Source organism: Tamandua tetradactyla, chromosome 5 (assembly GCF_023851605.1).
Source record: "Tamandua tetradactyla isolate mTamTet1 chromosome 5, mTamTet1.pri, whole genome shotgun sequence".
Classification (NCBI taxonomy): domain Eukaryota; kingdom Metazoa; phylum Chordata; class Mammalia; order Pilosa; family Myrmecophagidae; genus Tamandua; species Tamandua tetradactyla.
The window spans coordinates 98,652,141-98,721,419 of NC_135331.1; the positions used below are offsets into that span (position 1 = coordinate 98,652,141).

The 69,279-nt window shown below is 43.5% G+C and overlaps 2 protein-coding genes and 1 pseudogene across 2 annotated transcripts; all 3 read right to left on the reverse strand.

Annotated features, from left to right (window-relative positions):
* Window positions 1-8,858: 8,858 nt before the first annotated feature.
* Window positions 8,859-17,895, reverse strand: LOC143684627 (uncharacterized). The gene is made up of 6 exons (XM_077161756.1): window positions 16,555-17,895; window positions 16,004-16,351; window positions 14,570-14,645; window positions 12,732-12,850; window positions 10,982-11,040; window positions 8,859-10,103 (listed from the first exon to the last, which is right to left on the reverse strand). Exons 1-6 carry the CDS (start codon window positions 16,610-16,612, stop codon window positions 9,879-9,881), a joined length of 885 nt encoding a protein of 294 aa, XP_077017871.1. The 5' UTR covers window positions 16,613-17,895; the 3' UTR covers window positions 8,859-9,878.
* A 787-nt stretch (window positions 17,896-18,682) lies between these two features.
* Window positions 18,683-29,009, reverse strand: TREML2 (triggering receptor expressed on myeloid cells like 2). The gene is made up of 5 exons (XM_077161757.1): window positions 28,837-29,009; window positions 26,344-26,664; window positions 22,658-23,081; window positions 21,382-21,488; window positions 18,683-21,173 (listed from the first exon to the last, which is right to left on the reverse strand). Exons 1-5 carry the CDS (start codon window positions 28,886-28,888, stop codon window positions 21,079-21,081), a joined length of 999 nt encoding a protein of 332 aa, XP_077017872.1. The 5' UTR covers window positions 28,889-29,009; the 3' UTR covers window positions 18,683-21,078.
* A 6,645-nt stretch (window positions 29,010-35,654) lies between these two features.
* On the reverse strand, window positions 35,655-44,406 carry LOC143683254 (trem-like transcript 4 protein; annotated as a pseudogene).
* Between the last annotated feature and the right edge of the window lie 24,873 nt (window positions 44,407-69,279).

Here is a 69,279-nt window from a genome sequence, read left to right on the forward strand (position 1 = left end):
TGAGGAAAAAAAACAAAGCTGGAGGTCTCAGGCTGCCTGACTTTAAGGCATATTATGAAGCCACAGTGGTCAAAACAGCATGGTACTGGCATAAAGATAGATATATTGACCAATGGAATCGAATAGAGTGCCCAGATATACCCTCTCATCTATGGACATTTGATCTTTGATTAGGCAGTCAAGCCAACTCATTTGGGACAGAACAGTCTCTTCAATAAATGGTGCCTAGAGAACTGGATATCTTTATGCAAAAGAATGAAAGAGGACCTGTATCTCACACCCTATACAAAAGTTAACTCAAAATGGATCAAAGATCTAAACATTAGGTCTAAGACCATAAAACAGTTAGAGGAAAATGTAGGGAGATATCTTATGAATCTTATAATTGGAGGCGGGTTTATGGACCTTACACCTAAAGCAAGAGCACTGAAAAAAGAAATAAATAAATGGGAGCTCCTCAAAATTAAACACTTTTGTGCATCAAAGAACTTCATCAAGAAAGTAGAAAGGCAGCCTACACAATGGGAGACAATATTTGGAAACGACATATCAGATAAAGGTCTAGTATCCAGAATTTATAAAGAGATTGTTCGACTCAACAACAAAAAGACAGCCAACCCAATTACAAAATGGGAAAAAGACTTGAACAGACACTTCTCAGAAGAGGAAATACAAATGGCCAAAAGGCACATGAAGAGATGCTCAATGTCCCTGGCCATTAGAGAAATGCAGATCAAAACCACAATGAGATATCATCTCACACCCACCAGAATGGCCAATATCAACAAAACAGAAAATGGCAAGTGCTGGAGAGGATGTGGAGAAAGAGGCACACTTATCCACTGTTGGTGGGAATGTCAAATGGTGCAACCACTGTGGAAGGCAGTTTGGCGGTTCCTCAAAAAGGTGAATATAGAATTACCATATGACCCAGCAATACCATTGCTAGATATCTACTCAGAGGACTTAAGGGCAAAGACACAGACGGACATTTGCACACCAATGTTTATAGCAGCATTATTTACAATTGGAAGGAGATGGAAACAGCCAAAATGTACATCAACAGACGAGTGGCTAAACAAACTGTGGTATATACATATGATGGAATATTATGCAGCTCTAAGACAGAATAAATTTATGAAGCATGTAATAACATGGATGACCTTGAGAACATTATGCTGAGTGAGATTAGCCAAAAACTAAAGGACAAATACTGTATGGTCTCACTGATATGAACTGACATTAGTGAATAAACTTGGAATATGTCGTTGGTAACAGAGACCATCAGGAGATAGAAATAGGGTAAGATAGTGGGTAATTGGAGCTGAAGGGATACAGACTGTGCAACACGACTGGATACAAAAACTCAGAAATGGACAGCACAATACTACCTAACTGTAATGTAATTATGTTAAAACACTGAATGAAGTTGCATGTGAGAATGATAGAGGGAGGAGGGCTGGGGACATTAATGAAATCAGAAAGAAAGATAGATATTAAAGATCGAGATGATATATTCTAGGAATGCCTAGAGTGTATAATAATAGTGAAATGTACAATGTACAAATTTTAAAAATGTTTTGGCATGAGGAAGAACAAAGGAATGTCATTATTGCAGGGTGCTGAAAATAGATGATAATTACTACTTTAAAATGTCACCTTATGTGTGAGACTAAAGCAAAAAATGTTTATTTGTTACAAAATTTAGATTTTGACTAGAGCATTTCTTAATATAACTCATGTAGATAGTTTGATTGAATGTCATAAGTACTTGGAATCTCAGGTAGGACATGAGATTTTGTTGGTTTGTCCAGAGTGACCCCCTGATGAATCCCAGAATGATTTGATCAGTGACTGGAAAAGTATTTGCAAGCCCCCTTCAGGGAATGGTGAGAGTGGGGAGAAATTCAACTTCCCCAAGTTGAATTCTTGATATTCTCACAAGTAGTGTAGACAACCAAAGCTGAGCCCCCAGTCTTGGGGTTTGTTCACATGAAACTTAATCCCACAAAGGATAGGTCAAGTCTACTTAAAATTTAGGCCTAAGAGTCACCCCGAAGAGAGCCTCTTTTGTTGCTCAGATATGGCCCCTCTCTCCAGCCAGCATGACGAGCAGTCTCACCACCCTCCCCCTCTCTGTGTGGGACATGACTCCCAGGGGTGTGGACCTTCCTGGCAATGTGGGACAGAGATCCTGGAATGAGCTGAGACTCAGCATCAAAGGACTGAGAAAAACCCTAGAATGAGCTGAGAATTAACATCAAGGGATTGAGAGAACCTTCTCGACCAAAGGGGGAAGAGTGAAATGAGGCTAAGTGTCAATGGCTGAGAGATTCCAAACAAGTGGAGAGGTTATCCTGGAGGTTATTCTTATGCATTAAGTAGATATCACCTTGTTGTTCAAGATGTAGCGGAGAGGCTGGAGGGAATTGCCTGAAAATGTAGAGCTGTGTTCCAGTAGCCATGTTTCTTGATGATGATTGAACAATGACATAGCTTTCACAATGAGACTCTGTGAATGTGAAAACCTTATGTCTGATGCTCCTTTTAGCTACTATATCAACAGAAGAGTAGAACATATGGAATAAAAATAAATAATAGGGGGAACAAATGTTAAAATAAATTCAGTTTGAAATAGTGGTAAATGAAAGCGAGGGGTAAGGGGTATGGTATGTATAGTCTTTTTTTTCTCTATTATCATTTTATTTCTTTTTCTGTTGTCTTTTTATTTCTTTTTCTAAATCGATGCAAATGTACTAAGAAATGATGAATATGCAACTATGTGATGATATTAAGAATTACTGATTGTATTTATAGAATGGAATGATATTTAAATGTTTTGTTTGTTAATTTTTTTATTAATAAAAAAAGTTTAAAAAAAAAAAGCTAGGCAGAGGTGAAAAGGTAGCTCAGTGGCAGACCACCTGCCTGCCATGCAGGAAACCCAAGCTCAACTCCCAGCCCATGCACCCCCACAAGAAAAACCCAAACACCTCGGCAGTAATATGCCCCAAAACCATAAGGAAACACCCAAGATATATTGGGAATGATCCACAGAAGGGAGAGAATAAATAAATAAATAGAATAGAATAAAAATAAATAAAATATAAATATATAAAATATATGTAATTAAAAATAAAAATGAAACTTTAAATAAAAATGTAGGAAGAGAAAATATATTAGAAAAAGAAGAGGAAAAGGGGGAAAAAAATCCCCAGGCAGATAGGGAATTTGCCAGCCTGCACTTATTGCTTCTCACCAGCAGGTAGTGCCCCTGAGGCTCCTCCCCCTCAGGCCTGCCCCTCCCAGACTACAGAGGCCAGCTAGAAGATGGCATGCATGATAGGGTGACTCTCTCTCCTCCCCAAAAAACCCTAGAGACCTTCTTCAATTACTCATCTCTCAGGACCGCAGCCCTCCCTGGTCATTCTCTCCCCATCCCCTATCTTGTCTCCACCATAGATAATTTCTCCCATCAGCCCCCATCATAATTAAATAAGGCACAGCTTTAAAGGCAGATTATGTCCATTACAAAAATAATTTTATCAAATGTGTTGAGAGTTTTAAAAAATATTCAATTACTTTTTTATGTGAAAAATAAAAATTTGCTCTGGAAAGATAAACATTGCCCATAATTTCACCACTTAAAACACACTAGCATTTATTGAGTGCTTACTGTGTGCTAGGCATTGTTTGAAACACTTTGCATGTATTCAATCATTGCCTATGAGCCGGGTAATATTATTGTTCCAGGTAATTGAAATTCACATAAGTTAAATAACTTGCCCAGGATCACACAGTTAATAAAAGATACAACTAATATTTGGGTCCAGGCAGTCTGACTCTAGAGCTAGGGCTTTTAATTTTACTAAGAGTAGAATTTTCCTCCACTTCTCTAATCCCATTTCCCAAAGCTAGTCACTATTTATATTTTGATGTATGTTTATCTTGTCTTTGTTTTTCCTATGGTTTCACACAAAGACACATACAAATGAGCTCATGCTAGATATATTATTGTGTGGCTTACATTTCCCATATATATATATGGGACCTGTTTCTATATCAACAAATATAGTTCTACTTTATTTTTTATAATGTTGACATAGTTTTATTCCTTGGCATAATTTATTTAACTAGCCTCCTATTAATGGATATTGAGGGCTTCTAATACTTGGTTCTTGCAAACTGTGACAAGCATGCCTTATTCTCCCTTACATTAAATATTTGGAGACAATACATTACTAGGCTGAATTGTTTTCATATGACACTTGTTAATACCTCTCAAACACTAACGTTTTGTGGGACATTAGGAAACAGATCTAAATACTTAAATAAATGCAGTAAATTTCCTTAGCTTTGGCTGGCAATCTACTCTTTTTGTGTTCCAAGGCTACTGCCATCTAGCAGCCACCACCTTTAATCAATCTCCTGCCCTATATCTCCAAACTATCACCACATCCTCAACTATTTCACCTCCTAAAAGATGAGACCTAAGACATCAAAGACCAGAGAGATTGGAGCGTCCACAGTTTTACTTGCCTCTGGCCCTTGCTGATTTCTAAGTTTTGGGCTAAAGAGACATGTCTTCTCCAAGAGAGACACAAGTGACCCATCAGTGGTGGACAAAGGATTAAAGAGGAGGAGAGATTTGACTGAAAATTTGAGGAAGAAAGCAGTACTAGATATTGACATCAAGATAAATATGGACTTTAAAGATGGTACTCTTGTGTGTTTTCGTGAGTAACAAACTAAAGTTTTAAATTATTTTAGAGGCTTTTTTAAATTAAGGTCAGCTTGAGTTTCCTTGAATGAAACCCCATGGAAGACGGGGCCATTAGGAAGTCCAGCTTGTAGATGGGTTACACATATGATAGCTGAGGAGATGGAGGAAGAAACTTGTTTTGAGAAACCTAGTGAGGATTCTGAGAAGAGAGAAACTCAGGTAGAAGAAAGAAAGAAAAGATAGCCCAAATTTCTGAATAATAAGAAAGAAAAGTTTGGGAAGTTACCCCAGCATCTAGATTTTGCATTAAGAACTTTTATTTCACAATGTTTTGGCTGCTGGAGGGAGTAAATAGTCATTCACTAAACCATTTCCTTCTGTACACATAGCTTAGACTAGTTTTCCAGCCTCTCTTGCTGTTAGAAAAAGCCACATGACTGACTGGGTTCTGGAAGAAATAAAGTTTGCCATATCCAGGCCTGGCTTATAAAACCTCCTCCACAATCTTCAGTGTTCTCTCTCCTCGCATTTGCTGGCTAGATGTAGAAGATCCCTTGCACGCAGAGGCTCTAGAGGATAACAGCCACCAGTTGGAGGGAACCTGGGTCCCTGAATGACTTTGTGAAGCAGAACTTCCTCACCATCCTGCATTGTACTATGATGTAAGAAAGAAAGAAACTTCTACTGAGGTGGTTTGTTACAGCAGCTAGTCTACCCTGCATGATGCACTGTGGAATGCTGGCATTTCTTCTACCTCTCTGTTGGCTTCTTCTCTGTCTTTTTCCTTTGAATCCTCAAGCTGGATGAAGAAGCCAGCCCCACACCTTTTTTCTTAGCACCACTCCCTCTTCTTCAGCTGCCAGCACCCTAGCCTTTGTCCACATGAGTGGTTACTTGGGCTTTGCAATTGTTGCAGGTTTTCTCTTTTTTTAAGAATTATTTTAAGCAGATAGAAAAGTAGAGAGACAATATAACTGATATTTCTACCTATTACCTAGCTTTGAACTTTAATATTTTCCTGTATTTGTGAAAAAAAAAAAGAATGGTTCAGATCTAGGAAATGATAAGCTTACTTTCTTATATCATATTAGGTAGAATTTTATAGTAAGCCTACTTTTAACACTAAAATACATATGCCATATTCAAGTCTTCTGTTGTTCTCTCTCTCTGGTGCGCAAACCTTTTTTTATATACATTTTTATGGAGTGAATACCATTTTAAGTCCCTGATTTAATTTAATGAATTATATATTTTTTTTCTATGATTATTATCATGGACTCTCAGATTTGGAAAAAATGTGAGGTCATCTATCTACGAATCTATCTAGACGTATATATGTATATAAATATGCTTATAATAACATTACAAACATACTTGAAGCCCCCCTATCAATTTTATGGGTATAAATGTATCTAGTTGAGATTTGAATTTCTCTGATTTCTAGTGAAGTTGATCATCGTTTATGAACCTTTGATTTTTTAATTTTCTTGCCTGTGATTTCAACCTACGATTTTCCAATGGAAAAAATGGTTTGCTTGTCTTTTTTATTGATTTGGATGACTTTATAAATTCTGCATGCTAATTCTATTAGTTATACGCATTGTAAATGCCTTCTCCCTGTTTGTGGCTTATCCTTCTACTTTATTTCTGGTGTCATCTTTTGTACTGAAGTTTAAAATTTTAATGTAATCAAATCTGTCACATTTTCTCATTATGGTTTGTGCTTTTGATGTCTCACTTAAGAAATCTTTTGTAGCCTCAAGTCATAAAAACACTCATGTTTTTGTCTAAACATTTTATTGCTTTGTTATTCACATTTAGGTTTATAACCCACCTGGAATTTATTTTTGCGTAAGATACAAAGTACAAATCTGATTTTATTTTCCCCCATATGGTTAGACAATTTTGCCGACCCCATTCATTAAATATTCTATCCTCTCCCCCACGTTATAATGTACACTGTCAAATACTGAGTTTCAATGCGCACATGGGTCTGTTTCTTGCCTCTCTATTCTGTTGCATCGTCCAATTTTTTATTCCAGCACCATATATACGATTAGAACTTTATAATAAGTCTTGGTTTTTATGGTAAGGTGAGGCCACTCCCATGATTCTGCTCTTCAAATTTGTCTTGGCTATTTATTCAGATTTTTAATAACTGCATAGCAAACATCACAAAACTAGCAGGTTTGAAACAACAACCAAAAACTTTAAAAAAAGACAAGTCATTGAATAAAATCCTTTCTATCTACCTATCACCTAACTTTGAACCTTAATATTTTCCTGTATTTGCAAATGAGTGGTTCAGATCTAGGAAATGAAAAGCTTACTGTATTTTTTATGTCATATTAGGTAGAAATTTTACAGTAGGCCTACTTTAATGCTAAAATATGTATACCATGTCCAAGTCTTCTGTCATTCTCTCTGACGCACACATCGGGTTGTGTGCCATGAAGTAAGTAAAGAGCCTGGGGAGGCAAAGTGAAACCCATACTGTGTTTGGCAGAACATCAGGAGAAGATGACATGCAAACTGTGGGAAACTCATACACATACAGTGGGCCTGAAAGCTCCCAGTGACCTCCAAATTCAAGCCCACCCTCTTCACGCATGTAGTTCCCACAGGGTCTGCAGTGCTGGGATGTCCTGGTTGCCAGGGATGCCTCAATACTGAGACAAGGGAGATCACAGCTCTGGAAAAAGACCCCCAGGTCTTTGGTAGAGGCAGGAGCCTTTCCCTAGGGCATGGCAGGCAGAAGGAACCCCCACCCTCTTATATGAAGCAACAAGTTAATTGGGAGTCTCTTCCCTTGCACTCCACAGCTGGGTCTGCCAGCTCTCCTGGCTCTCCTCTTGACTCCTGGAAGCTTTTATCAGAAAATTCCATGCTTCCCCAAATTTCTCCTGGCACATGTAGCATTCCTCTAGCTACACCCATGATTGCTTTGTACTGTCATTATTTTTTCATACATCTGCCCACTCATACACATGTACACAAAATGAGATCATGAAAGAAGCAGGGACCAAGAAACACAGTGGTTAAGAATATTAGGTATGGGTGGGCCACGGTGGCTCAGCAGGCAAGAATGCTTGCCTGCCATGCCAGAGGACCCGGGTTCGATTCCCGGTGCCTGCCCATGTAAAAAAATAATAATAATAATATTAGGTATCAGTTCTACTCTAGCTGTGTGACTTTGGGAAATTACTAAACTGTCTGTGTCTCAGTTTCCCCATCTATCAAATGGAGAAAGTACTTGGGAATGTCTGAGCTAACTATTAAAACATGTAGAGGAGCCTGGCACATAATAACCACTCCATAAGCATTGGCTTACTAGAATTCATCTCTCTTTCCCCTGAGCAGAGAGCTTGGCAGTCAGCAGGCATGCATATATACTTGTCTAATGAATAAAGAGCAGTAACAACCGCAGGAGCTCTAGGATGGCTCTTGATGTTGAAGCCAGAGCGATGCAGGCAGGAAACCTAGGAGGTGAAGAGCATGGTGAAGATAGACTTCCCCAGCAGGGATGGAGACTAAAATGTAGACCCAAGTCAGAGGTGCTGTCAGGAAACTTCAAGGTCCAGAGATCAAACGAGGCCACAGACCAACCAATGACCTTCTTCTCAGAGCAGGGCTGGGTCCAAGGGGGAAGTCAGGGTACAGCAATTGCCTACCCTCTAGCAGTCAGATTTGACCTCAGTAGAAGGACTCAGGAGGGAAGGGGTGGGGCAGAGGCCACAGGAACCAGGGTGACACTCAGAGCATCCTGTTCCCCTCCCTGCTCCCCCTCCTTAACCCCTTTAGTCCCTGCCACTGCAAGTCTGCATAGTCCATGTCCCCACGCAGCAACTGGCTGGGGACAGAACCACATCCCTTCCTTTGGGCAACGCTGACATCTCATTGTGACCTGATGGCAAGCAAGGTCCTGTGTGACAGAAACATTAGTAAAAGAGCTTCCTGGGTAGTAAATTTCCTGACCTCAGAGATATTGAAGGGAAATCGCATGACCTTATTGTATTTTGTAGAAGGGCTTCTGGCATCCTATTGGTAGCTGGATTCAGTGACCTTTAACATCAAGTTCATGAAGTGATGGATCTACAATTCCAAGCAATCTTCTCCACATGATATAGCAGGACCCCATCCTTCTGCCCACTTGGCCTGGATTTCCCAGAGTTTAGAGTCAGTCTTGTGGGCATGTAGTATAACAGGGACCTTGGCTTCAGAAAGCCCCTGTGAAAAGGCACGAAGGCTGGAAGCCTCCCCTGACTGAGATGCAGTTAATGGATTGGTTACCGGTGTTAGTGGAAGGCAGAGGAACCAAATCAGTTTTGAGTGGAGTTGTGTGAGTGACGGGAAAGAAGGAAGTGTCCCGCTCCCTCCCTGCCAGGCAAGGACAAGGGCAAGGGCTGGGGAGACTTCCCGGGGGTGGGGGCACGGCTTAGGCCTCCAGCTTAGCCTTTGTACCTTTTCACAGGGGCCTTCTGGAGCCAAAGTCCCTATTCTACTACATGACCCAAAAGGGCGACTCTGAACTCTGGGAAATCCAGGCCAAGGTTTCCTTCTGGCAGAATAGTGGGAACCTCATGAGCCAGGGGAGAGTTAGAATCAGGAGGCTGGGAAGGAGAGGAGGGAGCTGGTCGGGGAGTGGGGTGTCAGAACTTTCTGGACCAGCTCGGAGGCCCTGAGGGGACAATTAAGGAAGGAGGATGTCAAGGACAGAATGTAACTCACCAATAGAGGAACTTGCCCAATCTGTCAGGATTTTATAGCTCTTTATGAGGAAGGAAGTGATGGTCATAGAGGGAGGTAAGAATTGGGTTACTCAGAGGCACTGGGCCTCAGACCGCTATGCAGTTGGACCCTGTCCTACAGCACTCCTCCCAGGCCCTAGGGAGGGGGGCGGGCAGGGGCCCAGAGACCATCTCTATTATCCCCACAGCGTGCCCATCAGCCCTCAGACTTGAAACTTCTGCCCTCTGGGACAATAATGACTTTCCTTCTCTTTGTTCCCCCTTCCTCACCTCCCTTGCTGGGAGGGGTATGACTCCTGGGTAGTTTGTAGCCATCTTTGCCGCACTGAATTCACCCCTTTGCTGGAGGAATAGCTCTGTGCCTTATAGGTATTAGGTATGTTATCTTTGCCCAGTGAATTCCACCTTCAGTTCCTAGGATCGCTGTCTAGAGCAGCCGACTTGGAGGGCTGGGGTCTGCTTCCAGTGATGCAGGCATATTCTACAGTCAGAAAGGGGTCAGGCATGAGCTTTGGGTTGGAGTGGGTGTTGGCATAGATGGGGTCCTCAGGGCTGAAGTTGTTGAGGTGGATGAGTGAGGCATAGAGGATGCTCCCTGTGTCCTCCTCAGAGCCCATCTGCTGATCGAAGTCCTGAGGATCATAGAAGACAGATGTTCATTGTACAGATCATGGCTGGGAGTGGCCAGTGGTCACCTGTGTGCCCAAGGATGGGTGGAGGTTGTAGGGCAGGGTGAGATGTAGATGGGGACAGAGTATTGATCCTGCAGAGCCTCTGGGAATGGCTGGAAAGAATCACTACAGAAGGTAGTGAGACCATCATCACTGAACATGTTTAAGAAGAGACCAGGCAGGGCCACACAAGTGTGGTCCATGAGCCAGCAGCACCAACATTACTTGGCAGCTTGTTAGAAAATTTAACAAGCCCTCCCATGATTTTTATCCATACTCAAGTTTGAGAAGCATTGAATTAGAAGCCCACTTGGTAGGAATGTTATTTGTAGGATCATATGACTATAGATCCTCCCCATCCTGAGATGCCATGATTCTAAGAGTCTCAGTGCCTAGAGAGCTTTACACAAGATAGAGCCACCCAAGAGAAACTACCCGGTGCCCAGCCCCTGTTGAGAGAGGCCCTAAGCAGCCTGTTCCTTGCCATGTGACAAGGAACTTCCCAACAAATGAGCTCCCAGCAGCTCACTGAATCAATGACAGGCAGTCCTTTGACTGGCTCATGACCCATGAGATGGGCCAGTATGAAAAATTGTCTCCCATGGGAGTGAAGGTAAAAGGCTAGGTCAGTCGGTCAACAACTCTCTAAGGAATTCAAATTGGGATATATGGAAGCAGGATGCACACCAAATAAGCCATGAGGCAGCAGGGGCATGAGGAGCCAAGGATGAGTCAAGGTTTGGAGTAAATAGGAACTATGAGTAAGCATACGCTTGGAAATTAAAAATGAAAAGAAAGAAGTGATTCACTGTGCCCCACTGAAGGGTCCTTCTACTCACAGTGGTCTTCTCCTTCTGGGCTGAAAGATCTTCATAGACGTAGTGGGAGTCATTGTCATCTTTGAAGAAAACAGTCAAGGTTAAGGAAGGGACCTTTCCCCACTCACTCCCCATAGAACTAGGGAGTGGGGGCGGTCCTGGTTGGTAGGGGGTCCTGGTTGAGCAGGAAGAACCCTGACAGGGCAGAGGCCCAGGCTGCATCAGAGACACTTCCTGCCTGGAAATATCCCAACACCCAGCATGGATTAATGTCCAGAGATGCTAAGGAGCAGAATGAACTGGGTGCCTACAGCTACTCTGCATAAAATCAGTTAACTTAGTCATCAATTCCAGGACACCAAAAATTCCAAATTCAACCATCAAAATTAAGTAGAATTGGGCAGTGCAATGGTGACTCAGTGGCAAGAATTCTCGCCTGCTGAGCTGGGACCCAGGTTCGATTCCCAGAGCCTAGCCATGCCAAGAAAAAAAAAAAATTAAGTAAAATCAATCTGCTGATGAAGTTATATATAGTAATGTATTTCAAATTTTTTGGACCGGAACAGCAGCGAGAAACGCATTTTACTTCGTTACTACGTATGCAAATTCACACACACTTGAAACAAAAGTTTAATGAAAAAAAAAATATTTACCCTGTCAATGTGGAAAGGACTCAGACACCTTCTATCCTATTCTATTTTTTTACTGCTATAATGATACACTAAATTGACTGCACAGTTTGAAAAATATGTATATAAAATTTTATAATCCATTTCTACTTTAAGATTTTTATAGGTTGATAATTAAATCGATGAGGTCCAATACAAATCTGACCTCCCACATTACAATTTTGTTGTCAAAAGATACATTATTGGATTATATGGTGACTATATATGTATATATATACACATATATATAAAATATATAGTGAACATGCCACACATACATGCTAAATCAGCAAAAACAGCAAGAAAGGAGATAGGAATCATCAAAAAGGTCTACTTTAATAAACCTTGAACAAAATGCTGCAGATTTTATATCTGATTAATGCTAAAAACTTACAAATTTGAGGATTAAAAAGTCTTAAAGTGCTATTAGGAAGACACAACTATAAGAATAGCAACAATTGGGGCGGGCCGCGGTGGCTCAGCGGGCAAAGTGCTTGCCTGCTATGCCGGAGGACCTCGGTTCGATTCCCGGCCCCAGCCCATGTAACAAAAATGGAGAAACAGAATACAATAAAACAAGAAAATGTTTAAAAATGTTTCCCTTTCTTCCTTCCTTCCTTCCTTCTATCCTTCCTTCCTTCTCTCTGTCTTTCCTTTAAAAAAAAAAAAAAAAAAAAAAAAAAAAAAGAATAGCAACAATTAAAAAAACAAACCCACTAGCCATAAATTGCTTATTTAAATTGATAATGACCAGAAATAGTATCCAGTCAGGTAGGTCTGTAGATGAAAAACATCTAACCCAAAATGGATCCTAGAATACACAATTTTGGGCAAATTTGCTCTGAGTCGATCTGGCTTTAGGTGAGCTGACCTTGAGCCTCGGTAGAGAATGGGTCCAACCTCAGGATGGCTGAGGCTGCCACCCTGGCCAAGGGGAGGGGCCAAGCTTGGGCTCCTGGGGAGGCCTGGCTACTTCATACCTTGGGCCTCAGTTTCCTCGTTGGTAAAATGGGTGTGATAGGTCCTGAACCCATAACTCACTGGGTTGCTTTACAAATGTCTAAGCTCTCAGTAGGCACTCAGGGCCAGTGGTGGGGACTTACCTTTCTTGGCTGTCTCTCGAGCTTTCCTGAGGTACAGGATCACACCAGCAATTAATGTCAGCAGCAGCAGGAGGGCCGCCACCGTGGCTGGGATGATGAATTTCCAATTGCCTGGAGTGCTTTGGAATAAAGACGTGTCAGGTGAGGAAATTCAGAGCCCAACCCAACTTCCTGCCTTGAAAACCATCCCCAACATCCACCCACCACCAGGCCTGTTGCCATGACAGATCCTCCCCAGCCTCCAGCCTTTCCTGAGGTCCCCTCCTGCCGAATTGACCAGGGAGGTAGCATGGTCAAGGGCTCTACCCCTATAGGCCATGTAGTCTTGGGAAAGTCATTCCATCTCTCTGGACTGGTCTCCTTCTCCATAAAATGGGAACGTTGGAGTAGATGATGCTTCAAGCCTTGGATTCCTTCCCTTTTCTGAATGTTGCTCCTTAATTCTTCTTCTGGGCTCATTTCAGGTTCTGCGTTCACCTCTCCCAGGTTCCTTCTCTTAACCACTCTTTGTCCCAGACCCATAACCTCATCCCCTTCTCTAGGAGGTGCACTGGGCTCTCAGAGAATATTGGTGTCATTTGGCAAACAAAGCTCTACCAAATAATAGATGCATTTCAATAGCTCCTTCTAAGACACTCCCTTGAATCAAAGGAAGAATATAAAGATAGGCTGTCATATCCCATAGCAGCCTCTTAGGGGCGGTGTCTGGGGTTGTCAAGGTCAAAGAGGGAAAGGAAGCAGCTCTAGGTCACCTTCTGGACTCAGTCAACCAGTGCTACCACATTATTCCCTTGAAACAAGCAACTGTGGTTTGCAAGAGCCCAGGCTCCATTATCAACAGTAATAGTGGGTGGAAAGAGGGTCAGGAGAGGAAAGAGGCAGGAAGAGAAAGATCTATCACACCAGTCATGCCTGAGTGGTCAGCAATGTACTAAAAGCATGTTGGATGGAGGCCAGTGAAGGTAGGGATAAGATCGCTGGAGAAGATGGTTATGGGATCTCCTGGGAGACTCCACAGAGTAGGTGACCCCACTTGGACTTCATCAAAGAGCAGGAATTTATCCAGGGGAGACAAAAAGGATGGTAGGAGAAGGCATTGCAGGTTGAAAATGCATGACCAGGGAGGTGGCATGGTCAAGGGCTCTTCTTTTCCCTCTGGAAACCATCAGACAGGGGTAGAAAATAAATCAGGTCCTGGACTGAAATAACTACCCGATTGTCCTTTCTCAACCCCCCTGGGGCTCTTGGATAGCTCCCCTGCTCTTAGTGAAAGAATGGGAAGGGCTGAAATTAGAAAAAACGACAAAAAAAGAAGTCCTGCCAATGTGCCCAGTCCCTTTGTTAACCTTCACATCCACAATCTCATTAAATCCTCACAACAGCTCTGTAAGACAGTTTGTCCCAACTGGGTGTGGTTGTTTTCCCCAAGGCATATTTGGCAATGTTTGGAGACATTTTTGGTTGTCAAAACTTAGGGCAGGGGTGGGGGGTGGCATTTGTGCTACTGACATCCAGAGGATAGAGGCCAAGGATACTGCTAAACATTCTACAATGCACAGGACAGAACCACACAACAATGACTTAACGAGTCCACAACAGCAATAGTGCTGTGATGAGACTCTACTGCACAGTGGGAATGTTATTGGCTCTATTTTGCAGATGAGGAAACAGGCTCAGAGAGTGGAAGTGATCTAAAATGAGCTGTCTGGCTCTCAACCCATGTCTGGAAGGCCAGGTGTGTATGGGAATGTGGTGGGTAGGGACATTTGACACTGTGAACAGAGGATGGGCAGAAATGGAGGGCTATGAGGACAAGGCAGAGGTGGGGGTGCAAGTACCTGTCCATGTCAGAGTTGATGGAAGAGGCCCATACTGTGGTCCTCACAGTGCTCCTGGTCATGGGCAAGGTTGAAGCTGTAAGACATGATGGTGAGGGGAGCATTCCCACCAGTTGGACACACAGTCCAGGGCTTCCCATTCCAGCCCCCAACCCTGGGTCCAAGGAGCCCCCATGTGGCCCTGGACCAAGTAAGGGCCCTGAGAAGCACCATTAACTCTACAATCAGTGTCATTACACTGAGTTGAACTGAATTTCCTGCACAATGAACCGTCAGAATACAGGCAAGTAACTCTAGATTAGCTATCATACTGTCATTTGAATATTGGATATTTTCTGCAGTCTTTTCTGTTTTCAGTGATTCAGAATATGCATGCATTTTCAACCTGCAATGTCTTCTCCTACCATCCTTTTTGTCTCCCCTGGATAAATTCCTGCTCTTTGATGAAGTCCAAGTGGGGTCACCTACTCTGTGGAGTCTCCCAGGAGATCCCATAACCATCTTCTCCAGCGATCTTATCCCTACCTTCACTGGCCTCCATCCAACATGCTTCTAGTACATTGCTGACCACTCTGCATGAAAACCCCAAATTATGTGTCTGTCTTTCTGGCTGGACTGCGACCTCCTCCAGCACTGGACTGGATTTCAAGATTTTGGGTTCCCCTTCCAGAGCCTAGTCCTATGCCCAAAGCTTGGGGCAGTGAATGGACAAGCAGCTGATTTGGGTCCTATGGGCACCCAGCTGACCAAATGACTGGACAAGGTCTGCAGTATGAAGGAGGTCAGGGAAGGTGACATTCAAGTCTTGATCATCACAGAAATGGCAGAGAGAAAGGGGGAGATTTGCAACTCTGCAGTTTTCAGGAAGAATATCTGGGGGTCCCACACCTTCCATTCTAAGCTCAAGTTCCGTCAGCTGTTAGGAGTAGGTCCATGGTGAGGCCCAGGCCCCTTGAACCCTAGGCTGGTATACCCCCCTGCCTTACTCCCTAAGTCACCTGTGTGTCCCCCTATCTCACTGTCCCCTTGTCTGTCTGCATGTCTTGACCCCTGCCCAGTTCCTTTTGGCCCAGGTTGAGCACAGCCCTTAAAGAGAAAGCTGGGATTAGAGTAAGGAATGGGCCATAAACCAGCTGTACCCAAGCATGGGGAAGCTTTGAGATCACTGCAGTTAATCTGATGAGCCTGTTAATAGCAGCAAAAATAATATTAGGAAAAATGCGTGTGATGTGAAAGGAAGAATCCACTGAAAGCCAACAAGTCATATTCCATTAACCAATGGGTGACCTTGGCAAGGGGCTTTTCTTCTCTGGGCTATGAGAAGTTTCCTGCTATGAGAGGGTTGAATAAAATGATTTCTAGGGTCCTTTTGAGCTCTAGCATCTTCTGATTCAGAAAGTCTGAGACTCACACAGGAGAAGAGAAAGAACTCACCTGGAGATACCACCAGCTGGATGATCTTCGAAATATAAATAGTTGACCTGTGGGAAGTTTCTAAGCTCCCACACCAATAGGATCCTGAGTCCTCCTTCCTGAGCTTAGTCACATTGACAATGAAGTAGCCAGAATGATGATTATCCCAGATTGAGTAGCGCGACTGCTGAGACACAGTCTGCAAACTGGTACTGGTGACTTCCATGGTACACCACCTTTCCGATGCTTGCCTACACCAGACTTTCACCCTGTTTGAATCTCTCCAGGTTGAGTACTCGCAGATCACGGAGATTGCCCCGCCTTCCAGCACATGCAGCAACTCTGGCACTGGTTTCTGTTCCCAGGAGCCTAGGCATAAACCATCAGGTCAGGGAGCCTGGCTTGGCCCGACTGCCAGTGTGGTGTTGTGAGATGGGACCTCCCTCCTCAGGGAGCAACCGTGAGGACCCAGAACGTGCCCCCAAGCCGGTCCCCTTCCCACCCCACCTCAACTACCTATCTCCCCTCCCTTTGCCCTGATCCCTTCCCTCTGCCTCCCTCCTGCCCCTCACCCGAGGCCAAGAGCACCAGCAGGACAGGTGGCAGCAGGTGTGTGGCTTCCCTGGCCATGGGTCCTCTTCTGGAACCGGGACGGGTAGAGGAACACCCTCAAGGATGGAGAAACCAGAAGCTGGGTCGATCCAACCCAGCAACCCCAGCACGTCTGAGACCGAAGGACAAAGGAAGGCAAAGTTCTAGGTTGAGGAAGTGGGAGGCCTGGAGCCAAAGAGTGGAGGCCTTGACCCACAGCAGGCTATTCCTCTGGGTCTGGACAGGGCTCAGCCCTGGGACTCAGTGGAGGCTCCAGGGGACTCGGTAACTGCTGGCCCGCAGCCCTGTACCCTGCCTCTTCCCCTCAGTCAGATCGTCCCCTTCTCCCCTTCTCACTGGGACTGGGAGGTGGGGACAGCTATGCAAGCCCAGGAGGAAGCTATGGTGAAATAAGAGCCTATTTCTCCTCTCTGTCCCCTCCACACTATACTTCCTCCCCAGCTTTAACTTCCCCCTCCCCATCCAAGTAAGGTGCAAGCTGAAGGTGGGTGAGGTGTCATGGAGCCCTGAGGAGGTCAGCCAGAGCCCTGAGCCCATTGGTTCCAGGGGTGGTCAGTGACTTCATGCCCGGGCTGTTGGGGGCTCTGTGAAGTGTTTTCACACTGGACAGTTCTGAAGGGACTGGAATGGAGATTCATTTCCAGGAAAGGAAGTGTGGGGGGACAGGAGAAATCTGGGAGCAGCAAAAAAGCCTAGGGGGATCATCAGGGGAGAAGACAGGAGAGGACAGAAAAGTACAGACGGCAAAGGGGAAGGAGAAGAAGGAAAGGGAGTCTCAACTTCTAGACCGTCTCACTATACCCAGCTCCCAGCTCACCACGATCACTCAATAAGCATTTGTTGAATAACCCTATTCATCAAGCACTTTTTAAAAAGTGTGTCATTAGATGAGTTACAGAAACGCTGTGGTCATAGGCTGTTTGTAGTGAACAGATCAACAACAAAGAAAGGGAGAAAATCCTATAAAACCTTAGTGCTGCCTGCTGGGTTCTGAGATGGAGATTAGCATAGGGACTTACAGTACCCTTGGGACCGACAGCTTGGAGGGACAGGGAAGGAAGCAGGACTGGGCAGGAGAAGTAGGAAGGCAATATAGGGCCAGAGGAGGCTCAGACTACCTTAAGAGGTGCTCTGAAGATGGGGTGACTCTTTGGACCTTCCCCCAGCTGGCAAGGGGGCCCGGGATGTTAAACCTCTGCGCCACTGAGCCAGGAGATGTGCTGCCCTGGGAGGGGCCTCTCTGCAGCTGAGGCAGAGCCCAAGGAGGGCAGGCAGATGAGGAGCTCTGCCCTTCACTCGTCCCAGCAACAGGGCCCAATGTCCATCCATTCCATAGGGGGCTGTGGGCAGCACAGCACAGCATCCACCAGAGGGCAAAAATACACTTTGCAGCCTTTTAGGAAAACTGTAAACCTAACACTTGCTGAGTCCCGCAGAAGGAGTGTGCACATCCCATGGGTATTGGATTTACTTTATTTGTTCTTTTTTAATGTCTCACCAAAACCCTTCACAGACATTTTCCATCTTCACAGCCTATTGCCCAGTGAACTTGTTGTTTCTCCCACTAAATGGAGCAGGACCTCTGGCTTGCTACCCCACATGCACCTGCCCTGCCCTTCCTCTCGTCCTGCTGTGGCTTTACCCCCACCCCGAGCCCTGGGAAGAGGGTGAGAACAGGAAGAAGTGAGAGACCAGGGTTTTGGGAAAAATGTACAGGGGACCTGGAGACCCCAACAGACTGGCTAGCCCATAGCAGGCAAGGAGATGGAAGCTCAGGCTTGTAGGTAGCCCTTTCTTAGGCCCCTGTGTCCTTGCCTTGGAGTTCCCGGGGGAGCACAGCTACCAGGACAAACACCTTGTGTGGATTTGCCAGGGACTTTCCTCTCTTTAGCGCCGTAAGTCCTGCGGTGAGGGAACTCCCTCATCCCAGCCAAGCAGGAGCAGTTGGTCACCTTAACAGCCACCCTGTACTACCTTGGGGCACAGCTAAAGGCCTCTGCCTGGGTCCAGCACCCCCCATCTGGTAGCTGACTGTGTCCCCCTCCCCACCTCCCCAGCCACCTTCCACTCTCTCCTGCCCATCGCGCCATCCACGGGGCCCAACTCCCAGAGCCCACCCTCCCTCGGCCTGTGCAGTCTCTTCATCCACATCCTTGGAATCCCCTGCAGACACTGCTCACTTCCCACTCCCACCTGTGCTTCGGGCCGTGGTTGGAGCCTCACCTCCTCCAGGAAGCCTGCCCAGCTGCCCCGTGCCTGTAGGATCCCTGATGCTTCCCCCTCCGAAGGACTTGGGCTCCCCCCGTGTGCCTGCACTGGGGACCTCAACCCTGCGCCACCTGCCAACTGTGTCACAGGTTCTCTTCCATCCAAGACTGTGAGCAAACTGCAGGGCAGAGATGGGTCCTTTCCTTTCCTGCTTTCCTGCCTCATTGAGCCCTGACTTGGGGGTACATGGAATTGGTCTGCACAGGCTCTGCAGACCAAGGAAGTTACTGTAGAAGGGGCTTCAGAGGCCATCCTATCCTCCTTTCTCGACTGAAAGAGGCACAGTGACCTGCCAAGGCCACTCGAGATGAACGGCTGAGCTGGGGAGGTGAGCTAGGCCCACCCCGTACCTTCCCCCTCACAACTGGCCTTCACCAGAGAGGCAGCAATGGAGGAACCCCCAACCCCCACCCAGTGAGAAGGAAACTCTGGGAAGGCGAGGACAAGGTGGGGAAATGGGATCCCAAGGGCTTCAATGTAGAATGCAGAGACAATATCAGAACTGTTTCTGAATTCACTTTATCCTGAAAGCAATCCTGAGAGGTAGGAATTATTATCCCCATTTGCAAGAGAGAAAAGACAAGAGTGAATAAGGTTGGTGACTCGCTCGGGGACACACAGTGGCGGAGTGGCATTGCCAGGTCCCGCTTCCCAATGCCTCTCTGGTGCTCTCCCCATGGGCACCCGGCCCTCAGGCAGGCAGGCAAGCCTGGCCGCGTTACACACCTGGGGCACACTACACAAGTCACTTGTCTATCAAGAGAGGATCACTGTCTGTGTATCCACTGGTCCCCAGGCCGAACCTTCCCTCCACTGCCCTCCCCTGGACAGAGGGAAGAGGTGCCCCCTCCCTGCTATCTCCAGGGGGAATGCTCGCCCCTTTCTCTCTCTTCTCATCCATCCAGGGGCTGCCCCTGCCAACTGCCCGCCGAGGCGCTGGCTGGGGTATTTTCTAACCATGAGGCTCACTCTCCTGCCTGGGAGGCCCCACCCCGGGGCTGAGAGGGAAGATGGCACATCCATCCCCAGCTGCTTGTTCCTGTCATTCCAGGCTGGGAGCATCGCTCTCTCCGAGGCACAGATCCAGCCCTTATTCTCCTGCCTTCACTGCTGGGCATCATGCCAGTGGGCTGGGCAGTGGAGGCCAAGTCTGAGCCATGGGTTGGTGGGGCAGGGGGCAGAATGATTGGGCCATTGGGCCCCTGGCCAGAGGCTACTTGGACTCCAGGCCCCCTGTCCCCTGCCTGGCCAGTTCTTCAGTACCATGGTCCTCCAGGCTGTGGTCAGCTCCAAGCTGTCTTCACTGTGTCATGAGTGGGTCCTCTCTCCACAGAGGGCAGTGAGAGACTACAGAGTGTCACTGATTCATGGCCAACCCACCAGGACAGAGCAGGGGTCTTGGATACCCAGGGTTTGGCCTCTCAATCCCCTCCACAAACCAGACCTGGAGTCTGGGGATAGGGACTGGGAGAGAGAGCCCTGAGTCCTGCCCCGGGGCTTTTCCAGGAGGGCCCGGCCAGCAGGGGGCAGCGGTGGGAGCGTGGGCTTTGGCAGCTCCCAGTCAGGACAGCTCTGGGACCTCCTGCCACAGCTCCCTCTGGGCCCCCAGTCCTCAGTCTCCGTTCTTCCTCCAGGGCAGAGCCCTTGGGACGTGGACTTCCTAAGGGGATCATGAGCCCCGAGTTTCTTCCCCAAGCTCAGGGAAGGGAAGCTTGAGGGGAGCTGAGGGCGGTGAGGACCCAGCATTCCCAGGTGGGAAGAGGGAAGCCCGGCTGCCCACCCCTCCCCTCTCCTTAGCTTCGTAGTAAGGAATTCTGAGGCAGCCGGGAGCTCAGGCTCTCTGCCTGTAAAACAGAACAATCAGGACTTCTCTGCCACGCCACTAGGGCCCCAGGGTCACTGACTCTGAGCAGAGTCCCCTCCACTGCTTTCCCCTGAGATGTCCTGCCTGGTGCCCACTGCTCTGGGACATCTCCCCAGATTCCTGGCAAAGCAGGAAAATGCTCAGGGCCCAGGGGATTTCACCATGGAGTGGGCTGGGCTGCTGGCCTCCTGGCATGGTGGATTACGCCCTTTGGTCTGGGAAAGGCTTTGCCTGATTCCAGCATGACCCAAGTGCTCACATCCCAACTATGGCAGAAGCCGGACAGGTCCTTGATCATCACTCCTCCTCTGACCACCCGGGCCCTGCTGGGAGATGCTCCCCCACTCCGTAGTTAGGTGGTCTCAGACCAGGCAGGCTTCCACAGGGACTCCAGTCTTCTGGGCATGTCCCTCCAGGGTCTAATAGGGCCACCGGACATTCTGTAGCCTACAAGGAAGAGGGAGAGAGATGGAGAAAGGCTGCGCCCGCTCACCATGCTCCTCTTCCAGCTGCCCTCCGATCCCTGCCTGGGTGTCCTCAGGGACCTGGACACTGGGGACTCAGTGTCAGAGACCTTCATGAGGGAGGCATTTCAGGGAGTGTGCCAAGCCCCAGGAACCCTGCCCTAAAGGCCAGGAGGGTGAGCTCTACTCACTTCCCATGTGTCTACTCTTCCAAAATCCGTACAGCATGACCAGCATCACAGGCACAGGGAACACAACAAGCACCCCCACGAGTAGGGTGGGGTCCCAGTCCTGGTGCCTGTGGAGACAGGAAAGGGTGGGGAGGAGGTGAGCTGCGAGGAGCCCTGCACTGGGGAAGTCCCCAGCTGCAGAAGCCCTGATGGCACACCTCCCCCAGGGGGTGGGGGTCGTCTCTCTCCCTTGGGGTCCCTTCCTTCCTGAGGAAGGTTCTCAGAGTTCAGTGGAGGAAGTCAGCCAGACATCACCCAGGGGTAGTTTCAAAGAGTCCTTGCGGGGAGAGAGTTTGCCCTGATCGTCTCCGAATGGAGGGCAGGACCTCTCTCCAGATCTGCTTATTAGAGAACATGAGTACTCTAAGAGACCCCCACTCGTGACTAAGAAGATCAAGATTCTTGTTCTCCTCACAGTGACCGAGGGTGCCTCTTCCGACTGGGGCAGCAGACGTAGTAGACGCCACACCCATATCCCTCGCCAGACCACCTGATCACTTCACAGGACTCCTGGACCTTTTTCCCCCTTTCTTTTCTTTCCTTCCTTTCTTATTTTTTTCTTTTTCTCTTTTTTTTTTCCCCCTTTCTCTCTTTCATTTTTTTGGCCTGAGGAGTTTCTCTTATCACTGGGGCCCTTCTTCCATCCACCTGGCAGGGAGCCTTCACCCATGCCCGATAGAAGTTGGTGTGTAAATACCCCAACGCCCCTGCCCATGAGGGAGGACGCTTCCGAGGTAATGACTGACCCTACTTTCCAGGTTCCCCAGTGGATTAAGCTCCAGCTGCCTACAGTGGTCGCGACTTGATCAAACGCTCCATGTTGGCTGCCTTGCTTCCTTGACTCACTTCCCCACCCTCTGTCCAGCGTTCTCTTCTTCCAAACAAGCTGTGTGCATAGGAATCCTCATCTTCTAGCTGCTTCTGGGATAAATTAAGATGCCCTCCATTTCCACTTGCCATTCCCTGAGCCTGACCCTTGCCCTCTCCATCCACAGACTTCACGCTGCTCCTGTTCCCTGCCTCTCATCCTCACTGCCATCCTTAATGTCACACTCTCCATTCCAGCTGCCAATTTTCCAGTGCAACCCTCCCTCCCATTCAGCAACAGGCTGAACTGGGGCTCTGAGGGATGAAAGGGGCAGGTCCGATATGAGATTTGCATCTTGAGGTCTGTTCAGGAACTAATTGCTGTTGCTATAGCTGGTAAATGGCATTCAATCCCAGGACCCAAGGGTACCTGATGGGTGGTAGTTTGTTGAGAAGAGATCTGCTGGTGTGACAAAGTCCTGAGGTGGGTGACCAGGTGCTCAGGTGCCTTGACGTGGTGGAAATGGGTGCTGGGCCAGCAGAGGAGGCTGTGGCCTTGCTGGGGAATTCAGTCACTGTCTGGGACCCCACTGTCCTCCCAGGCTCCATGGAGGTGGTGGAGGTGGTGGTGCTGGTGAAGCTATAGCCTGCCATGGAGGTCGGTTTGATGGTCCCTGAGGCAGTGGAGGGCAAGAGTCTGGCTGAGGTGGGGAGTCCAGGTGCTAGCAGGATCATACCAGTGGGGGAAGGTGTGTCACGGCCCGAGGTAGGAGCTTGACCCTTTGAGACCACAATCCCACTCTTGAGGATATGGGCCCAAAGTGTACGAGGGATGTTTCTCTCAGTTGTGGGAGCTGAAGAAAAAAAAGACAGAGCATCAGACTGCTGTGGGGGACTCGGCGCTGAGGGCAGACCCCGGCAGCCCACATGGTGTCTGGATGCTAGAGTAAGGGGCTGTCCTCTTCTCCCGTCCCTGACCGTGGGCCTAGGAGTCTGCTCTGCTCACTGACCAGGTGTGTGGTTGCTCAGGCGCGATGTCTAGAAGCAAGTGGCAGGCACAGTAAATGAGGAAGGGACTTTCATAATTTCTTTAGTCTCTCCCGTCAGTCTATCTGTTCCCAGCAAATGCTCTTTTCCCCATCTCCATCTTTTGCCACTTCTCAGACCCTCCTCATGCCTGGCAGTCAAAGACATTGCTATAATGTTGAACAGGGGTTTTTCCAGTAGTTCCATAACTGGTGACTGGAGACTGGAGATGAGGACAAGAAACCATGAAGGGTCCCAGATTCCAAAGAAAGTTGTAATCAACTGAGGACAGGTACCTTCCTTGGGGCTTACTAGGAAACATCAGAATTGGCCCTGCCACCTTTGGCCAACAACCCAGCCCTTCACCATCCATTTTCTAAAGAAGCCTGGGTTTGGAGTGGTGGAAGAGGAGGGAATTGGAGATGTTGCAATTCATTAATAGGGAAGGGAGAGTTAGGCCTAATTCAGCAGGAGATGAGAAAACTGGAAAGAGATAGCAGGAGGAGAGAGGGGGACTGCTGCAGGCTGCTGCACCCTACTGTTGGACATGGCAAGGATGCTACTTTCCTGAGGGCCAAGGAGACCCAGCATGAGCAGCTGTAGTGTGCACCCCCAGGGGCATGGGGGGAAGGGGTGCTGAGAGGAGACGAGACTAACCTGGAACTAGATCTTCCACATGAGCGTCCACAGCAGTGGGGAGAGCCCCAAACAGTCTTTCAAAGAACTCACAAGTGGGTGACTTAGGAAAGCCAGCATTTGGACACCCTCCAGACAGAGGAACTCGAAGGGTTCGGCCAAAACTGAGTGACATCCAACAGAGAGAGGACTCCAAGAGTGGCCATTTAATTTGGAGACACAACCATTGTCCTCTTCCTTGCCTGCTTCAACACACCAAGGAGCTCAGGAACCAAGAGAGAGAGGATCAGGAGGGGGTAAACTAGGGTGCTCCCAACTTCTCACCTCCTGAGGCAAAGGGGGTGGGCAGCAGGCTACACCCCTTCCCCATGCCCCATTTTAGGTGCCTTGGGCCTGAAAACCTGTCTTCAAAGAGGAGTGTGGAAAAGCATCCTGCCAGAAGATTGTAATCGTTCATTAGGCCAAGGATTTTATGATCATTATTATTTCTATTACTGACAAAGTCTGCAAAGTTAGAATCTCCGCTAAACTGTCATTAAGCAATGCAAAGTGAGATTTGATGTAGCATGGTTGGGGGAAATGATGAGAAAAATAAAGTCATTTTATGTCTGCATTCCTACAAAATAAGACTCTTCAATAAACCAGCTTCACATAGTTCTCTGGGTCCATGTCAGAGCAGGAAAGAGGAGGAATTAGGTTCAGTTCTCCAGCTTAGAGACAGCAGTTGCCCTCGTTCAGCTCCAACTGAAGAAGGGATGTAGTTAGGTTAGGAGAACAGGGAAGGATAGATAATACATTTTATAATCATTGGCTGTTTTTTTCCAGACTCTTTTGCTGGCTCATTTTCCTTTTCCTATTGTATGAGTGTGGGAGAGTAAGTTCGAGCCTTCGTTCTTGGTCCTCTTCTTTTCCTTTTCTACCCTTAATTCAGGGCTTTTATATCTCTTGGTTTTGAATACTATCTTTATAGCGATGCTTTCAAAGGTATACACCAGCTCTGGCCTTTTTCCTGAGCTTCTTGGTGGTACATCAATGGCCTGCGTAATTTAGGGTCCTAGGAGGCACCTCAAACATGGCAAAATAGAGCTCCTGATTTTCCCCCTCCAAATTACCTCCTTTTTTCATCGATTCTTCCTAAAAATAACTGGGACCATCATTTACCTAACTGATCAAACAGAAAACCTCAGAGGCCTCCCTGATTGTTTTCCTTTCCCTCCCCTTCCATATCAGCAAGTCCTGTCCTACCTTCAAAACACGCATGGTGGACAGAAAATCGGAAAAACAGATTTATTATTTCACATGCACTGTAATACAAAGAAACCATTTCTTATGCATAGTCACCTGTATTCCTAGGCTCCAGCACTACCCTCTATAGTGAGCCCAGACACTTCTTGCCACCTCCAATACCCTTATCCTACTTTGTCTCCTCACCCATGCTCTCAGACTTCCACAGTCCATCCTCTACAAGCCTGAGCAAGCCTCTACATTCTCCAGTAGCTCCCTATGATACTTAGAGTAAATCCCAAACTCCAAATTCTGGACTTCAGGTTTGCTGTTTGACTCTCAGATCTTATTTCCTATCACTCTCCCTCTTGCTCAATGTGGACCGCCTGCACAGGCTTTCCTTACCCAAACCAACTGCCCTCTCACCGCAGGGCCTTTGCATATGCAGTCCTCCCCACTTGGAATGCCTTTCGGAAAAAGCAGCCAGATTTGGGCGGGGCTAGAGAACTCTCAACGTTCAGGTCTCTGCTTGATGGAATCTCCTCAGGGAGGACTTTTCTGACTCCCAGTACTTCAGGAGCTCCCCCCACTACTTCAGGAGCTCCCCCCACTACTGAGCTACTTTCAGTGCATCACACTTTTATTTTCTTGAGAACACTTAATGCTGCCGGAATTACATGCTTAATTGTGTGTCATTGCCTGTCATCCCCCACAGGGCAGGCCTGTGTCTGTTTTTCCTCGCCACGGTGTCCTCAGAGCCTGGAAGACTGCCCAGCACATGATGCCAAACATATAGTTGAATAAACAAAGCATGGAGAGCCCTGAATCTGAATCCCATCTCTGCTATCTGCTAGTTCTGTGACACTGGACAAGGACAGAGTGCCACAGGGTTTTGGGGAGGTGGGCTTCTAAACTGGGGGCGAACACTCCAGGATATTAATTAGGCCTGGAGCAGAGGGCACATAGGGCATTTTAACTCTCATTTTCTAAAATGGTGGTAGCAATGCCCATGAAGCGCAAATGAAACGCAAATGAAATGATGACTGTAAAAGAACTTTGAACCTGCCATGGCACAGCCCATCCATTGATGGCTTATTATACTTACGTCTTGCAGCACACCTGGTTTTAGTAGAGTACCTCCAAAGGGGAACTGCCCAGGAGGGCAGAGTGATGCAGGGCAGGAAGGACACACCCTCCCCTCCAATCCCAGCGCCCGCCAGGCCCGCTCACCTGGAGACACTTCCAGCAGGATGCCCATCAAGGGGTAGAGCATCTGGGAGCTGTTCCGCATGCACCAGTACCGGCCCGAGTCCTGGAGCCGGAGGGACTCCATGGTGATGGTGACCACCCTGGCCTGGATGTCGTCCCGCAGTGAGTAGCGGGGCCCCTGCGCCCAGACCCGGGTGAACCCGGGCTCACACCTCTTCCTCCTGACCTTGCACCAAACCTTGCCCTCCACGTGGTTTTTGCGGCTCATGTAGGGACACTGCACAGACATCGTCTCCCCCTCCACGTGCCGCACTCTGGTGTACACACTCTCGGCCGGGGCACCTGGGGAGACACGTCCTGTTGGGTAAGGTCTGGCAAGACAGGAGGGAGGTTGCATTTTGAAACCTGAAACTCATGGTGAAAGGAGAGGATACTGCCCTGCTGTCAGGCAACCCGGGGTCTGAGGTGGAAACACAGCCCTGCTCCCAGGAGGGGTCCAGTCTCATGGGGAGATACGCAGGGCCCGGCTCACGCTTAGCTCCCAGCGTGCGGGGGAGACACAGGCCCCGCCCTCAGGGAGCTCCCCGGCTTTGGAAAAGACACCAGCCCTGCCCTCTGGGAGTTCCTGGAATCACGGGGAAGACCACAGTCCCGGGCCCTTGGGAAGTCCTAGACTACTGAGGGACACCCAGGGCTGAGACCTCAGGGGGTGCCCAGCCCAAGAGAGGACGCTCAGCCCTCCCACTCGGGAAGCTCAACACACACAGCCCCTTTCTTCATAGTCTGATAACAGAGCAGTCAGCCCTGGGGGAAAGACATAGGCCCTGCCCTCGGGGAGCAGGTGCCCGGACACAAACACAAATCAATCACCAAGTCATGAAATTTCAGAGCACAAACAACTGAGGTGGATAAGCAAATCCAATATTTGAAGAAAAAAAAAAACTGAAGAGCAGTTATTTATTTCACGAATAGGTTCACCATAAGTAATCTTTTAAATTGCAAGCTTCGTTCATTCTCGGTGCCGTTTACTTTTCAGGTATCCTGTGTACACAAACCCCCCAGACGAAGCATGTGCTAATGTACATAGAACCTGCCAGTGGGGCACAGACCAAAGAATCCCACACCGTTTGCTGTTCGTCTACAACAAGCCACCAGCGCTGCCCTGTGCAGGGATACTGCAGTGAGGGAGCTGGGGAAACGTGCTTTTCATGGACCACGCTCTGGTGGGAGAGAGCTGCACAGAGGAGGGTGACCGAGAGAACAGTGTGGGGCCTCAGCATTTACTCTACTTATATTTCACCCCTAGAGCCTCGGGCACACAAAAACAAGTTTCTGCCCAGCAGAGTAGAGCAGAGAAAGCATGCACCGTGGAATCAGGACAAACATGGGCTAAAAGCTAGGCTCTGTCACCTCTCAGCTGTGTGAGCAGATTGTTTAACAGCTCTGAGCCTCAGTTTACCTATCGAGTAGGAAGAATACCATCTCCCTCCCGGGTCGGCCCGGAGGGCTATGCACCAGAACAGCGCCTAGAGAGTAGCAGACGCTCAATGCTTGCTGGCTCTTCCCAGGTGCATGCTGCTGCAGCCTTCTCCAGTGGAGTTCAGACGCCTGGAGAAGACTTCTGTGTACACCCTAAAGCAGCCTCCACCCCTGTCGGGCTTGAGGCTTTCTGTAAGGTGAATCCTCTGGAGGCCTCCCACGGAGCCTTGCAAACTATACGGAATATAACCAGTTTATACTTTTTCAAGTGGGTGAGAGGTTGGGAGACTCAGGAAGGGCTGTCAGATTTCTCAGCACAGGGGAGAACACGCTTCTGCCCAGGGCAAGTGGGCGGGGGGGGAGGGGTCTCACTCACTTCCGGGGGAGCACGTGGGTGGGGTGACCTTGGAAAGGGCCTCCAGGGGACTGTGTGGCTTTGTGCCTACACCTTCCACCCTCCACACAACCTGAGGAGTGGGTTTTTCCACCCCCACCACGCCCAGAACTGAACAGGAAGTGGTAACTCGGTTGCCATGGCAGCAGGGGTGGCAGGAACGGGTGAGGCTCCCTGAAGGAGCGTTAGTATCTGTGAGGTGGGAGCAGCCTTCGGAGATTGGTCCCCTCTGGCCCCGGGCAGGGACAGGATGTGGCATCAGCATTCCAAGAAAAGCACCCAGATGATGCTGTCAGAGCCAAGACCTGAGGAAGGCTCCTTTCCTGGGAGGAAATTGAGTGCCTCTGGTTCAGACCCCAGAGGCTGAGCAGACAAGGGGGTCAAGGCTGAGAGGCTCCAGAGCTTTATCTTAGCTGGTGGGTCCGAGGTAGCCCTGCCTTGTGACAGACTTAGGATGCAGCCTCCTCCTGGTCTGTGGTGAAGAGCTAGTAGGTGGGTCCCACCTCCTCCTCCTCTCCTGAGACCACAAAGCAAGATAGCTAGGCAAGGAAAAGCTAGGATGGAGGGTGCAGGAAAAGGCCCTAAGCTCCCTCCCACCCTCCCACCCACAGCCGTCCTCCCACAGCTGCCCCTTGTCTCACCTGAGACACCACCTGGGAGCCACAGCAGCAGCAACAGGAACGCGGGGGGCATGGCTCCATCCAGCTGGGACGCTACAGCCCCAGCAGGGCTCCCCCTGGGGGCCAGGACGCCCTGGAGATCCACAGTCAGGGCTCCAGGCTGGCGTGGGACGACCACCTGGGTCTGGCGGGGAAGGATCTGGGGTTCTGAAAGCGAAGTTGCCCATTTGGGGAAGTGAGGAAGTTGCGGGACCCACTGCCACCGGCAGACCGCAGGGGCCCGCGGAGCCTATTGCGAGGGTGGCACTGTTTCCGCCCCTCCGCCTCACAACTTCAGCAGGTGTGGCTGCCCCACCCAGTCTAGGGGCCCCCCCAGCCCAGGGAGGGCTCGCAGGACAGGACGCCCCCCCCCTCGGAGCCCCTCCCAGTAACTGGTCCCATATGGGTGTCTCCTGTTCTGAGGCAGGGGATCTGTCTACAAGGCTGGAGCGAGGTCCCTGGAACCTCAGGTATGATGCTTCTGGAATGCCCTAGGCTCAGAAACCCGGGGCAGACGCTGTGGGGGTGGGGAAGGCGAGATCACATACTCACACTGTACACTCCTCATCCACCCTTCATTCATCTGTTCAAGCACTCTGGTGCACTGCCCCTCTGAACAGTCACTCATGCTCACTCCTGCAGATAATCTCTCACACCCTCACGTGCAGTATTATTTTTATCTTGGAATAGAGACAGGAGAAAAAAGATGCAAATTATAAGATTTAGAGCATAAAGTTTGGGTTCAGGGAGGGGCTCCCGAGCCCTCACATGTGGTCAGAAACACACACACACACACACACCTGCACATGCACACAGGACGCTGCCTCTCATATTCACTGTTCTTATATCCCCATATATTCATCCCTCTCTCCTAGTGTGGTCTCTACTCACCCACCAGCTCTCTCTAGATTCCTACTCCCTCTGGCAGATTTCCCAAAGCCACCCCAGTGCTTCCCCTCACCCACCTCTTCCAAGAAACCACGCCCCCAGAGCCCCTTCCTCCCTTGCTCTGGCCCCGCCGGCACACAGACCTGCCACCCAGCTTCCTCCCACTCAGCCCTATCTCGCCTCCACAGCCACCCGGCTCCAGTTGAAATGACCCAGCACTCGGCCCAAGGCTCCTCCCTTCACGGATCAGAGGCATGGTCTTCTGACTTCCAGTAGCCATGGCATCTGCTCCTCTGGGGTGAGACCCACATAGACAGCCCACGAATATGTGTGCTCCCCCTACTCACTTGTGCTACCCTTTTTCTCCTCAGTTGGGACTCAGAGTAAGAAGTCCTCAGGCTTGCATGGCCACAGTCTTTGAGTTTGAACCCCTAAATCCCAAACCAAAGGGATTTTATCTTTGCTGACCCCAAACTTTTATAGCCTCTTAACCTACCCATCCATCATTTACTCATCCATTCATCTGTTTGTCCTTATGGCCACACGCAGGTGCTCTGTGTGATGCGAGGCATTGAGGCTACAGACATGAGGCACGGTTGTCATCTTCAGCCTCTCGGCTCACAGGAAACAGATTATGCTCTCCTTCTTCTCCCTTCCTTTTTCAATACTTCTGGTGCAGTCCTCAGATCCCTGAGTCCAGTCTATCTCCTCTCCCCAACACACATGGAGTTTTCCTTCACTCCTTCCCTCTATCAACGGGAGCTGGCTTCAGGAGCCGGGGATCTCATTTATCTCTTGTAAGATCACAGGATCATGCTTCTGTTAAGCCCCTCAGTGTGCCCAGGACTGACGGGGGCATTGAAGGTCGCAAGTACCGTAATGGTCAATAAGGTGTGAGAACGTAGACAGGCTCATGCGCTGGTCGAGGAAGTATCAACTAGATTCAGTATTTCTTGAGGGAAGTTTGGAAGTATTTATCAAAATCTTTAAAAATGTGTGTATACACTCAACTTCTATATACATGATAGTTTAACAACATTGTTTTGCTGTTGTTGTTTCTTAATGTATTTCCTACTAAAATATCAAGAGTTAACATATAGAGCAGAACTCACGCTTTTCAGTGGAAAATTCTGGGAATTTGACAAAATCATAAAGATTTCTAACCACCACCATAATAAAAATGAAGAAAAGTTCCTTCACTCCCTACCAATTTTTCTGTACCCCTTTGTAGTCACTGCCTTGCTCCACCCACAGACCCCGGGAACCCCTGATCATTTTCTTTTCCTATAGTTTTCCCCTTTCCAAAACCTTATAAAAATGGAATCATATGCATTTTGAGCTGGCTTCCTTTGTCTAGTAAAATGCATTTGAGATGTTGCATCTTGGGTGTATCAGTAGTTTGGTTCTTTTAATTGCTAAGGAGTCCATTATATGGATTTTCGACAACTTGCTTTTCCATATGCCAGTCAAGGAGCATTCAGGTTGGTTTCCAGTTCTGTTTTGGTTTCTAGTTCTATTTTGTTTTGTTTTTTACATCACAAAAAAATATGGTTTATTCAAGGAATATAAGGTTGGTTTATCATTTGAGTATCAATCAATGTATTTCATTACATGGGCAGAATTAAAAAGAAAAAAAATCTCTAATACAAAGGAAGTGTTTCATAAAAATTAAACATCCATTCATTGTAAAAGAAAACACCCTTAGCCAATTACTAACAAACGGGATCTTCCTTATTCTGAAAAATAATACCTACAAAAAACTTAGTGCCCACATCATACTTATTGGTAAAATATTGATAACTTTCCCTCTGAGATGGTAAGAAGGAATGTATGGCCGCTGTTAACACTTTTATTTAACATTGTTGTGAAAGCCCAATGCAGTGCAAAATGGCAAGAAAGTGAAACAAATAGCATTAAGCAACAGAGACGAAGAAATAAGATCACCAGTTGTGCATTACATGTTTGTGGAAATAAGAAATCCAAAAGAATCTACAGATAAATTATTAGAATTAATAAATGATTTCAAAATTTTTCTAGATGTAAAATCAATACAGACAGTTGTATTTATGTATAATAACAACAATTAGTAAATAAATTTTAAAATACCATAGACAAAAGAATATAAAGCATCAATCATAAAAATATTAACTCTCCTCAAATGGTTTCCAGTTTTGATTATTCCAAATAAAGCTGCTGCAAATATTTGTGCACAGGTTTTTAGAGGTGTTCCAACCCGGTTCTTGAAGGGCTTGGGTCAGCACAACCCCAAGACCAAAGAACACGCTTGACAGAGAGGTGTGGATTTCACTGGGACTTACCAAAAGGAGAAGGTTTTTCTCAATGGTGGTCATCCGGTAAACGGAAATCAGGGCTCCTCAAAGAGCAGGACGTGCAAGGGCAGCTTATAAGGGTTTAGGGCAAAGACATTCCATAGGGTATGAGAACAGAGTTTCCGCAGGGTCTCATGACACAGGAGTCTGGAAGTTTGTTACCAGCGGTGATCAAGGTAGGGGAGTTTTAATGCTTTGTTTACAAAACCACCTATACATTCTTTCACCCCTCCTGAGGTTTGATGACCTTTAACTCCTGTCTTGGTCATCATAAGGGGCTGTGTGCAGAAACTTATTCTCAAAATGGAGAGGGGACCCTGGCCTGGGTCTCCAAATAGGAACACAGGTTTTCTTTTGCTTGGTTGAATTCAAAGAGTGGGATTGCTAGGTCATGTGGTAAGACTGTGTATAATTTTAAGGAAACTGACAAATTGTTTTCCAAAGTGGCTGTACCATTTTGCAACTCTACCGGCAATGTTTGATTTGATTCATATCCTTGCTAGCATTCTGGACTAGTCAGGTTTCTGTGGTTGTTTTGTTTTGTTTTTAGGCTCGTTCACCTTTTCCCCCTATTCTAATAGAGTGTGGTCTTACTTTGAATTTCCCTAATGGCTAATGATTTGAGGGTCTTTTATTGTGCATCTTTATCATCTGTATATCTTCTTTGGTGAAGTATCTGTTCAAGTCTTTTCCCCATTTTTTATTGGATTATTTTCTTATTACTGAATTTTGAGAGCTCTTTATATGTCTTATACAAAGCCTTTATAAAATATGCTATATAAATATTTTCTCCCAGTCTGTGGCTTGTCATTTTATTTTCCTAACAGTGCATTTCAAAGAGCAGAAGTTTTTAATTTTGATTAAGTTCAATAGAGCAAATTGTTATGGATCATATTTCTTGTGTCATATCTAGGAAATCTTTGCCTAACTCAAGGTCACAAAGATTTTTGAATAACTTTATTTAGATATAACTCACATACTATAGAAGTGACCCATTTAAAGTATACAATTCAGTGTTTTGTTTTTGTTTTTGTTTTTGTTTCTGGTGTGTTCACTAAGTTGGTGTTAAGGGTAGACTCTAATTTTGAAAGAAGTTCTACAGTGGGTAACATGCTATCAAACCACACCACATTTTACAGAGAAATCTTTTGTGAAAGGAAGCGTCAACTGCTGCGGCAAACTTCACTGTTGTTTTGTTTTAAGAAATTGCCTCAGCCACCCCAGCCTTCAGCAGCCACCACCTAATCAGTCAGCAGCCATCAATGCTAAGGCAAGACCCTGCACCAGTAAAAACATTACTACTCACTAAAGGCTCAGATGATGGTTGGAATTTTTTTAGCAATAAAGTATTTTTAAATTAAGGTAGGTACATGGTTTTTTAGGAATAATGCTATTGCACACTTTATAGGCTATAGTATAGTGCAGCCAGAACTTGTGTATGTACTAGGAAACCAAAAATTTCATGTGACTCAGTCTACAGCAATATTTACTTCGCTGTTGTAGTCTAGAACTGAGCTGCAATATCTTAGCTATGCCTATACTTTTCTTCTTTTCTCTTGAATTCTTTAATGGCACTTGACTGTTTAAACAAAAACCATAAAAATGCATTGAAATATATGACAACAACAAACCAATGAATGGGAGAGGGAAATGTGTTGTTGTATGTTTCTTATATTCTCTGTGAAGTAGTATATTTTAGATCAAGGTCGACTGTTATAGTTAAAAAGAAAGCGCATAATACTAAAAATACTCAACTAACCCAAAATAAGAAAACTATAAGGAAGAACAAAGGAACCGAGAACATAAAGGCCAAATAAAAAATAAATAGCGTGATGGCAGCACTAAATCTAAACAAAATTAAAATTACATTAAAAGTAAATTACTAGAGAGACCCTGCTTCTGACCAAGATGAAGTAACAAGGAGAAAAATTTCCATCCTACCTGAAACAGCTGAAAAAAAACAAATTGTGTGAAACAACAATTTTTAAGACATTGGGCGTCAGACAACAAAGGACAGTGATCTCCAGAACTGAAAAACAAGCAAAATGAGTCTTACAATTGCCTCATGTCACTGTCTGGAGAAAGTTTCCGAAAAGGGGAAATGGAGGAAGAGCCCAACGAATTCCCTGAGTTGAGTAAATGAAGGTGAGAGTCCAGGGAGATCCAAGCAGCTACAATTTGTAGGACAGAGCACTGGAAAGAACTGCACAGAGATGAAGAAGAATCAAATGATGGATTGGGCATTTCTACAGATCCTTACAGATATTAAGAGGATAAGAATGGAATATGAATTAACTATTAATTTAATAGCTAGAAGAAATAGACAAATTAATTGAATATACAACTTACCAAAACTAACATAAGAAGTTCAAAAATACGAATAACCTTACATTAATTAAAGAAGTGGAATTTGTCACTCAAAATCTCCCCACAAATTGTGAAAACCTTGTGTCTGATGCTCCTTTTATCTACCTTATTGATGGATGAGTAAAACATATGGATTAAAAATAAATAAATAGTAAGGAGAACAAATAAATTTAGTAGGTTGAAATGCTGGTGATAAATGAAAGGGAGGGAAGGGATATGGTGTGTAGGAATTTTTTTCCTGTTTTCTTTTTATTTCTTTTTCTGAATTGATGCAAATGTTCTAAGAAATGATCATGATAATGAATATAGAACTATGTGATGAAAAAAAAAGAGATCAAATGTAGAGAAGGAAAACTTTCTTAAATTAAGAAAAAATTTCTGACAACATTCCCAGTACTGAAGGGCATGCTTATATAAGTTGAAGGAACTTACTGAGTATCCAGTTCAAACAATGAAAAACAACCCACAGTGAGAAAAGAATGATTTAAAACCTACATGAATGAAGAAGGAGGGAAAGAGGGAAGGGGAGGGTGGGGGAGGGAAGGGGAGGGGGAGAAGGAGAAGAAGGAGGTGGCAAAAAAGGAGGAGGGAGAGGAGAAGGAGAAGAATTGATAGATTACCTGGTACATTTGACCATGTGAGAAATAATGGAGAGTCTGTTATATAATTCAATTGAAAAGTATGGGAAGCATAATTTGAGTATATAGAAACCTGAGCAAATAAACAAAGAAAAAGTAATTATTAACTTCTGGAAAAGCAGAAAGTTATACAAGAAAGGAAATATCATTAGAATATATTACTCGCTTCATCGGTGAACATGTTCTAATTAATCATTTAGAAACTCCATTAATGTAGAGATTTTGTTTTGATTTCCTGAGGATCCCCAACTCCTAAAATGAACCCTGGCACCTCAGATGCTTTCAATAAATATTTGATGAATTAATTAAAAAAAAAAAACCTCCCCACAAAGAACTCCAGACCTAGAAGGCTTTTCTGGAGGCGGATACTGAGGTGGTCTTTGACCCTGTAAAATGAGAAGTGTTGACCAGGCGCAGATAAACTCTCTGCAGGTGGTCAGTTTGGGGGGTGGTCAAGGCTGGGAAAGTGGGTCTCAGCGTGATCAGTTCTGGGATGAGTGGGCACCACAGATGAATTCAGGGGCTGGAGTTGTCTCCAACAGCCTTGGGAACCAGCCTCCTCTCAGCCCTTTGGAGCTCAGTCGTTGGGGTTGAGGTGGGGGTGGGTGCTTCCCAATAGCTGGGCAAGGAAAGGAGAATAAGTCTTCACCCTGTATATGTGGATATAGCTACACGCACCCAAGGGTCCTGGGTCCTGGGTCCTGTGAAGGGCTGGGCAGGCAGAATCAGAAACCTCCCTCTCTGTTGTCCCCACAATGACCCTGAGGAGGGTACATGAGGAGGAGAATGGTGAATTGAAATGAATCCTTTCTCTGACCCTCGTTCCCTCCCCACAAGCCGACCTCTTCCTTTTACCCTGATTCCATAACCTCATCTTTCCCTTCCCCTTTCTTTCTCCCTTTTATCTACTTCCAGCCTTGCCCCCTTCATTTCCCCTGAACCTTCTACCCTGTGAGAAGTAAAATAAAATAGCAGACTGTACTGGGTATTGCCAGAAGCAACCGCTTTCCAAGAAATGACTGGGAATTTACAAAAACAATTGACAGCAGGAGCTTTCCAAGAAAGTGGAGCCCAGCCTACAGAATTGCACTTGGGTAACATCTGGAGATAAGCCATTTTTGGTCGGATGGAGATAGCTTATCAGAATGGACAAGCAGAACATACTGATCAATGAATATCTGCTTTGCACTTTGTAAGACCCTTCTATGTAACTTTAACGTCAGCTAGTCATTGTAACCCTAACTTGAAAATTCCCTAAATACCTTCATAAGCAACTGTGACCAGGAAGCTACTGAGACCCTCACTGAGATCTCCCTGCTCCTGAACAGTTTCTCTCACAATGAGCCTGTCTGATGCTTTAACTTGCACGCGGTAAATAGCTTCTTTTTGATGCCATGTGCTTTTAGCTCTTTCCTCCTGCCCTTCTTTCTCTCAAGTGGGAGGATGAGGCAGTCTTGGGATGGGGGTTCTGAGCTCTGCCTTTTTCTAAGATCTGCTCCTTTTGAATGAGAGAGTTAACATCTGAGCGAAAGGCAAAGATGTGAGAAATAATGAATATTTAAAATAGACTTGGTTATAAATGCTCCTGCCTCTGTGCTCTCTGGCTCGCTCTTCCTGCCCATTTTCCCCGGCACGTCCCCAGTCCCATCCCGCCGCGCCCAGGCCCCACTCAGCAGGAGCCTGCTGCCCAGAAGCATGCCCGGGGCCAACAGCCCCCGCTTTTGACCACCAGGAGTCCACACAGCACAGCAGTCAGGGGACAGGAGGCCACCAAATCAGAGGAGGGTGTGATGGGATTGACTGGCTGGAGGGAGAAGGAGAAGGCTGTGCACCTGGGTGGGATGTGGGGCTGCTCCTGCAGCATCCCAGGGCCAGGCCGCCACCCTGAAGTGGCTAGGAAGGGGCAGTGGGCACAGGGGTGGGGAACAGCGTCCACAGAGGTCTAACTGGGCCTGTGATGAGGCTCAGTAATAGGGAATCCAGCTGCCAAGGACATAGGGAAAGGCTGGCTGGGGAAAAGGTAGGGAGCAGAGTCCAGTGGGGTGGGGAGGGAGACAGTCAGGGCAGCGGCAGTAATCCAACAGGTTAGAAAGGACAGGGCAATCAGGCTGGACCAGCAGGAGGTTACTCAGGCCAGAAAAGAAAAGTTGACTTGCTGGGGGTTGGAGGGTAGAGAAAGAGGAGGCATGGGGGAGAAAAGACCCAGAACCAGAACTAGGCACACTGGGCGCTGGCACCCATGGTGGGCTCTCAGGACCCAGGACGCAGGACACCTGGGTCTTTGCCCTGTGTCTGCTCCTAGGGCTGGGTGGTTTGGGTGGATCCCATGCAATCTCTGGGCCTCATTTCCTCCCTCATCTGTGATACCTGCGCTGATCCCTGAGATGCTATTGGCTCTGACCTCCCAGGAAGCTCCTCCCTCATCTATGGGCAGTCAAAGAAGGAGGGACGACTATGACAGTGCATTCTGGCCACCAGTACATTAAATTTCCTGTGCGCTGTGCCCCTGCTAGCACCGAATGCCTCCCTGGCATCCTCCTTTTGCTAGTTGAAAAGGTGTGAAGTAGCATTTCGTGGTTATTTTAATCGAACTTCTTTAATTACCAATGTGTATGAACATCACCTGTAAGCTTCTTTTTTTTTCACATGGGCAGGCACCAGGAATCGAACCTGGTATCCAGCACGGCAGGCGAGAACTCTGCCACTGCGCCACCATTGCCTGCCCACCTGTAACCTTTCTATATTTCTTCTTCTGTAAATCCTTTCTGCACCCCTGGTGGAAGCCCCTCTCTCTTGGCCTTTGATGTCATTTTTCCCTCAATTCATCCCAACTATGTCACTCTCAGTCCAGCCTGGCAGTTCTTCTATTCATACAAAAGTCTAAAAAAAACTTAACAGTTTTCTGTGTGGTCCAAGGGGTTCCAAACCACAAGACAAAAGGATTTTCTGCAGGTCCTTTCTAGACAGACGCATATCCAATACTGACTTCCTCTGAGATGACTGACTAGAAGCATGCTCAAACACATCTTATTTAGCAAAGAGATGTTTAGCCACACCCTCTGCAGAGCCCCTTTCTCTGTGCACTCACGCTCCAGAACCTCGGGAGGAGTGGGGTGGGGGGGGGGGGCTGGCAGACCTTCCAGTCCTAGTTTTAGAGCACTCTATCTGGATAGGCCACGAATTTTCCAAATGATCAATTGCTGGTTCCTTCGTGTGTGAGAGTTCAGTTCTCAGCTTATCCCTTCCCTCGCACATTTTAAACTGTAAGGAGACACCAGACTGCTCCTTCCACACTTAGCATGTAAACCTCCTGAGCTAATATCCAAGTTCATTGCTTGCCAGTTCTGCATTCAACTTCATGTCAGAACACAACTTCACCAAGCTCTCTGCTCTTTTATAACAAGGATTGCCTTTCCTCCAGTTTCCAGTAATACATTAATCCTTTTCTTCTAAGGCCCCGTTGGAAGTAGCTACAATGTACATATTTCTACCAACAATCTCTTCAAAGGCTTTTTCTGTCAAGTACTTCAACATTCTTCCAACCTCTACCCATTACCTGATTCCAAAGCCAGTTCCACATTTTTAGGTGTTTATAAGAGTAGCACCCCACTTTCTGGTAGCAAAAACTGTTTTAGTTTGCCAGAGCTGCTATCACAAATACCATACAATGGGTTGGCTAAAACCACAGGGATTAATGGCTCACAGTTTTGAGGATAGGAGAAGTCCAAAATCAAGATATCAGCAAGACTGGCTTCCTTTGCGAAGACTGTAGCGTGCTGATGTTGGCTGTCAACCATCCTTGGAGTTCTTTGGCTTTTACCTTTGCCTCCCGTCACATGGTGATGTCTCTCCTTTCTGGGTTCTGTGACCTCTGGGTCCTTTATGTCAGACCCCACTAATCAGAATTAAACAGACCCTCATTCACTTGGGCTATGCCTTAACTAAACATAACATACTCAAAAGGTCCCACCTACAATGGGTTCGCACCCAGAGGAATGCAGAGAAGGTTAAGATTTTTTTCCTGGGGCACATAACTAGATCTACTGCAGCATTATGGAGTGGGTATGTGGTTATTTTCTTTTCCTTCAACTTTATATCTTCTCTCTTATTTCATGATCATTCTTATCAGAGGTATGTCTATCTTTATCTTATTAAACTTTTCAAATAAGTTATTGGTTTTCCTAATCTTCTCCATTGTTTCTCCATTTCAGCCTTTACAAGTATTATTTTCCTTCTTTTTATTTCTTTGGGTGTGCTCTGTTGCTCATATTTCGTCCTCGCAAGTAATTGAGTGCTTAGCTCAATTACTTTTAACCTTTTATGCTTTCTGGCAAATATATTTGAAGCTGCAAGTTTCCTTTCTAAACGTTAACTATGTCCCATAAATTTTATATGTAGTGTTTATATTATCATATTTTATTATGTTGTCCTAATATACTTTATAATTTATAGATAATATATTAGGAACTAATATATTATTTAAATTCAAAAAATTACTATTTTAGCTTCACTTTTCTAACACATTCTTGATTTTACAGTATTATATTTGGAGGTTATATTCTGTAACACATTAATTATTGGGAATTTATTCAAGCTTCTTTTATGCCCTTGTACTTAGTCTATTTTTGTAATTATTTTCCCTGGTTTTGAAATGATTTTATATTATCTGTTTTTATTGATGTATAAAGTTACATATATATGTATATATGCATAGTTTATATATGTATAAACAATATATTTTATTAAATATTTATAATATATTTATATAGTTGAAAACATTTCTAAACATGCAAATACATATTTTATGTATATTTGTAAATATTTATTTTAAAATATGATTTATTATATATCATAATGCATGTGATGCATTTGTACATATTGTATAAATATATATAGTACCATTGTTCCTGGACTCTATTAACTATATGATTTAGAGATTAGATTCCTCTGTTTCTTTTTATCTTATTTATCTATGAATTTAAGAGAGGACTGTGACTGTCAAACTATAATTATTACTTGCTTCTCCCTGAATTTCTGATAGTATTGTTTGATACATTTTATAGCCACATATTTAGGTACAAATGTTTTTGACAGTTGTATTTTTCTTGTTCAATGGTGACTTTTATCAGCATAAGCTATATGTCTTTGCTTCATAATCTTTTTTAATCATAAACTCTATTTTGTAAATATTAAGATTGCTGTTTGAGTTTACTTTGATTCATGTTAACCAGGTATATGTTTTTCCAACTTTTTATTTTTAACCTTTTAAATATTTTAAGTGTATCACTTATAGACATTATATTGTTGAAATTTTTAAAAATTCAAACTTAGAGTCTCTGTCCTCATTTGGTGAGTTTTATCCACTTACATTTATTGGCACTGATTTTATTTAGGACTTATTTCTGCAATCTTATTTCACATTTTCCATTTAGAAAAGCTATTGCTTTTTAATGAATAGAGTTTTCTTTTGCTAGTTTAAAGAGTATGCATTTTACTTAATTAATTAAAGACATATTTATATGGGTTTACTTCAATTGCTTCCTTACACTTATTAATATGTACATATTGCCTCTAATGAGAAAAGCACTTAACCTTCCTTTCATGGCCTCTGATCTTTCCTCCTCACTTTTGTCTAGAAAGTTAATTTTTAAACTGTCATGGATATATTTTCTCTTTTCCTTCTTTTTGTTTCAGCTGCCTGTTTTTTTTCAGACAAAAATAAACTTTGCCAATGTCCTTAATCACACTTACTTCCTCACCTCTGGCAGCACCTCTTAGATTTCATCTTAATTGAGTACTCCAAGAACATTTGCAGTGGGGATCTTTGTACATGGCAAACCTTCTGAAGCCTTACAAATCCAAAAGTGTTATGACTGCTCATTTGGATGACAATGTGGTTGAATATAAAATTTTAGGTTCAAAGTTCTTCTCTTTAATTCTTTAAAAATATTACCAAATTGTCTTCTTGCATCCAATGTCCCTTCTAAGAAGTCTGATGTGAATCAGATTATTGTCCTTTGTAGGTGATCTGAAAGTCTCTAGAATTTCTTCTTTGCCTTTGATGTTCTTACGGTTCACAGAACAGGTCTAAGTGTGTGTGCGGATGTGTGTTTCCTGTTTTCCTCTTTTTGGGGCAATATGAGTCTTTTTGATCTTTCCTTTCTGTAAGTCTGAGAAATTTGTCTTCTTTCTTTCTTCACATATTTCTTCCTTTCCATCGTTTCTCTCCCACAGGGATTCTTAATGCCTTTATGTTAGTACCTCTACTTTTATCTGTCACGTCTCTTAACTTCTTTATGATTTTATCTCCTCATCCTTCCCAAATACTTTCTGTCCAGTAACATCTATGCTTTATTTATTAGATATAATGTGGAATTTATTTCAACTATAATATTTTTCACAGCTGTTCCCATTTAGCATTTCATGGTTCTTGTTCTTGCTTCACATAGTTTATATCTTCCCTTGTCCTTTTAACTTTACTGATCATATTTGTATCCATTCACATAGTTTTTCTTCAGATGGTTTCTATTATTTGTTTTACTGTCATTCGTTTAAGGTAGTGGTTCCCCTAAGATGTCTAGTTATTTTGGCTTATGAATCTAGATTCCCCTGGGATTATCAGATGCCCAGTATGGCAATGACTAATGAGGTAAGGAAGACCTAAAGGGATAACTCTTTTCACCTAGTGAGTTTTCAAATGGGAGAGAGAAGCTCCAGAGCATACAACCCCAGGAATCCCCATTTGCTGCCATTTCATTCTCTGGTAAATGTATTCTTTGAACTCTTTGGGTCTTGATTTGTAATCCACCTGCCTAGAAATTTGGGGAAGGACTGATGAAAGGCTACAGGCAGCTGGTTATCTCTTTTCATCAGCACTTCATGCTTTTGTTGTGCCTTAACTGTCCCTTAGAGAATATGTTACCTAGGCTGCTATAGCTTATTTCTACAGTGAAGGGGAGACCACAATGTGCTCAAGACCCATGAAACAAAGAGTCAAGGGTAGAACCTGAAAGTATTCTTCTAACCATTTTCTTGGTGATACCTCCTGCCACAGTCAGCCCAGGCTAAAATCACTTCCTCTACACTCACTTCTCAACACACACTTAGTTCTCACATGGTTTCCTGTTCTGTTTCATTTCATTCCAGAAATCTATGTTTTCCCGCTTTTTCTATAGTTCCTTCACAGTAAATGACCTGTGCCCTCCTCCCCATTCCATGCTACCTAACTTTGTATCTGAGCTTTGGGAGCTCTTCCAAAGTGCACTGTGCCTCAAAAATCTTGAAAAAAAATCCTTGGTTCCTCTCTCCCTGATTCTGAGGCTATATGAGCCATCTGGCCACACCGTCCCAGAGCTCTCCCTCCCACTGAGACCCCTGAGCTACCTGGGCTCAGAGCCACTGGTAGAGAGTGAACCAGAGATCATCTCTGGAAGTGTGATAAGTCACTAAGGAAGGCATAAAGAAGACATTGGCTAATCAGATACCACACTAGACAATGGAATTGTTCCCAGAAACCTTAAGAAAAAGTGAGAGGGACAGGCCAGCCCCTTAGGGCTCTTCAGGACAGGCATAATTGAGGCCTAAGATCATTCTAACCAGCTAAAGTCCAGACCGGCACTGGGCTCAAATGAGAGCAGTCTCTTCCAGAGTTGGTGAGAAGCAAAGGGAAGGTGTGAGAATGAGGTCTGAGAGGCTGAGACATGCAGGTCCAGATCTGTGAGACAGGTTTGCCTCTTGAGACCTTCTGTCCATTATCATAAGAGCACGAATATCTTCATGCTCAGATCAGAGCATACTAGTCTCTGTCCCTGGGTATTAAATTCAGGAAGCCCTGACTGTGGCTTCCCACCAAGTCAGGCCCCCAGGGCACACTCCCTTCCCCCAGAAAAGCCTTCCTTGTCTCCTCTTTCCTGAATCTGAGGCAGCCCAAGTTTCCTGGTCATATCTCTCCTCCCCAACTGAGACCCCAGATCTACCTGTCTTTGGTGGAGGCCAGGTGGGAAGCCTTATAAGTAGAGTATTCAGGGCTAAAAAGAAAAAAGAGTGGAAAATGACTGCCCAGGAGCTCAGAAGAGAAAATAGGGTCTGATCCCCAGCTGTGAAAGGAAGTAGGGGGCCCAGAGCCAGTCCCTTAGGGTCCGTTAGGGAAGGGGTAACCTGTGCGTAATGTCTGCAAACTTTTAGGCTGAGGTCTAAAGGGAGGGAGCCACTCCCAGAGCTGTTGGGAGGAGAGGAGCTAGGGACAGAGAAAGGCCTGAGTAAGGAGGGTACTTTGAGATATGGACATCCCAAGGCTTGCAAACTACTGAGCTGGTCAGCGTGTGTGTGTGTGTGTGTGTGTGTGTGTGTGTAAGAGACAGAGTATCACAGAGAAACTCTGGGTTGCTATCCAGTAGGTTCTGGGCATATCTGCCCACCAGCTTGAGCCAGGGAGCAGGGCTGAGATGAGAGCAGTTTTTTGGAGACAGTGTGTCTTGTTCCCCCTGGATAAGAGTGGGAGGGACACCACAGACCCGATGAGGTCTGGAATGATGAACACATGACAAGGACTTAGTGCCTTTCCTCTGAAGCCCTGGTGTCAGGTGAGGGGTGTTTCCTCAAGGAAGGATCTCATCTGGAGACACCAGAAGGCTGATGTTCCTGAAAATAGTGACCCAGTTCCTAGAAGCATTGCAGCTTCCACACCAGTAAGATACCAATCCTCCTCTTTCAGCTGGCTCATGTTGATGAAGACAACACCATGTTCTGCATCGTCTCAGATTGTGTATCAAGACTTCTGAGTCACGGGCGGGCCACGGTGGCTCAGCAGGCAGGAATGCTTGCCTGCGATGCCAGAGGACCCGGGTTCGATTCCCGCTGCATGCCCATCTTAAAAAAAAAGAAAAAAGAAAAAGAAGGACTTCTGAGCCACAGTCCAGGACTTAGAGGTAGTGACTAAAATGGTACCTCTCTTGACACCAGGTTTTATTCTTATAGTGTCCTTCCTTGGACTGATACTGACATTTCACAGAGAATGTCTGTCCAGCAATGTCATGCAGTTCCTCAGGTGTAACCCCCCAGGAACCTGGTTAACAAGGCCCTAAATCAGAGCCCTGGATGGACCCAAACCACCCCTCCCACAGGGCAGGGGAATGGGGAGCATTCTTTGTCCTTCTTTGGGAGCAACTTTCTATTGCTTGCACCCAGAACATGGCCTCCCAAGCCAGTGCTCTGGTTACAAAGCCGTCCTGCTCCCTGCCCCACTCCCTCCTCCCCTCCATCTCACCCACGGCAGGAGCATGAGCAGGACATGGTGTGGCATGGAGGAGGTGTGGCAACCCCCAAGCCATGCCTCCTTTCTCTCTTTCTGTGGAAGGAGGAAAGAAGGAAAGTGAAAGCATTGGAGGAGAGAGAAGTAGAAACTTGGTCCAATTCTTCTGCAACTTTCCAGCAACTCTGGACTGGAAGAAGAGAGAAAAGCAAACCCTTTGATTGGGGAAATGGCTGGCCTGAGGGGACAAGTTCTGTGGGCGAAAGGGGAGTTGCTGCCCAGCTCTGGGAAGTTGCTGCCAGTGCAGGGTCTGTCTCTGTGCTTGGAGAACCTCAGCCCAGGCCTAGTTGCTCAGCTCCTTTGTGGCCAACTTCTCTCCAACTCACCACTTTGTATCAGCCACCATCACATCCCTCCACTCTTGCTATGGGAAGATCTGAGAAGACCCAAGAAACCCTGGTGAAATAAGAGGCCATCAATCTTTTTTCTCTATATACACTGCCTATGAATAGTCAGGGGCCCTGATGTTTTAGTTTGTTAATGCTGCTGGAAATGCAATATACCAGAACTGGGTTGGTATTTATAAGGGACATTTATTAAGTTACAAGTTTACAGTTTTAAGACCATAAAAATGTCCAAACTAAGGCATCCAGAAAAAAATACCTTGACTCAAGAAAGGCCAATCTGGGAAGGCAGGAGGCTGGCATCTGCTGGTCCTTTGGCTTCTAGTTTCAAACTGTTTCCCTGAGGACATTTTCTTCTGCATCTCCAGACATCTCTGTCTATATTGGCTCTCAGCTTTTTTTAAATGGTTCCCTCTTAAAGGACTCCAGTAAGTAGATTAAGACCCACCTTAAATGGGCAGAGATACATCTCCATGGAAACCACCTAGCCAAAATGTCCTACCCACAATAGAATGGGTCACATCTCCATGAAAACAACTTAATCATAAATTCCTCCCTACAACATTAAATCAGGATTGAAAGAACATGGTGTGTACATATAATGGACTACTGAGTGACCACAGGAAGTAATGAAGTTTGAAGTATACAACAAAGTGAATGGACCTTAAGGACTATATGTTGAATGAAATGTGACAAACAAAAGAAATATTAGCATGCCTCCCTCATATGGACTAACAAATAAAAACAAAAACAAAACAAAACAAAAAAAGAACATGGTTTTTCTGGGGGTACATAACAATTTCAAACCAGCACAACTGACTAGCACCTTGTGTCCTGCTGGTCCCCAGAATAAGAAAGAGACGTCGCTCCCAGACCTGCATGGTAGGTCAGTGATGTGCTTTCACCCTGGGAGGTTTTCTGGGAAGCAGAATTTCAAATCCAGGAACTGTAAGGATGGGTCCTGGGAAATGTGGAAGACCAGGATGGCTGAGAAGAAAGAAGGCACTGAGCAGGGATCATCAGAGGGGAAGGTCAGAGGGGATACAATGGTTGCAGGTGGAGAGGAAGCTCAAGAGCATCCTTATCTAAGGATACAAAAGACCTATACACAGAAAACTGTAAGAAATCATGGAAGAACTAAAGAAATGGAAAGGTATACTGAGTTCATGGATTTGAAGACTAAATATAGTTAAGATAAAAATTGGATCAACTCAAAATGAATCAAAAACTTAAACATTGGAGCTAAAACCATAAACCTCGTAGAAGAAAATGTAGGGAGATATCTTATAAGTTTTATAATAGGAGGTGGTTTCCTACACCTTACACCCAAAGCACGAGCACTGAGAAAAGAAATAGATAAATGGGAACTCATCAAAATTAAACACAGTTGTGCATCAAAGCACTTTGTCAAGAAAGTAAAAAGGCAGCCTACACAATAGGAGACAATATTTGGAAACCATATATCAAACAAGAGTTTAGTATCCAGAATATCTAAGAGATTCTTCAACTCAATAACAATAAGAAAAACAGTCCAATTAAAAAATGAGGCAAAAGATATAAACAGACACTTCTCAGAAGAGGAAATACAAATGGCTAAAAGATACATGAAAAGATGCTCAACTTCCCTGGCTATCAAGGAAATGCAAATCAAGACCACAATGAGATATCATTTGACACCCAGTGGAATGGCCATTATCAAAAAACAAACAAGCAAACAGATGGGGGGGATGCAAGGGTAGTTCAGTGGTAGAATTAGCGCCTGCCACATGGGAGAACCAGGTTCGAGTCACGGCCCCATGCACTTCCAAAAAAATTTCAGCAAATGATGCTGCAATAACAGGATAGTCATAAGGATAAAGAGTGAAATGTGACCCCCAACATAGAGCATACAAAAAAAAAGTTACAAAAAATAAAACAGAAAAGGACAAGTGCTGGAGAGGATGTGGAGAAGGAGGCACAGTTATCCACTGTTGGTGGGAATGTCAAATGGTACAACTGCTCTGGAAGGCAGTTTGGTGGTTCCTCAGTAAGCTAAGTATAGAACTGCCATATGATCCAGCAGTCCCATTATTAGGTATATATCAGAGGACCTTAGGGCAAGAGTACAAAAGGACTTTTGCACACCAACGATTATAGCAGCATTATTTACAATTGCCAAGAGATGGAAACAGCCCAAATGTCCATCAACAGATGATAGACTGAACAAGCTGTGGTATATACATACAATGTAATATTACACAGCTATGAGAATAAGGTCATGAAGCATGCAACAATGTGGATGAATCTTGAAGACATTATGCTGAGTGATATTAGCCAGAAACAAAAGGACAAATACTATATGGTCTCACTAATATGAACTAACATTAATGAATGAACTTAGAGAATTGAAGTTAAGAACACAGGTTATCAGGAAATAGAAATAAGGTAGAGATTGGGCAACTGGTGCTAAAGGAGTACAGATTGTGCAACAGGACTGATTGTAAAAATTCAGAAATGGATAGCGCAATACTACCTGATTGCAGCACAATAATGTAAGTACACTGAATGAAACTGAATGTGAGTATGATAGAGGGAGAAGGGCTGGGAGCACGTATGAAACCAGAAGGAAGGATAGAGAATAAAGACTGAGATGGTATAATTTAGGAATGCCTAGAGTAGATAATGATGGTGATTAAATATACAAATAAAAAAAAATTTACATGAGGGAGAACAAATGAACATCAATATTGCAAGGTGTCGAAAATGGATGGTATATGGGAAAAAGTACAATCAATGCAAGTTAGGGTCTATAGTCAACAGTAACATTGTACTATGCTGTCACGGAATGTAAAAACGGCATTATGCCAAAACTAAACGCAAACAGGCGGAGGCCGGGCATGGGGAAGGGTTATGGATTCTTATGAAAGAAAAGGAAATGTCTTTATATAGACCATGGCAGTGAAGGCATGTCTATACACTTGGATTGGATTGTATGATGTGTGAATAAAACTGTTAAAAAAACGAACAGAGAGAAACAAGTGCTAGAGGAAATGCAGAGAAAGAGATAAAGCTATTCACTATTGATAGGGAAATGAGAGGTGCAGTTCCTTGGAGGGCAGTGTGGTGGTTCCACAGGAAACTAGGGGTGGGGTTGCTGTATGACCCTGAAACCCCGTGGCTCAGTGTATAGCTGGAGGAACTGAGTGAGGGGACATGAATGGACATTTGCACGCTGGTGTTTCTGGCAGCAGTGTTTATGATCCAAATGGATGGAGGTGGCCTAAGGGTTCAATGACTGAAGAATGGAAGGGGGAACTATGGTGTATGCATGCAAGGGACTACTGAGCAGCCACAAGAAGGAATGCAGTTGTGAGGCCTGCAACTAGGTGTATGAACGTTAAGGACTGTGTGCTGAATGAAATATCAGGAACAAAAAGACAAATATTATCATGCCTCAATCGTATGGACTAACATTAATATAAAAATTTGGTGAACTATAATATAAAAATTCAGTGAACTGAAGTTAAGAACATGGGTTATCAGGTTGGGGCTTATTGTAAAGGGTCCTAGATTGTAAAATCTTACAGCAGTCAGCTATATTCAGGAGATGTAACTGTTAATTCTAAATATTGAGCTGTTTGTATATATTCTGGTCATTCCCAGAAACTTTGGGTACTTATGTGACACCTGAGACTCAGAGTTAGAGCTCTAAAGCTATGATAGTAAGCAGTACTCCATACAGGAACTGTTTAAAAAGTTGGACACATGGTCAGACTTCAAGTAGAGATATGAATAAAGCTGTTCTGGATAGGAACAGGGTAAAAGATGATATTGTCCATATTTTAAAACTTCAACTTCTGTGTGAGACCAAAAGGAGAGATGTTTATTTGGTGCAAAATTTATATTTTGGATCGTACATACCAAAATATGCTTAGTTGAACACCATAAGTACATGGAATCTTGAATAGAACATGAGATTTTGTTGGTTTGTCCAAGTTAGTGTAATGCCCCAATATATTCCAGAGTAATTTGGACTGTGAATAAAGAAGTATTTGCAAGGTCCCCTTGGTGGACTGGGGAGAAAGGAGGAAATATTCAACTTCCCCATTTGGAGAATTTCTGATATTCTCACAAGCAGTGGAGATAACCACATTAATAGGTTTAGCCCTAGATCTTGGGGTTCCTATGCGGCTTATTCCTGCTGAGGAGTCACCCCTAGAGAACCTCTTTTGTTGCGCAGATATGGCCTCTCTCTCTAAGCCAACTCAGCAGATGAACTCACAGCTCTCCTTCCCATGTGGGACATGCCTCCTTGGGTGTAAAGCTCCCTGGAAATGTGGGACAGAAATCCCGGGATTGGCTGGGACCTGACACCAAGGGTTTGAGAAAGCCTTCTTGACCAAAACAGGCAGGAGAGAACTGAGACAAAATAAAGTTTCAATGGCTTAGAGATTTCAAACAGATTTGAGAAGTAACCCTGGAGGTTACTTTTATGCACTATAGAGATAAACCATTTTACTTTATTGTGTATTGGAGTGGCTGGAGAAAAGTACCTGAAAATCATCAATTCAACCGTATTTCAGTAGCCTTGATACTTAAAGACAATTATATAAAGATATAACTTTCACAGTGTGACTGTGTGATTGTAAAAACCTTGTGTCTGATGTTGCTTTTATCCAGAGTATGGACAGATGAGTCAAAAAAGCATGGATAAAAAATAAATAAATAATAGGGAGGGACAAAGGGTAAAATAAATTGGGTAGATGGAAATACTAGCGGTCAATGAGAGGGAGGGGTAAGGGGTATAGGACGTATGAGTTTTTTTTTTTCTTTTTATTTCTTTTTCTGGAGTGATGCAAATGTTCTAAAAAGTGATCATAGTGATGAATACACAACTATGTGATGATATTGTGAGCCACTGATTGTACACCGTGTATGGAATGTATGTGTATGAATATTTCCCCCCCAAAAAAATTTTTTAAGTGAAAAAAAAAACGTGGAGAGGTCTGTTCCCATAAGCACTCAACGTCTGGCTGCTCTATGGCACCTGATCCTGTGCTGTGTTGTGTCACTGCCCGTTTGTGGGCACTCTTGGTCCTTCTCCAAACAGACTGTCAGTCCCCTGAGATCCAATCCAGGCTAGCTTCAGCCATTTACCGCCAGAGCCTGGCCCAGCTCAGCCCTGCACTGCAGTCTGCCGTTGCTCACTGATCCGACAGGAAACGTTCCAAAGGGTGTCCCCAGTTTCTCCACTTTTTCAGGTGGAAGCTGAGCTGCAGAGCTGGGGTAAGACTCGCCCAAGAATTCACAGAGACTTCCTTGCTAAACTGGGTATTTGAACCCTGCCCTTTGTTCACCCAGTCGCAAGCCCAGAGGAGGGTGGTAGTGGAGGAGGCTAAGGGAAAAAAGGGCAAAAGGACTGAGGCAACACTACAATACAAACTCTTTCTTTGAGAAGGGAAAATACTAAAATTAGAAATGTGATTTCTTTAGAGGGAAATCTGCTTTAATTAAATGGAGACTACAAATCAAACAACTCGGGTGTAAAAGCACTTCGTGCTATAAAATATATTAGTAAGGTGCTATATTCATAACAAGGAACTGAGAGCTTTGTTAGCTGACCTGTTCTGTTAAAGCAAAAACCTAGAGAAGAGGAGTGGAGAAGATGGCGGCTTAGTAAGACGCGCGGGTCTTAGTTCCTCCTCCAGAGAAGTAGAAACGGTACAGAACAGCTCCCAGAGCCACGACAGAGACCAAGAAGACAGCGTACCCCATTCTGGAACGGCTGATTGGCTGGGAGAATCCGCTCCGGTCGATCGTCGAGGGGTGCGAGCTTCCCTGGGCCGGGGCGGCAGGCGGCCGGAGTCCCTCCCTCTCTCCTTCCCGGGCCGGCTGGGAGAATTGGACAGGCGGTCCCCTCAAGCCGCGGCGGCTGGCGCCCCCCCCATGCGCAGCCCCCTGGACCAGCTGGGAGAATTGGATCGGAGATCCCCAAGCCGTGGAGAACGGCGACCAGGATCCCTTCCAAACACGTGGCTTCCCGGTCCGGCTGGGAACGGTGGATAGACACTCTCCCAAGCCGCGGTAGCAGGCGCCCCCCCAACACACTTGGCGCCCCGGGCCGCCTGGGAAATTTGGACAGAAACTCCCCGAAACCGCGGAGGCCGGCGACCCTCCCTGCGCGCGGATCCCTGGGCCAGCTGGGAGATTCGGATTGGCACTCCCCCAAGCCAATTCGGCTGGCGACCCCCCCTACAGCGAGAGTTCTCCAAAGTTAAAGGAGCCACAGCATCTTCTACTGGTGGGAACCGCAGACAGATGAACGCCACAAGCGCCACCTACTGGGCAGGATACGAAAAACAGAGCCCAGAGATTTCACAGAAAAATCTTTCAACCTGCGGGGTCTTACACCCAGGGAAATCTGATTAAATGCCCAGACGCCAGCAGAAGATAATGGATCATGCTCAGAAAATTGAAAATATGGCCCAGTCAAAGGAACAAACCAATAGTTCAAATGAGATACAGGAGCTGAGAAAACTAATGCTGAATATACGAACAGAAATGGAAAACCTCTTCAAAAACCAAATCGATAAATTGAGGGAGGACATGAAGAAGACATGGGCTGAACAAAAAGAAGAAATAGAAAAACTGAAAAAACAAATCACAGAACTTATGGGAGTGAAGGACAAAGTAGAAAAGCTGGAAAAAACAATGGATACCTACAATGGTAGATTTAAAGAGACAGAAGCTAGAACTACTGAATTGGAGGATGGAACATCTGAATTCCAAAAAGAAACAGAAACTATAGGGAAAAGAATGGAAAAATTTGAACAGGGGATCAGGGAACTGAATGACAATATGAAGTGCACAAATATACATGCTGTGGGTGTCCCAGAAGGAGAAGAGAAGGGAAAAGGAGGAGAAAAACTAACGGAAGAAATTCACTGAAAATTACCTAACTCTTATGAAAGATCTAAAATTACAGATCCAAGAAGTGCAGCGCACCCCAAAGAGAATAGACCCAAATAGGCGTTCTCCAAGACACTTACTAGTTAGAATGTCAGAGGTCAAACAGAAAGAGAGGATCTTGAAAGCAGCAAGAGAAAAACAATCCATCACATAGAAGGGAAACCCAATAAGACTATGTGTAGATTTCTCAGCAGAAACCATGGAAGCTAGAAGACAGTTGGATGATATATTTAAATTACTAAAAGAGAAAAACTGCCAACCAAGACTCCTATATCCAGCAAAATTGTCCTTCAAAAATGAGGGAGAAATTAAAACATTATCAGACAAAAAGTCACAGAGAGAATTTGTGACCAAGAGACCAGCTCTGCAAGAAATACTAAAGGGAGCACTAGAGTCAGATACAAAAAGGCAGAAGAGAGAGGTATGGAGAAGAGTGTAGAAAGAAGGAAAATGAGATATGATATATATAATACAAAAGGCAAAATGGTAGAGGAAAATATTATCCAAACAGTAATAACACTAAATGTTAATGGACTGAATTCCCCAATCAAAAGACATAGACTGGCAGAATGGATTAAAAAACAGGATCCTTCTATATGCTGTCTACAGGAAACACATCTTAGACCCAAAGATAAACATAGGTTGAAAGTGAAAGGTTGGGAAAAGATATTTCATGCAAATAACAACCAGAAAAGAGCAGTAGTAGCTATACTAATATCCAACAAATTAGACTTCAAATGTAAAACAGTTAAAAGAGACAAAGAAGGACACTATCTACTAATAAAAGGAACAATTAAACAAGAAGACATAACAATCATAAATATTTACGCACCGAACCAGAATGCCCCAAAATACATGAGGAATACACTGCAAACACTGAAAAGGGAAATAGACACATATACCATAATAGTTGGAGACTTCAATTCACCACTCTTGTCAATGGACAGAACATCTAGACAGAGGATCAATAAAGAAATAGAGAATCTGAATATTACTATAAATGAGCTAGACTTAACAGACATTTATACGACATTACATCCCACAACAGCAGGATACACCTTTTTCTCAAGTGCTCATGGATCATTCTCAAAGATAGACCATATGCTGGGTCACAAAGCAAGTCTTAACAAATTTAAAAAATTGAAATCATACACAACACTTTCTCAGATCATAAAGGAATGAAGTTGGAAATCAATAATAGGCGGAATGCCAGAAAATTCACAAATACGTGGAGGCTCAACAACACACTCTTAAACAACGAGTGGGTCAAAGAAGAAATTGCAAGAGAAATTAGTAAATACCTCGAGGCGAATGAAAATGAAAACACAACATATCCAAACCTATGGGACGCAGCAAAGGCAGTGCTAAGAGGGAAATTTATTGCCCTAAATGCCTATATCAGAAAAGAAGAAAAGGCCAAAATGCAGGAATTAACTGTCCACTTGGAAGAACTGGAGAAAGAATAGCAAACTAACCCCAAAGCAAGCAAAAGGAAAGAAATAACAAAGATTAGAGCAGAAATAAATGAAATTGAAAACATGAAAACAATAGAGAAAATCAACAAGACCAGAAGTTGGTTCTATGAGAAAATCAATAAGATTCATGGGCCCTTAGCAAGACTGACAAAAAGAAGAAGAGAGAGGATGCAAATAAATAAGATCAGAAATGGAAGAGGACACATAACCACTGACCTCACAGAAATAAAGGAGGTAATAACAGGATACTATGAACAACTTTATGCTAATAAATACAACAATTTAGATGAAATGGATGGGTTCCTGGAATGAACAACCAACTTTGACTCAAGAAGAAATAGATGACCTCAACAAACCAACCACAAGTAAAGAAATTGAATCAGTCATTCAAAAGCTTCCTAAAAAGAAAAGTCCAGGACCAGACGGCTTCACATGTGAATTTTATCAAAAATTCCAGAAAGAATTAGTACCAACTCTCCTCAAACTCTTCAAAAAAATCAAAGTGGAGGGAAAGCTACCTAATTCATTCTATGAAGCCAACATCACCCTCATACCAAAACCAGGCAAAGATATTACAAAAAAAGAAAACAACAGACCAATCTCTCTAATGAATATAGATGCAAAAATCCTCAACAAAATTCTAGCAAATCGAATCCAACACATTAAAAGAATTATGCATCATGACCAAGTAGGATTCATCCCAGGTATGCAAGGATGATTCAACATAAGAAAATCAATTAATGTAATACACCATATCGACAAATCAAAGCAGAAAAATCACATGATCATCTCAATTGATGCACAGAAGGCATTTGACAAGATTCAACATCCTTTCCTGTTGGAAACACTTCAAAAGATAGGAATACAAGGGAACTTCCTTAAAATGATAGAGGGAATACATGAAAAACCCACAGCTAATATCATCCTCAATGGGGAAAAATTGAAAACTTTCCCCCTAAGATCAGGAACAAGACAAGGATGTCCATTATCACCACTATTATTCAACATCGTGTTGGAGGTTCTAGCCAGAGCAATTAGACAAGAAAAAGAAATACAAGGCATCAAAATTGGAAAGGAAGAAGTAAAACTATCACTGTTTGCAGACGATATGATACTATACGTCGAAAACCCGGAAAAAACCACAACAAAACTACTAGAGCTAATAAATGAGTACAGCAAAGTAGCAGGTTACAAGATCAACATTCAAAAATCTGTAGCATTTCTATACACTAGTAATGAACAAGTGGAGGGGGAAATCAAGAAACGAATCCCATTTACAATTGCAACTAAAAGAATAAAATACCTAGGAATAAATTTAACTAAAGAGACAAAAACCTATACAAAGAAAACACAAAAAACTGTTAAAAAAACCACAGAAGACCTAAATAGATGGAAGGGCATACCGTGTTCATGGATTGGAAGACTAAATATAGTTAAGATGTCAATCCTACCTAAATTGATTTACACATTCAATGTAATGCCAATCAAAATCCCAACAACTTATTTTTCAGAAATAGAAAAACCAATAAGCAAATTTATCTGGAAGATCACGGTCCCCCAAATTGCTAAAAGTATCTTGAGGGAAAAAAACGAAGCTGGAGGTCTCACGCTGCCTGACTTTAAGGCATATTATGAAGCCACAGTGGTCAAAACAGCATGGTATTGGCATAAAGATAGATATATCGACCAATGGAATCGAATAGAGTGCTCAGATATAGACCCTCTCATCTATGGACATTTGATCTTTGATAAGGCAGTCAAGCCAACTCACCTGGGACAGAACAGTCTCTTCAATAAATGGTGCCTGGAGAGCTGGATATCCATATGCAAAAGAATGAAAGAAGACCCGTATCTCACACCCTATACAAAAGTTAACTCAAAATGGATCAAAGATCTAAACATTAGGTCTAAGACCATAAAACAGTTAGAGGAAAATGTAGGGAGATATCTTATGAAACTTACAATCGGAGGCGGTTTTATGGACCTTAAACCTAAAGCAAGAGCACTGAAGAAGGAAATAAATAAATGGGAGCTCCTCAAAATTAAACACTTTTGTGCATCAAAGAACTTCATCAAGAAAGTAGAAAGACAGCCTACACAATGGGAGACAATATTTGGAAACGACATATCAGATAAAGGTCTAGTATCCAGAATTTATAAAGAGATTGTCCAACTCAACAACAAAAAGACAGCCAACCCAATTACAAAATGGGAAAAAGACTTGAACAGACACTTCTCAGAAGAGGAAATACAAATGGCCAAAAGGCACATGAAGAGATGCTCAATGTCCCTGGCCATTAGAGAAATGCAAATCAAAACCACAATGAGATATCATCTCACACCCACCAGAATGGCCATTATCAACAAAACAGAAAATGACAAGTGCTGGAGAGGATGCGGAGAAAGAGGCACACTTATCCACTGTTGGTGGGAATGTCAAATGGTGCAACCACTGTGGAAGGCAGTTTGGCAGTTCCTCAAAAAGCTGAATATAGAATTGCCATACGACCCAGCAATACTATTGCTGGGTATCTACTCAAAGGACTTAAGGGCAAAGACACAAATGGACATTTGCACACCAATGTTTATAGCAGCGTTATTTGCAATTCCAAAGAGATGGAAACAGCCAAAATGTCCATCAACAGACGAGTAGCTAAACAAACTGTGGTATATACATATGATGGAATATTATGCAGCTTTAAGACAGAATAAACTTATGAAGCATGTAATAACATGGATGGACCTAGAGAACATTATGCTGAGTGAGTCTAGCCAAAAACTAAAGGACAAATACTGTATGGTTCCACTGATGTGAACCGACATTTGAGAATAAACTTGGAATATGTCATTGGTAACAGAGTCCAGCAGGAGTTAGAAACAGGGTAAGATAATGGGTAATTGGAGCTGAAGGGATACAGACTATGCAACAGGACTAGATACAAAAACTCAAAAATGGACAGCACAATAATACCTAATTGTAAAGTAATCATGTTAAAACACTGAATGAAGCTGCATCTGAGCTAAAGGTTTTTATTTTTGTTTGTCTGTTTGTGTCTTTTTTTTACTATTATTATTATTTTTATTTTTTTCTCTATATTAACATTCTGTATCTTTTTCTGTTGTTTTGCTAGTTCTTTTCCTAAATCGATGCAAATGTACTAAGAAATGATGATCATGCATCTATGTGATGATGTTAAGAATTACTGATTGCATATGTAGAATGGAATGATTTCTAAATGTTGGGTTAATTTCTTTTTTTTCTTTAATTAATAAAAAATGCAAAGCAAAATAAAAAAAATTTTAAGCAAAAATTTTACAAATTCAATTAAAAATTATAACATGTAAATTTAAAAAAATCCTAGAGAAGTGTGGTCCAGCAGTGCATCTTGTGATGATGGAAATGTTCGGTTCTCCCTGCGAAGATGTAGCCGCTAGCTATATGCAGCTACTGAGCTCCTAAGTGGCTAATGCAACTCAGGAACTGAATTTTTATTTTTAGTTACCTTTAATTAATTTAAACGTAATTGCAAATAGCTATACAAGGTCAGTGGCTACCCTACTGGACAGTGCAGCTCTAAATGAAGATGAAGTTTGGCAATACCCTGCCCTCCACATAAAGGTAGATTCCTTTGTTGTGTCGTGTTTGTGAAAGTCAAATTATAAAGCTAATAGGAGATAATGTAGGAGAATATCTTTGTGCATTGCATAAAAGGCAGTGTTTAGAATGTTTATGAGCCTCCAGTTGGGAAGAACATGCAAATGAGACCCCAAAGCTACAAACCATAAAGGAGAAATGGATGGATCTAATTACATTGCCAAATGCTGGCTCCCCAAATATCACCAACATGACTTGTTGATAAGACAAAGCTGAGTTTATTTGAACCTATTGTGTACCCCAGAAAAGCCCTGTCCTTTAATACTGATTCAATATTGCTGGGTGGTGCCTTTTGAATTGTTTCCATGGAGATGTGGCCCACCCAATTGTGGGTGTACCTTGTGATTAGGTAGTTTCCATGGAAATGTGTCTCCACCCATTCAAGGAGGGGTTTGGAGCCCTTTAAGAGGGAACCATCTTGGAAAAAGCTTTAGAGCCATGAGACTAACTAGAGCCACCAGAACCAACAGCCAACAGAACGAACAGAGCCCCAGGGAAGTCTTTGAAGATTACCTGGAGAAAAAGCTAGGAGACATCGCCATGTGCCTTTCCAGCTGAGAAATCCCAAACACCATCAGCCTTTTTGAACCAAGGTATCTTTTCCTGGATGCCTTTGATTGGACATATTTATAGTCTTGCCTTAATTTGGACATTATCACAGCCTAAGAACTGTTAACTTACAACTTAATAAATTCTCCTTTTTAAAAGCCATTCCATTTCTGGTATATCACATTTTGGCAGCTAGCAAACTAGAACATGGCTATAAGGGGAGAATATCTCTCCTGAAGAACTTTGGCAGTGACTTAAAGGAGGCAAGACAAGGTCAGAATTGATTGAGGATTGGAAGTTTGGTTTAAGGCAGGTCTTTCAAAGGAGGGGCTAGATTAGGATTGGGTAAGAATAAGCATACAATATACCAGGATTGGTGGTACAGCAAATTAAGAATTTTGAGGCAGAGATTCAATGACTCTTAATGTGCAAGCTATCTCGATGCTGTTTGTCGAAGAGTTGATAAATCTTTCAGGATGGTAGTCAATAATCATTTGATTGTATTGAACAATCAGACCATTTGCCTGGGCAACAAATTATTGGAAAAGTAGAATCATGCTAATGAAAACAGTGGAATAATAAAGTCCTATGAATGTAGACAGTGAGGTGTGGTTTTGGCTTTCCTGAATATGGGGATAGGTTTAGCTAGGTTTCAGTTCTCAACATTAAAAATATATATTTTCAACAAACAATACGCAGACAAAAGTAATGTAGGGGAAGAGTCCCCCAGCAATGCCCTGGTCACTTTGCGTGTATCTGCATAGGCCTTGCACTCAAAGGTTTGACACACAGCTATTCTAAGTCTTGGCAGAAGGCTTTGTGGAAGACAAGAGGATGGGAGGCCTGTGATGAACTCCTCTAGACCATCTCCCCTTCCCCGCCCCCATCTCCCCCGGAAGACAGTTTCTCATTGCCTCCTGAGTCCTGATGAGTTATGAAGCTTTTTGCCCCACTGCCCACAGATAAAGCTATAGGCCATAAAACCACTTGGCTGCAGTCTAGGTTTGACTCCTCAGCAATGGAGTGTTATGCATCTCACATACAGTCATATTAATGAACAAAGATGATGGATTCTTTTGCCCAATGCACTAAAATGACCAATTCCTGAGACCAGGGTTTCAAACAGGGAAGGTGTTTATTGGTAGGTGTGAAGCAGGAGATCAGATGGCCTATTGGCTCAAAAATCTGTCTCCCCAAACTGCAGTAATTCTTATCGTTTCATAGCATTAAAAGATGGGCAGTTTTTATGTAAGAAAATGGTGGCCTTAATATGATGGTGGGTGTGATTTTTATTATTATAATGAGGTACAGGTGACTTATAGGTTAAAGTCTAAGCTAGTGTGTACGTCAGGTGGGCCCATTTTGGCTAAATCCAGTTTCAGTTATCAAGATAACTTTGGACTTGGGGTGAGTTAGTTCTGGGCAGTCTGAAGACAAAGATCAAGGCATCTGGATTGCAATTGAAAGACTTCAGGTATTTCCCTTTGCTACTGCAATATACCAGAAAGCAAAAAGTAATATCTATACAATGATTCAGCAACCATAATAATCACGTAAATCCTAAATTCATGGTTACAACTCCTCCCTCTCATTTGATAATTTTTCTCTCAATCTTCAGGACTATCTGGGTGACAGCTCTTTTAACTTCATGGCTGAAAAGGTGCATTGTCATTAGGGGGTATATTTTGGTTTGGTAAATGCTGCCAGAATACAATATATTGGAACCACTTTTAGAAAGGGAATTTATTAAGTTACAAGCTTACAGTTCTAAGGTCATAAAAATGTCCAAACTAAGGCATCTAGAGAAAGACACCTTGACTCAAGAAAGGCTGATGTCTGTCACATGGGAAGGCACATGGTTGGCATCTGCGGGTCCTTGTTCTCAGTTCCACTGATTCCAAATTCTGATGCCAGTGGTTTCCTCTCTAAGTGTCCCTGGGCCCTCACTTAGCTCCTTCAGTGCACAACTCTGGGTTCTAGCTTGCTTGATATCTCACAGGAAGGCACATGGTGACGTCTGCTGGGCTCTGCATCTCTGAACATCTGTGTCTAGGCATCAGCTCTCTCTGTTAGTACTCAAAGCATCTCCAAATGTCTGCATCTCTATGGGAATTGAAGTAACTGTTCTCCAAGCATCTTCAAATGTCTGCATCTCTGTTGGCTCTGAACACTGTCCAAAATGTTTCCCCTTTTAAAGGACACCAGTAAACTAATCAAGGCCTACCTTAAATAGGCACATCAAATCTCCATGGAAGTAATCTACTCAAAATGTCACATCCGCAATTGGTTGTGTCACATCTACATGGAAACAACCTAATCAAGAGTTCCACCCTACAATATTGAGTCAGGATGAAGAAAACATGGCTTTTCTGGGGTACATAACAGTTTCAAGGTGGCACAGGGCAGAGAGGTGAAACTGGTTACTGTTCTTGGAGAGTCTGTTATTTTTGGGTTTCAGAACTTATCTGGTATTGGAACAATTTGGAGGCTTTAAGTCTCTGAAAAACAAACTTAATATAAGTCAAACTCTTATAGTCCCTGGGTATCCGTTAGGGTTTTCAGGAACACTGTTGGTTGGGTCTTGCCATACTGTGGCAGTTTGCAATATTTAGCTGAAACTTGAATAAGAGTAAATTCCAGAATGACCACTCAAATTGATTTGAAATCTCTTGGCCATTTAGACTTTATTTTATTCCCCTTTTAATCAACTAATCCCACAAATTGCAGCCAGGCTCAACTCTTGGAGTTATGTCCCATGATGCCAGGGTCAGGCTCACACCCCTGGAAATCATGCCCCATATAGGGGGAATGGTTAGCATTTGGCTTAGAGAGAGACTGTATTTGAACAACAGCATAAGTTCTCTGGAGATGACTCTTAGGCAGTAATTATAAGTAGTTCAGTTTTGCCACACATAAATGAGTTTCATAAGGGCAAACTCCAAGACTGAGGCCTTGGCTTATTAAATTGGGAGTCCTCTTGCTTAAGAAAATATCAAGAATTCCCCAGGTGGGGAATTTTAATAGTTCTATTTTTCTCCAGTCCCTCACAGGATTTTGCAAATACTTTCTCATTTTCTTCTCAAAATAATCTGAAATGTATCAGCATATAACATTAACCTGTGTAGAACGCTAAGATTTTATTCCTTATTTTATGTTTCATATTAAATAAAGCTGAATTAGGTTGTTTAAATAAATTGACCACACATGTTAAATTAGAGCGTGTGCTATAGAAAACTTACATTTTGATAGAATAAACATTTTTTCTTTGGGTCTGACATAAAAGTTAAAGTTCTACAATACAGGCAATTTTTTTTTTTACTTTGTATATTGATTTACTTTAGTTTTAACCAGATCACTTTCAGTCACATTTTTTATTTGAGTTTGATTTCTTTTTTCAGTTTTTTAACAGTTGCTGTATGGAGTAATGCTGACTTTCAAAGCTGGAGAACTAACTTTAAATCTCAGGTGTCACACAGATACTTAAAGTTCTAGGGAACTACCAGGTTATACAAAGAGCAATGCATCTCAAAATTTGGAAATAATGGTTAAGGCTTACAATCTAAGTCTTAATTTTCTTATAAGCATTTTTTAATGAAGCTACTTTCAGAAATAAAAGCATTAGACAGTTGTCTTATATTTACAAACCATAACAGAGTTTTTGTTCTGTTTCACCTTTACACATTTATCAGAGTTATATTAATTAACAGGTAAAATATAATTTATATATTTATTTTGCCTCTCTTTTTAAGTCTTCCTTGTTCCAAGTGAAGCTCTGATCTATAGCTGACCACATATACTTTTAGAGAACTATTAGGGTAAAGCAGTACAACTGATAGGTAAATTTGGCTGCTTCTATGATCTGTAGTATTTTTCTAAGAATAACTAAAACCATGACTAACAAATTATACCACTGTTTAATGTTATCAGATTAGTATCAGTATATAACATGGACAGTGAGAGCATTATCAAGCTTTTAGGAATTTTTATAAAATATATTAATAATATTTCCCATATAAATTTAGATAACAATAAGATAGAAAATCCCTTTAACTACTGTAAAACTTCTCAAAATCCCCTATGTAACAAGCTAAATTATTTTAGCACCTAACTTTTACAAGGTGAAAGAACAAATTCTTTGTAACAAGTTTTCCCACAAAAGTGAGAAGATGTGAAAACCTTGTGTCTGACACTCCTTTTATCTACCTTACCAACAGATGAGTGGAACATATGGATTAAAAATAAATGAATAGTGGGGGGAACAAATGTTGAAATAGATTTAGTAGATTGAAATGCTAGTGATCAATGTGGGGAGAGGGTAAGGGGTATGGTATATATGAATTTTTTTCTGTTTTCTTTTCATTTCTTTTTCTGAATTGATGCAAGTGTTCTAAGAAATGATCATGATGACGAATATACAACTATGTGATGATAGTGTGAGTTACTGATTATATATGTAGAACGGAATGATCGTATGGTAGGAATGTTTGTGTTTGTATGTTGGTATGTTTACTTTTAAAATAAATTTTAAAAATGTAAAAAAAAAGTGAGAAGACATGTTCTGAAGCCAAGGGTGATAAGGCCAAGGTGGACATTAATAAGGATTTTATTTTTGATGTAACGTTTTTGTCCTCTAGTCAGAGTACTTAGATGATTAAGAAAAAAATTTAGAACTTTTTCATTAAGAGCAGACTAACAATCTACCTTATTTTAATATTTTAACAGAGAGAAAACTAAATGTTAGTTTTGTAAGAATACATGGTGTATTCATTTGTTAAGCTGCTGGAATGCAATATACCAGAAATGGATCAGCTTTTAAAAAGGGTAAGTTGTAAGTTTACACTTCTAAGCCCATAAAAATGTCCAAACTAAGGCATCCAAGAAAAGATACCTTAATTCAAGAAAGGCCATAATGGGTCTGGAACACCTCTTTCAGCTGGGAAGTCACGTGGCTGGCATCTTCTAGTCCTTTGCTCCTGGGCTCCACTGCTTTCAGCTTCCGTTCCTGTGGGGATTCCTCAATTTGCTTCTCTGGGACTGGCTTTCATCTCTTAGTTTCTGTGCCAGTTTGAAAGGGTTATGTACCCTAGAAAAGCCATGTTTTAATCCTGATCCATCTTATGGAGGCAACTGTTTCTTTTAGTCCCTATTCAGCACTGTCAGTTGGAAACTTGATTAGATTATCTCCACAGAGATGTGACTCACCCAATTGTGGGCATTGACCTTTGATTAGAGGGAGAAGTGACTCCACCTATTCCAGATGGGTCTTGATTTCTTTCCTGGAGTCCTTTACAAGAGGAAACATTTTGGGAAAAATCTGAGAGCCCACGCAGCTAGAGACCCTTGGAAATGAAGAAGGAAAATGCCCCTGGGGGGAGCTTCATGAAACAAAACACCTAGAGAGAAAGCTAGCAGATGTTGCCATGTTTGCCATGTGCCTTTCCAGTTGGGAGAGAAACCCTGAACTCTATCAGCCTTTCTTGAGTGAACATAACTTCTTGTGGTGCCTTAATTTGGATTTTTTTTTTTTTTTTTTTTTTTGCTTGGGCAGACACCAGGAACCGAACCCAGGTTTCTGGCATGGCAGGCAAGAACCCTGGCTGCTGAGCCACCATGGCCTTAATTTGGATATTTTTTATATGGTAGCCCTAATTTGGATATTTTTTATAAACTTGCTTTAATTGAGACATTTTCACAGTCTTAGAACTGTAAACTTGTGACTTACTAAATTCTCCCTTTTAAAAGCTGTTCTGTTTCTGGTATATTGCATTCTGGCAGCTAGCAGACTAGAACAGATTTCCTTGGCTTTCTCCAGGTTCTGGCTTGCTTAGCATCTCATGGCAACATCTGCTAGGCTCCAAGCATCTCCAAACATCTGTGTCTCTGTTCTCCAGGTGTCACCATCTGTGCCAGCTCTGCATTCACTGTCTCCAAAATGTTTCCTATTTTAAAGGACTCCAGTTAACTGATCAAGACCCACCCTGAATATCATATCTCCATATAATTAAGAGGCCACCCACAATCTCCGGAGATAAATTAATCAAAACTTTCACCTACAGTATTGAATAAGGATTAAAAGAAATGACTGCTCCCACAAGACTGGATCAGGGTTAAAACATGGCCTTTCAGGGATACATAATATTTTCAAAACAGCACATTCCATGCTCTGGAATCCCCAAAAAAGACACGTTTTTTCCATATACAACACATTCACTCCACCACAATATCACAAAAGTCTTAAACCATTTCACAACAATACAAATGTAATACAAAGTTAAAGTCAGTACAAAATCTCATCAAAATCTATTACAGGCATGGTCTGTCCTAAAGCAAAAAATTCTCCTCTGGCTCTGGACCTGTGAAACTCAGAACAAGTTATCTGCTGCCAATATACAAAGGAGGGTCATAAGATACATGTTTCCATTTTAATAGGAGAAATCAAAAGGTAAACAGGGGTCACCAGACCCAAACAGTTCTGAAAATCTGCAGGCCAAACTCCATTGGATTTCAAAGCCTGAGAGTTATTTATCCTTTGGGCTTTAAAAAGCAGCAGTTCCACCCTTTCCAAGGGCCTACGTAACAGCCTTGCTCTCTCATCAAATGCTGGGGTGAGTTGCAACACTGGGACATCTTGGGGGGACCACCTTTCTCTTGGCTCCACCCTCTCCAAGGTTGGGGGCAGTGCCCAGGATCTCTGCCAACTCCAGGACATATTGCTCAACCCCTCCAGAATGATGGGGTGGCAGCTAGGCTCCCCACAATCCCCACTTTATGCACTCCACCCTCTCTGAGCCTGAGGTGGGACAACTCTTCCTGAGCATCGAGGCAGAAGGCCCACTCTGCTTCTGGGGCAAACTCACCCTCTTCACACACATTGGTGGGTCCACTCTCTTGGCGCAAGATTTCCTGGCTCTAGATCTCAGTTGCCACAGTTCCACCTCTAAAGTCATCTTCCTTCAATTTGTCCCTTTTCTGTCCTTTTTAGTCCAGACTGACAGTCATTCCACTTATACAGATCCAACAACACTCTTACTAGTTTTCTGTGTAGTAATCAAGGATCATAACCATTAGACAACAGTACTTTCTACAACTCTTTTCTGGATAACTCAATCTCCAATCGTGGCTTCTTCTGAAATGACTGACTACGTCCATGTTTGCTTAAATCCTCATGTGGGACTCTGTTCACTGGGATCTCACTTATTGGAATCCCAGAATTTTCCATACCTTCAATTTCTGTTTTCTTTGTACCCAAGAGTTTTGTTGTCAATTTATCTCTTTCCTCTCACATTTTACTATAAGCAACAAGGAGCAGCTAGAGTGTATTTTCCACATTTAGTTTTGAAATTTCTTTTGCTAAATATCCAAGTTCGCCACTCTCAAATTCTGCCTTCCATCCACAAAGAATGTGGGGCTGGCTTTCATCTCTTGGCTTCCCTTCACTCTTTCCAAGTTATGGCTTGCTTAACATCTCATGGTCACATCTGCTGGGCTCCAAGTATCTCCAAACATTCCTGTCATTTAAAAGAGGAAACATTTTGGAGAGAGCTAAGACCAAGGTTGACTCCAAGTGGTGGCATCTGTATCAACTTTGCTCTCTCCAAAATGTTTCCGCTTTTAAATGATTCCAGTAAACTAATCAAGACCCACCCTGAATAAGTGTAGTCACATCTCCACCTAATAAAACGCCACACCCACAACTGTGCACACCACATCTCCTTGGAGATAATCTAATCAAAAATTTCTCACCCTAAACAATAGGTCTGGCCCCACAAGATTGGATCAGGATTAAAACACTACTTTTCTGGGGTACATAATAGCTTCAAACCAGCACATCTGGCAATACCTATACTCAGTATATGACCATAAGAGCTGAGAGCAGTGATACTACAGACATTTGCACACTGATGTTCATAGCAGCACTATGCACAATTGCCAAAAGATGGAAATAATTCAAGTGCCCCTCAACAGATGAGTTGATAAACAAAATGTGGTATATACATATGATGGAATATTATGCAGCAGTAAGAATGAATGAGGTCTTGAAGCATAGAGCAACATGGAAGAACCATGAGGACATAATGCTGAGTGAAATAAGTCAGACATAAAAGGACAGATACTGTATGATTTTGCTATTATGACTCTAGTAAAGGTAATCTCAGAGGTTACACTATAGAATATAGCAGACCTAGAGGTACACAGAAGCTAGAGATGGGGGAAAAGCTATCCAATGAGGTCGAACTTAAATGCAAAGGAATGGATTGAAGTTATGGTAACTAATAAGTGGGGTTATAAGTAACATTGCCATATTGAAGTTGAATATGATTGAAAGAGGATGTATAGTGCCATGTACCCAAAATTAAATCTACATTGACTATCAAGTTCTGGAAAATACACTGCAATTGTTCAATTTGTCCTAAACCTAATCCAAGAAGACTTTTCCATAGCTCGCAAAGACCCTTCGTTTTACTTACTGAAATTCAGTAATTACATTTTATTCAGTTACTCCTATCCCAAGGCTAATCAAATTTTAATAATGATCTAATTACTATGGTTACTCTTGCAAAGGTATTATTGAAGAACATTTATTAACAAACATACCCTAGTCTGTAGCATTTTCTATGCTTACAATTTCTAATCTCCAGGCCCAGTAAAAGAAGAATTCTAAACCACACCACCCCATCTTCCTTCATGGCTGCCTTAGGTCAATAGGCTCTCGGGGCAGGGATAGATTGCACAGAAAGAATGAAGCCTGGCCTGTTGAACCTGGATTTAGAAGTTTTAGGTGAGGGCCCTGGAATATAGGAGTTCTTAGGCCCTTCTTTTTTTTTTTTTTTCCATCATGCTCCCTTTATTTTTTTTTATTAATTAAAAAAAATTACCATACAAAACATTAAGATATCATTCCATTCTACATATACAATCAGTAATTCTTAATATCATCACATAGTTGCATAGTCACCATTTCTTAGAACATTTACATCGATTTGGAAAAAGAAATAAAAAGACAACAGAAAAAGAAATAAAATGATAATAGAGAAAAAAACAGATTATACATACCATACCCCTTACCCCTCGCTTTCATTTACCACTAGCATTTCAAACTAAATTTATTTTAACATTTGTTCCCCCTACTATTTATTTTTATTCCATATGTTCTACTCTTCTGTTGATAAAGTAGCTAAAAGGAGCATCAGACACAAGGTTTTCACATTCACAGAGTTTCATTGTGAAAGCTATGTCATTGTTCAATCATCATCAAGAAACATGGCTACTGGAACACAGCTCTACATTTTCAGGCAATTCCCTCCAGCCTCTCCACTACATCTTGAACAACAAGGTGATATCTACTTAATGCATAAGAATAACCTCCAGGATAACCTCTCCACTTGTTTGGAATCTCTCAGCCATTGACACTTAGCCTCATTTCACTCTTCCCCCTTTGGTCGAGAAGGTTCTCTCAATCCTTTGATGTTAATTCTCAGCTCATTCTAGGGTTTTTCTCAGTTCCTTGATGCTGAGTCTCAGCTCATTCCAGGATCTCTGTCCCATGTTGCCAGGAAGGTCCACACCCCTGGGAGTCATGTCCCACACAGAGAGGGGGAGGGTGGTGAGACTGCTCGTCATGTTGGCTGGAGAGAGGGGCCACATCTGAGCAACAAAAGAGGCTCTCTTCGGGGTGACTCTTAGGCCTAAATTTTAAGTAGACTTGACCTATCCTTTGTGGGGTTAAGTTTCATGTGAACAAACCCCAAGACTGGGGGCTCAGCCTATAGCTTTGTTTGTGCACACTGCTTGTGAGAATATCAAGAATTCAACTTGGGGAAGTTGAATTTCTCCCCACTCTTACCATTCCCCGAAGGGGGCTTGCAAATACTTTTCCAGTCACTGATCAAATCATTCTGGGATTCATTGGGGCATCACTCTGGACAAACCAACAAAATCTCATGTGCTACCTGAGATTCCAAGTACTTATGACATTCAATCAAACTATCTACATGAGTTATATTAGGAAATGCTCTAGTCAAAATCTAAATTTTGTAACAAATAAGCATTTTTTGCTTTAGTCTCACACATAAGGTGACATTTTAAAGTAGTAATTATCATCTATTTTCAGCACCCTGCAATAATGACATTCCTTTGTTCTTCCTCATGCAAAAACATTTTTTAAATTTTTACATTGTACATTTCACTATTATTATACACTCTAGGCATTCCTAGATTATACCATCTCGATCTTTACCATCTATCTTTCTTTCTGATTTCATTAATGTCCCCCAGCCCTCCTCCCTCTATCATTCTCACATGCAGCTTCATTCAGTGTTTTAACATAATTACATTACAGTTAGGTTGTATTGTGCTGTCCATTTCTGAGTTTTTATATTCAGTCCTGTTGCACAATCTGTATCCCTTCAGCTCCAATTACCCAATATCTCACCCTATTTCTATCTCCTGATGGTCTCTGTTACCAAGGAAATATTCCAAGTTTATTCATTAATGTCAGTTCACATCAGTGAGACTATACAGTATTTTTCCTTTTGTTTCTGGCTAGTCTCACTCAGCATAATGTCCTTAAGGTCCATTCATATTGTTACATACTTCATAACTTTATTCTGTCTTAAAGCTGCATAATATTCCATCTTATGTAAATGTCACAGTTTGTTTAGTCAACTGTCTGTTGATGGACATTTTGGTTGTTTCCATCTCTTGGTAATTGTTAATAATGCTGCTATAAACATTGGTATGTAAATGTATATTTGTGTCCTTGGCCTCGTGTCCTTTGAGTAGAGACAGCATATAGATGGGTCCTGTTTTTTAATCCATTCTGCCAGACTATGTCTTTTGATTGGAGAGTTTAATCCATTAACATTCAGTGTTATTACTGCATGGGTAGTACTTTCTTCTACTATTTTGCCTTCTGGATTTTATATGTCATATCTAATTTTCCTTCTTTTTACCTTTACTCATAGTCTTCCTTTCTACACTCTTCTCCACACCTCTCTCTTCTGTCTTCGTATCTGTCTCTAGTGTTCCCTTTAGTATTTCTTGCAGAGCTGGTCTCTTGGTCACAAATTCTCTCAGTGATTTTTCTGTCTGAAAATGTTTTAATTTCTCCCTCATTTTTGAAGGACAATTTTGCTGGATATAGAATTCTTGGTTGGCAGTTTTTCTCTTTTAATAATTTAAATATATTATCCCACTGTCTTCTCACCTCCATGGGTTCTGCTGAGAGATCTGCACATAGTCTTATTGGGCTTCCCTTGTATGTGATGGATTGCTTTTCTCTTGCTGCTTTCAAGATCCTCTCTTTCTCTTTGACCTCTGACATTCTGATTATTAAATGTCTTAGAGTATGTCTATTTGGGTCTATTCTCTTTGGGGTACACTGCACTTCTTGGATCTGTAATTTTAAGTCTTTCATAAGAGTTAGGAAATTTTCAGTGATAATTTCCTCCATTAGTTTTTCTCCTCCTTTTCCCTTCTCTTCTCCTCTGGGACACCCACAACACGTATATTCGTGCGCTTCATACTGTCTTTCAATTCCCTGAGTCCCTGCTCATATTTTTCCTTTTTTTCCCTATAGTTTCTGTTTCTTGTTGGATTTCAGATGTTCCATCCTCCAGTTTGGAATCCTATGTTCTGTCTCTTAAAATCTACCATTGTAGGTTTCCATTGTTTTTTTCATCTCTTCTACTGTGTCTTTCATTCCCATAAGTTCTGTGATTTGTTTTTTCAGACTTTCAGTTTCTTCTTTTTGTTCTTTCCTTGCCTTCTTTATATCCTCCCTCAATTCATTGATTTGGTTTTTGATGAGGTCTTCCATGTCTGTTCATACATTCTGAATTAATTGTTTCAGCTCCTGTATGTCATTTGAATTGTTGGTTTGTTCCTTTGCCTGGGCCATATCTTCAATTTTCCTAGTGTGA

What these genes read in the sequence shown, in the direction of transcription:
- TREML2 (XM_077161757.1), bottom strand. Translation starts at nt 28,888, where the DNA reads ATGCCCCCCGCGTTCCTGTTGCTGCTGCTGTGGCTCCCAGGTGGTGTC. An exon ending in AACAAACTACCACCCATCAG is followed by an intron (nt 21,489 to 22,657) that starts GTACCCTTGGGT and finishes CTGTCTCCACAG; the next exon opens with GCACCAGGACTGGGACCCCA. An exon ending in GAAGAGTAGACACATGGGAA is followed by an intron (nt 21,174 to 21,381) that starts GTGAGTAGAGCT and finishes TCTTCCTTGTAG; the next exon opens with GCTACAGAATGTCCGGTGGC.
- LOC143684627 (XM_077161756.1), bottom strand. Translation starts at nt 16,612, where the DNA reads ATGGCCAGGGAAGCCACACACCTGCTGCCACCTGTCCTGCTGGTGCTC. An exon ending in ATCAACTCTGACATGGACAG is followed by an intron (nt 12,851 to 14,569) that starts GTACTTGCACCC and finishes TTTATTCCAAAG; the next exon opens with CACTCCAGGCAATTGGAAAT. An exon ending in TCGAGAGACAGCCAAGAAAG is followed by an intron (nt 11,041 to 12,731) that starts GTAAGTCCCCAC and finishes TTTTCTTCAAAG; the next exon opens with ATGACAATGACTCCCACTAC.